This window comes from Apodemus sylvaticus, chromosome 19 (assembly GCF_947179515.1).
Source record: "Apodemus sylvaticus chromosome 19, mApoSyl1.1, whole genome shotgun sequence".
Taxonomy (NCBI): domain Eukaryota; kingdom Metazoa; phylum Chordata; class Mammalia; order Rodentia; family Muridae; genus Apodemus; species Apodemus sylvaticus.
In genome coordinates this window covers 19,660,765-19,732,853 of record NC_067490.1, presented here as the reverse complement: position 1 = coordinate 19,732,853, position 72,089 = coordinate 19,660,765, and the positions used below count along the sequence as shown (strand labels likewise).

Sequence of the window (72,089 nt, the reverse complement as noted above, 5' to 3'; positions counted from 1 at the left end):
ACCCACACTAACACACACAGACACGCAGTCGTATAAAAACAAAAACATACAAATAGACCCACTAATAAATACATTGATACCAATATACTAATATGTACTAACCATACAGCAAGACATACATACTAATAGACGCTAACATACTCTAACATATATGGTAACACATACCATACTAACATCAATCCACGTTAACATATACACACTAACATGCACATAGAGCAAACATAAATACATGCATATTGGCACATATACACTGGCATATAAGTATGCAAATTCAGAAGGAAATGGTTTATGAGTAAGCCTTGGGTAATATGCCAACCTGTTAACGTCTTATAATATACAGTTAGAGCAAATAACTCCCTCAAAGGGTCTTGATACTGTGTCTGTCACTACAACTGTTCCCAGAATCTTTTACTTAAAAGCAAAAGGAAGGTAGGATTGTCACATACCTTCAACCTCAGCACTCAGGAGGCAGAGACAGGTGGATCTCTGTGAGTTCAAGGCCGGAGAGAGTCCAGGGCAGCCAGGACTACATAAAGAAACCCTGCTCTATACTTGAAAAACCAAAGCCCAGAAACCTACCCTCCAGCCCTAAAAGGAAGAAGGTAGCACAAGTCTCCTTCAAAAGAACAAGATTTCCTGTTGACATTTTCACATTTACGTTATGCCAGGAAGAGGATTTGCAGAAGGCAAGGAAAGCAGGATGGTGTAACTCAGCTCTTTAAGATAAAGTCAACAAACTGCTTCCTAAGGCAGTTTAATTGGTCCTGCTTTAAGGCTGAGGCAGGGGGATAGATAGAAATTCGAGGCCATGTGAGTTCCAGTTCAGCTTAGAGTACAGTGTGAGACCCCGTCTCTGAACAATTAAATAAATGAATTTAGGGGCAGGGGATGGGGCTCGGGGAGGAGAGGGTCTATCTGCTTTTTTATCCTCAGCACCTCCTCATATTTGGTACAGAGGTGAACATCTGCAGTCCCAGCACTTGGCAGGGAGCAGCAGAAGGGTGGGATCTGTGCTTACACACATGGGTGCACAGGCTAACTCACAGGCAGCCTTGACTACATAGCAATCCCAGAGCCTCGTCTCTGTGAAATGTCGTCTCAAATCAATAAACAGTTTCTCAAATCAATAAACAGATGAAACAAGTGTATATTTTAAAGTAGTTATATTCATCCGAACCACTGTTCATAATTTATCTGTTGTAAAATGGCCTCACCCACATTTTCCTTGTCTCCATCCATCTTGCCCCCCCAAACACCCACAGAGATGTACACTCATTTTTTTCCATGGGTGCATGTTGTGGATCGCCCTGAGCTTGTATTTTGATGCTAATTCCACTCCTCAGAGGGGCTGCAGATGAGGAGTTGCTTTGTGAACCTTCTCCCCACCTTAACTTTTCAAAAAGGCTTGAGCCAATGATTGGGCAGGAGGAAGGGGGAGGAGCTGCGAGTTTAGGGGAGGAGCCACAGGGGATCAACAGGAAGAGGAGGAGCTATTGGGGGGGGATCCTCAGAGAGGCTGCAGAGAGAGAAGCTCCTGGCCTGGAGAAACTGCAAGTTATATGGGGAGAATATAGATGGGAATAGAGTAGTGTAGTGGGAGATCTGCCCAGTCTAGGCTTATAGCTTGTTTTGTTAACTGATTGAGTTGAGCTTTCTTTTACCCGGGGAATTGGGTTGGAAACAAAGTAGCAACAGGTGCATGTTGTAGAAGGATGTAAACAGGAACAACTTCAGAAATCACCCAGGGTAAAGATGGCGTTTTCTCATCTGTGCCCGTATCACTGGCATTCCGCTCTTCTGCTTCGGACTCTGACAGGGATCGAGTAAGAGGCTTCTAGGAGATGCTTACCTGCTTGACGCCCCCTGCCCCCTGCAGTGCCAAGTTCACCCGTGACATCTTTTAAGTGCTGATTAGACACCTTGCACGGGACTGTGGGTTTGATTCTCTTGACCGTGTTACAGACGAGCCTGCCGACAGAAATGAGATTTCTGACACCAAGTTCCCAACTCTGAAACTGGCTCTTATTAACTCCTAGTCGCTATCACTTTAGCATTTGCCCTCCAGCTAATTGGCTCCGGGTCACAATAGGCATTGTGATCAATAGCCGATGGTGTAGATCATTGAGGGCCTGGAAAGAGATTCAAGGAATGTTTCTCTCCTAGCAAACACAAATTTCTATGTGAAAATCTTTTGGCCCTGAAGTACTGAAGTGTCCCGGTAAATGACTAAGGTCTTATAGGTCGTCAAAATTCTCCTGACCAATTAACATATTTGTGTGTTGTTGCCAATAATCTGGACATGCCGTTTAACTTTCTTGTGGAATTAGAGTTCAGCAATCACCATTTGTGACTGTTGCTTGTCCTCCTAAATATAAAGAATAGGACTTCAGGCTCCATGAGTAAACTGCCTACTGTTCAGTTATGGGGACCTGACTTGTGTCCCCAGAACCCACGTGTCCTAATTAACTTTAACTGTCACTTGTCCCAGCAGGGAAGGAAGTCTCAACTGAGTGATAGGCCATATCATACTGGCCTGTGGGGGATTGTCTTGGTTGTGAATTGATGTAGGAGGGTCCGGTCCACTGTGGGCGGCACCATCCTCTGTGCAGATGCTTCTGAGCTGTATAAGAAATCTAGCTTATGGTATGGATGGGCCAGGAAGTGGCATTCCTCCATGGTTTCTGCTTTTGACATTCTGCCCAGTGATACCCTGTGGCCAGTGACCCCTTTCCTTCTGGGCTGCTTTTGCCGCAGTGTTTTGTCATAGAAACAGAAAGGTAATCAAAGCACCGTCTGCATGTAAGATACAGCGATCTGTGTGTTTAGTGGAAACAGTGAACTTCAGTTTTAGTAGAGAAGGCAGAGAAGCCATGAAGAGAAGGCATCCCAGCCTCAACGTCTGGCTCCCTCATGTGCCTGTATGCATACACACAGGCAGGCAGGCAGGCACACACACACACACACACACACAGGCATACCAGAGATGAAGACTGGGAAGGGGAAGGGGGAGGGAGAAGGAAGAGGAGGAGAAGGGGGAGGATGAGGAGGGGAGGGAAAGGGCAGGGAAGGGAGAGGGAGGTGAAGGGGAGGGCTGTGTGCCTTCTTTTAGCCATTAAAAAAGTCCCAGTGATTTAACTTACAAATTAGTTACTTTGGTTCTAGTTCGTCAAGATTCCAGGCTACTTAACTTGGATGGATATTGGGACTTTCCTATCTGTGGGGAAGAAAATTCCCCCTGCCTGCAGAATTGGCAGCTTGCTAGCTATCTGCCAATTGTAGTACCTGGGATGAGACACCAGGTGGCGGTAGCTCCTCTACAAGTATATGAAAGAAACCTCTTCAGATCCGTGTGTCAGTAAGGTGGGCTAAGGAAGAAGTGTGTGTGTGTGTGTGTGTGTGTGTGTGTGTGTGTCAGGGGGTACAGCTCAATTGTCAGAGTGCTTGCTTTCCGTGAACAAAGCCCTGAAGTTATGACTACCCTGTACCCAATCCCAGCATTTAGGAGGTGGAGGCAGGGCCTTATTGAAAGGGAGGAAAAAAGAGGAGAGGGAGGGACGGAGGGAGGGACTGACAGAAGAACAGACAGACAGGCAGAGGGAGGGTGAGAGACTGAGGAGCCTCTCAGTGGGTTAAGAAACTTGCTACCAAGCTTGACTTTGTGTTTGATCCCCAGAACCCACATCTATAGTTTAAGCAAAGAACCAACTCCTAAATGTTGTCCTCCGACCTCCAGACCTCCACCTAGGAACTGTCACATGCTCACACACATATAAGCAAAGAATCGCTAAATAAACAGACGCAACACCAAAGAAACCCAAACACCAAAGAGAGAACTACGTTAATGTTTTGGGTGTAAAATATGGCGTTCCATGTATTTCGTGGGAAACAGGAGCAAAAGTGGGTAACTTGGCTGGCCGATCATTTTCTGTCGAGATGGTATTTCATTAAGTGCACTGGTGATGACACACTTGAGTACACCTTTGATGGCTTTGCCTGTAAAGCAGAGACGTCACGGACTTAGGCAACAGGTCAAAAAGAATTCACTTTTTCCTTTTTGACTTTTGTGCCTTAAAGACTTGGACACTGCTAGAGGTTTGGATAAAAACGTGGCACAGGTGCATGGTAAAAATAACTTTTGTGTTAGTTGGCAGAATGGATGCGAATGGGTTTCTCCGACGTCCCCCTCTGCCAATGGACTGCCTTCCCTCGGACTTTGCAGGTGTCTTAAATGTCAGCAGCTCCTGCCGCTTCGTTGTCTCATCATTATACTTCCATCTCCTGAAAATGAGTTGCTAAGAGTCCTCAGCCTCCTGACGGGAGAGCCTTACACCATTCCAGACATCACCTGCTTCATCCCCGAACCACCAAGCTACCCGTGAGCAGTGAGCGCATGCGCTCTCAGACCGTCATGCCTAAGGCACCTGTGTGACCAAACAGACCCTCCTCATTGTGAGGGTCATTACAAATGTAAAGTCATCAGAAAATAAGTTGATTCCGAACATCAAGAAACCCCGGCTCTGGGCTAAGAGCCTGGTTAAGTCCTCACCTGTTTGAAAACTCATTTTTGGGGAGGGGTGTGTGGGGGTGGGGTGTTGTTAAAGTCCTTCCCAATCTCACCTGCAAGGACTCAGCAGTCCTTCAACACATCGTGGCCCTCCTCTCTCTCTATTTCTCCCTCTAAATCAGAGAAGAATAAAAAACACGTTAGGTTATGAATGAGAGGTGTTGGGGAGGGTTAGCCTGAGCTCAGATATAGCACACATAGACATTGCCGTGCGTGCACCCAACCTGGGAGACTCAAGGTCTCTGTGTTGCTCCTCTTCTGCATTGACACGTCCTCTCAGAAAGAGCCAGGTCGGTTCACTGGTTCTGGAGTTTAAACAGGTCACGCGGTTGGAGCCAGCGATGGTAGTGTGCTGGTTCAGAGGACTTACCTTCGACTCTCAGCACAGGCCTAGAGATTCGCATTCAGCTCACCTGGGTAAGGCTATGTGCTGTCCTCCAAGTGATGTCTTTGTTCAGGGAAATTTGGGAAATGCCCGTCTAGGTATGTGGTACCCTTTACCACATCTGGAATTAACAGCTGTATAAGGACCTTCAGTTTTAATCTGGAAGCTTTCCTACCTCCACCATTTCTCTTTTGGGGATTGATTTCAGTGTGTGTGTGTGTGTGTGTGTGTGTGTGTGTGTGTGTGTGTGTGTGTGTATGCATGCACGTGTGTTTATAGATAAGTAGGTATGTGCACTTACGAATGTAGGTGCCCAGGAAGTCCAGAAAAGAACCTTAGATCCCCTTGGAGATGGAGATAGAGGCAGTTGTGAGCTGCCCAGCACGAAGGAGCTGAATTCAGATTCCCTGCAGGAGCAGAACATTCTTCAAATTGCTGGCTGTCTTAGTCAGGGTTTCTATTCCTGCACAAACATCATGACCAAGAAGCAAGTTGGGGAGGAAAGGGTTGATTCAGCTTACACTTCCACACTGCTGTTCATCACCAAAGGAAGTCAGGACTCAACTCAAGCAGGTCAGGAAGCAGGAGCTGAAGCAGAGGCCATGGAGGGATGTTCCTTACTGGCTTGTTTCCCCTGGCTTGCTCAGCTTGCTCTCTTATAGAACCCAAGACTACCAGCCCAGGGATGGTACCAACCACCATGGGCCCTCCCACCCTAGATCACTAATTGAGAAAATGCCTTACAGTTGGGTCTCATGGAGGCATTTCCTCAAGGGAGGCTCATTTCTCTGTGATAATTCCAACCTGTGTCAAGTTGACACACAAAAACAGCCAGTACACTGACCATCTCTCCAGACCAGCTTCATCCATTTTCTATTTTACTTAAAAAAAAAAAAAAAACCCACACTGAATACACAGACTGAGAGGGCTGGGAACTCCCTACTGTGGTTCTACTTCCTCAAAATTTCCACAGAAACTCTAGTCTATCTATTCTCAATACCCTCTCTTTCTGAAATATCCAGATTCCCACCCTCAGTGTATTTGAGGCCTACACTGGATTTGGGGTTTTAAGAAAGAGGCCTTGCAGGTGACATCTGGGGACACCCCGTGGTCCTCCGTTAGGGCTCCTGGATTCCTTCCGCTTTGGATCCCCATCAGAATCATTCAGTTCTGGGCGAGTAAAAAGGCTGGCAGCCAGCGAGATGCTCAGAGCAAGTTCTTCACGGCAGCGCCCGAAAGGCATCGCTCGTGGCCTTCCCGAGGGCCATCTGTGCGTGAGTGATGTGGAGTTTTTCCTAAGAAGGACACCAGAGTTAGTGTGTGTACACTAAAGGCTTGACACTTGAAATCGACGAGACAGAAATATCCGGCCAGGTCCCGATTGTTAGCCAACCAAGCCGAGAGCAGGAGAATCAGCAGCCGCGCTCGCCAGAGTCACTGAGTCACCCACAGTCTGAAGGAATCCAATTTCGGAACCTAGTTTCTGGGGCTTCCAAAAAAACCCCCTTCGTTATTTTAGTAACTCACAAGCTCTAATGGAATTATCTTGGCCCTTTTCTTTACCCCCTGTTGTATTTGGGGTTTTGTGCTTATTTTTATTTACTTTTTTTGTCGTCATTGTTATTGGCTTTGTTTGATTAAAGCCAGGTCTCGTGTAGCCCAGGCTAGCCGCAAACTCACTACGTAAGCAAGAATGACCTTTGATTGCTGACCGCCCCACCTCTGCCTCTCAAGGATTACAGTATATGCCACTACACCACGTTCATGTGGTACCGGAACTGAGGGCTTCGCGCATGACAGACAAAGCATTCTATCAAGGAAAGCACCTCCCCAGCTCAACCTGTTTGATTCCTCTTTGGAGAAGTCTCAGATGAACTTAGATCAGGCCTTTCCACGGAGCAGCTCCCCTCCAGCAAACTGCACTTCCTTTTGGCTTGATGCCCCTGCTAATCTGGGCCTTCGGAGGAAAACCAGAGTGTTGAGAGGGTTTCCTGGATCGCTCGCGTCCTGAGACTCGCTAAGCCTTGTAATGACTGGAGACCGAGTGCCAAATCTGGGCTTACTCAGAGAGTGCTTAAAGTAAATCTGAGGTTTTAACACAGAATACGCTAGGGCTAGAGAGATGGCTCAGGGGTTGCGAGCATTTTCTGCTCTTCCAGAGAACCTAAATGTGGGTCCTACCTCTCTTGGGCAGTTCACAACGGTGCACAATTCCAGTTCCAGGAGATCCGACACCCTCTTCTGGCCTCTGCACAAACATGCACTCATATATACAGAATAGAAATAAAAAATAAATTTTTAAGGGGCTGTAGACACAGTTTGATGGAGGAGGGGGGCACTCCTCCAAAGGACCCAGGTTCAGTTCTCAGCACCCACGCCTGCATGTTCACAACCACCTAGAGGCTCGAGAGACTCGGATGCCCTCTTCCGACCTCCTAGGGTACTTCATACATATGCTACACAAACACTTAGGCACACACATGGAATAGATGTGTAAGCTAATAATTTTTTAAAGATTTATTTATTATTATATATAAGTACACTGTAGCTGTCTTCAGACACCCCAGAAGAGGGCATCAGACCTCATTACGGATGGTTGTGAGCCACTATGTGGTTGCTGGGATTTGAACTCAGGACCTTCAGAAAAGCAGTCAGTGCTCTTATCCTGTGAGCCATCTCTCCAGCCCCATAAATATTTTTTTAAAAAATACACACACACACACACACACACACACACACACATATATATAAAATAGAATGTTCTGGAGACTGGTACTTTTTCCTATTATTTGAAGCAAGGTTATTTTCGAGAAGTCCTTTAGATCTTGCTAATTGCTGTATTTGGAAGCCATCCTGACCTTTAACTGCCTCTGAATTGGCTCCTCCAAACTTTTCCACCTTTTGTCATCAGACTAGCACTGGCCTCTCTCTTATGTTGAACATTGACAGCTCTGCCACACTGGCTCAAATTGATTGAAAATATGGGTGTACTAATTACAGAGATCCCATTAGTCCCATGTAATGTTTTAAAATCCCTCCAGTGACCATTGATTAGTCCCATTTTTATATTCTAAAGTTTGTCCTGATTTGCTTTGTTCACATCAATGAACGATCACAGCATTACATATATCGTGTGTGTGTGTGTGTGTGTGTGTGTGTGTGTGAAAGAGAGAGAGACAGAGAGAGAGAGAGAGAGCTCATGTATGTATAGGTGCTTATGTGTGTAGAGGCCAAAGGTCAATTTCAAGTGTCAATCTCAGATATCACCCACCTTGGGTTTATTTGTCTGTTTGTCTGTCTGTCTGAGACAGGGAGTCTCATTGGCATGGATCTTACTGATCTATCTGGGCTTCCAGACCAGTGAGCCATGGAGGTTTTCCGGCCTTTACCTCCCCTGTACTTGCCATCAAGGTAAGATTTTAAAGTGGGTTCTGGGGACCGAACTTGGGTCTTCAGGCTTGTGTGCAGGAAATATTGCACCAACTGAGCCTTCTGCAAGCCCCTCCCATATATATATATATGTGTGTGTGTATACACACACACACACACACACACACACACGCACACACACATACACACATTTTTTTACCTATGAGTTTATCCTAACTATACACTAAACCACCTGTGTGGTTTACACACAGTGTAGATTGATTCCCTGTTATCCACACAGGCTACATTAAACTGCTACCCCTGAAAAAATAATGTGTAAATTTAAAAATTAATGTGTAAGTAACAGGTATAAAGACATATAACAGGTCATATGTTATATAATATGTAAGAGGTATAAAAACGTGGATTACATCACTGCTTTTAAAAAGAAGCAGAAAGATCTCTACTCGCTAATCTAGAAAGGTGTTGAGGAAATATTGTAAAGAGAAACAAGAATTGTATGCATGTATGTATGTATGTACGTATGTATGTATGTATGAGGCTCCGTGTGAGTTTGAAATGTTTTTATGTGGTTATATATCCTTGTTTATGTACAGAAAATTCTGGAAGGATGCCAAAGAGAAGGTTTTAATTTTTTATAATTAACATTATTGCTTGCTGATAATTTCACAAACAATTGGAAAGAGCGGACAAGTCAATGTGTTTTTCTACGTCTAGAGCTGTTGGCCAAAATCAATAGCTCTGACCTATTTGTAATAAAGTAGCCGGTCTCCAGGCAGAGAGAGCCATTGCAGGGGAGACCAGGAAAACGTGACAGAGACAGATGGTGAGGCCCGTGACTTTTTACCAACTGTTCTGGTTTTTCCCTTTGGCCAAACACATTACTAGCTGTTTAAAACGGAAACACTATAATTATATCCTGAACAGCAAATAAAACCGGCAGCAAAAAAGACATGGTTATAATCGTAGTTCCTTTTACCACTTCTGTCAAAACAGGCGTGGCAACCACTCCATCGGCTCTCTTGGGCGCACACCTAAGGGCACACCTCGATTGTCATACTACGTCTTGTTTGTCAGATGTCCTGTGTCTGGTCTTGAAATAGAAAGAAAAATAATCATTGTGATTCACTCACAAGTTCCACAGGTGAGCCCGTGTGCCTGAGGACTTCCCTGGTGACTCTTTCTCTTTCCTGTTTCCATAACTTGTACTTAGGTGACAAAGCATTTTGTGCTTTACCTGGGGTTTTAGTTTTATGCCATATAAAGCTTACGTCATAAAACCCAAAAAGTGACTTGGGGACGTAGCTCAGTTTATAGAATTGGCGATGCTTTTACTCTAGGCTTAGTTCTGTGTTTGATCCCAAGACCACATAAACCAGGGTAGAGGCACATGCCTGCAGTTCCGGCACCCAAGAAGCAGGGCTCGGAGAATTGCAAGTTCAAGGTCATCCTTGTATACATGGCAACCTTGAGGCGACCCAGTCTGAAAAGTAAATAGTAAATAAAATTTAAATAAAGTATTAAAAAACATGAGTATCATTGAAAGTTCAAATGGAAGGATTTTTTTAAAAAAACTGTTTGGAGACTGGGCGGTAGTGGCACATGCCTATAATCCCAGCATTCTGGGAGGCAGAGGCAGGTGGATTTCTGAGTTTGAGGCCAGCCTGGTCTACAGAGTGAGCTCCAGGACAGCCAGGGCTATACAGAGAAACCTTGTTTCAAAAAAAAAAAATCCAAAAAACCAAAAAAAAAAAGAAAAAAACTGTTTGGGGGAGAAATTTAAATTCTAAGAATATTACATTGTTCAACTTCAGTGAGGAGGGCTCTGACCTGCTATTGTTCAGGAAAGGAAATCTTAGGAAGCATGTGATATTATGCCTATATTCAGCATTCAGCAGGCTAAGGCAGGAGGATTGCTGCTACTTCAAGGATACCCTGGAGTGTCTAGTGAGTAAATCCTGATCATAGATAGATGGATGGATGGATAGATAGATAGGTAGATAGGTAGATAGATAGATATGGATAGATAGATATGGAATGATAGATAGATAGATGGATGGATGGATGGATGGGTGGATGGGTGGGTGGGTGGATGGGTGGGTGGGTGGGTGGGAGGGTGGATGGATGGATGGATGATAGATAGATAGATAGATAAATGGATAGATAGATAAATGGATAGATAAATGAATAGATAGATAGATAGATAGATGGATAGATAGATGGATAGATAGATGGATAGATGGATAGATAGAGATAATAGAGATAGGAGATGGAATGATGGATAGATAGATAGATAGATGGATGGATAGATAGATAAATGGATAGATAAATGAATAGATAGATAGATAGATAGATAGATAGACAGACAGAAGAGTAAACAAAAGAGAATTTCAGAGGTTTAGTGTAATGAGATGGATTTCAAAAGCACACAAGACAAGAACCACTTCAAGCACATGAGACAAGAACCTTAAAACTGTGATGCAACCACTGTGCTTGCAACCCTTCTCTAAGTGATAATCAGAGGCAGGCCTGGGATGTCCCTGGCTTACAGCATCCAAATGGAGTGGCGGTTATACTTGATGTGTAACTCAATTACATTGTGCTTATGACACAGAGCACACAGTCCCATTAAGAATATTAGTGGTGAACACATCTCAGCTCTGTTTACTCAACCTCCCCCTGAGCTTACTGTTCGCATACCATGGCTGTCCCTGGGCTGTGGCCTCGTCCTGGCCAAGGACCATTGAGGAAGCAGTACTATTCAAAAACACCAGAGCCCTATTTTCTCCAGTTCTAGCCGTGACTCCTGGCAGTCAACAGAATGTCTGCTTCTGCCTCTTCATTTCTGAAGAGGGAGACAGGAACTGGAGAAAAGTTCATCTTTATTTCTCCCTTTGACACAGAGCCAAAGGCTGAAACTTCCTAAGAAGTTGGGAGACAGCACATTTGCTGGCACCGTGTCCCTAGTAAACTGTGACAAACTAAAACACGACGTATTAGGGGGTTCCTGAGGAAGAGGCACTATGTTAATTATTTTTACTTCTCTGTGATGTCTCTGGCAAAAGGAAAAAATAAACTCTTAAAAAAATAAACAAGAAAATTTTCTTCAGTTTTGGTTTGCAGAAAATTCTAGCATGGTGAGAAGGCATGGAGAAGTATCTCAGCTCACATTACCACTAGGCAGGAAGCAGAGAATGAGCAAAAACTGTGTGTGTGTGTGTGTGTGTGTGTAGCCGTGTCTGTGTATGTGTACCCATGTTTGTATGTGTGTGTGCATGTGTATGTATGTGTGTGTAGCCAAGTCTGTGTGTATGTGTGTTTGTGTATGTGTGTGTAGATGAGTCTGTGTATGTGAGTTTTTGTATGTATGTGTGCATGTATAGGCATATATGTATGTAGCTGTGTCTGTGTGTATGTATGTTTGTGTATGTGTGTGCACATGTGTATGTGCATGTGTACATGTGTAGCCATGTCTGTGTGTATGTGTGTGTGCATGTGTACCCGTGTTTGTGTGTCTCTGTGTGTGCATGTGTGTGCATATGTGTGTGTGTTAGTGGTGGGATTTAAACAATCCCCAAATCCCAAGGACCTGTCCCCAGTGGCCCTCTTTTTCCAGCTGGGCTCCACCTCCACTAAAGGTTCTAGAACCTTCTAAAATATTTCCATCAACGGAGAGACTAACTGCTGGTAGCATGTGTCTGCGGGGCACATTTCGTATTCAAATGAAAACACATTGTCAGTTTTACCATGAATGCAAACTTATTGTATACATGGGGGTGTACTTGCGTGCACATTTTCCCATACAGTACCCACACGGAATTCAGGAATAATTGCCAGGAATAATTACCTCAGTAAAAATAGCTAAATAATGTGGGTTTTTCTTTCTTTCCTTTTTCTTTTGTTTTTTTTGTTTTTGTTTTTTGTTTTTGTTTTGAGACAAGTTCTTACTATGTAGCTTTGACTGACCTGGAACTCACTATTTAGACCAAGCTGGCCTTGACTTAAAGAGAGCCACCTGCCTCTGACTCCCCAGTGCTGAGATGAAAGGTGTGTGCCACCATGCGTGGTTTTTATTCATTTTCAAATTAATTCAAAACTTAAAAACTGTTCCCCAAAGACCTTTACTACATCTTTGCATGTCAAATGTGCTTATAAAGTTCCTTTATCATTGTTGTTGCTGCTGTTGCTGTCATGCATGATGTGTGTGCAGTGCCCAGGTACCAAGGTGTATCTGTGATATCAGAAGACAGTTTATGGGGATCCGTTCTTTCTTTCCATCATGTGGGTCCCAGAATCTAACTCAGGTCTTCAGGCTTTGCTGCAAGCATCCTTGGGACATCTCACTGGCCTCAATAATTCAATTTTTAGCACATTAAAATCACCTTCAGATCTTCAAGTGGAAATGCTAGGCTGTAACCTGTAGCACTTTGGGAAAAGGCTGTCCCTGCAGTGAGCCAAGACTGAGATTCAGATCTTTACTGTCAGAGAGGCACAGGAGGCTGCAGTGGCCAACAACACCAGCTTCGTACTCCCAGGTCCATTTATAAGACTGAGAAGCTTCCTCAGTCTTAAAACCTCAGGAGGGTTAGCTCCAGAGGCATTTGCCGTCAGAGACAGCAGTCTGTGAGGACCAGAGCAGTTCCCAACAGTAGAGGGCAGCATTGTGCACCTGTGGCTCCACTCAGCCACTGCTCCGCCACTGCTCACTGGTGGCTTCAACTGTATTTGTGGACATTAGCACTAGGGAAAACAGGAATGCTATCAATTAGGGCTTTTCCCAACATGTCCCAAGCCAGTTATTAAAAATGTAGCAAGTAGGGGTCTGGAGAGATGGCTCAGCGGCTAAGAGCACTGACTGTTCTTCCGAAGGTCCTGAGTTCAAATCCCAGCAATCACATGGTGACTCACAATCATCCGTAATGAGATCTGATGCCCTCTTCTGGAGTGTCTGAAGACAGCTAGAGTGTGTTTATTTATAACAATAATAAATAAATCGTTGGGCCTGAGCAGGCAAGGGTTAACAGGATCGAACAGAGTTGACGAGAGCGAGCAGAAGTCCTAAATTCAATTCCCAGCAACTGCATGAAGAAGGCTCACAACCATCTATACAGTGTACTCATATACAATAAATAAATCTTTTTTTTAAATGTAGCAAGTAATTAGGAGAACCCCACAGAAAACCCTTGTAGTAGAGATGATGGGCTTCAAATGACAGCTATGTGTGGGGACTGGTGCTTGAGAGAACTTTGCAATATCAACCCAGTGCTGAGGTCCTGTCTGGGCATAAGTCGGGCTGGAATGGACATTTCTCTGACATATTTCTCTGAGCACCTACCTATATCCATAATACCTTTAAAGGGTTCACATTTCGACTCTCTGTAATACCAGTATTGAGCTGTAGCAGAAGTCACATGAAGTAAACATTCATCAGCGTTCATGTCTTAACATAGTTCTTCCTTTATCTATCCTAAAAAATCCCGAGCAAGTTAATAGTCGAGTACGATTCACATGTACCGAAGACAAGGTCAAACACGGGACAGAAACAGGTTCTCTGAGCTCCTTCTTGCAATAGAAGATGACGAATGCAGACTCTGAGCTGGTCACTGTGGAGTGTGTAGCCCTGAGTGCAATTGATCAGTATCACACATTTCTCCCCACAGCTCAGAGATCAACTCTGAGGAGAAGGTGGAGCCAGAGGTGTAAAGTGAATACAAGGAAAAGATGTTTTTTCTGGACACAGAAGGGCAGTAAACTCATATAAACTCACTGCGGTTGGGACAGCAAGATCAAGGCAGGCAAAACTTTCAGCATAGAGGGCAAAAGTAAGCATAAAATTCCTTAGCTGAGGAACTACTGGTAATTTGATGGTGTCTGGGAGAGGGGAGTCGGAGTTTGTTTAAGGGGTGTGGCCCCTGGTAGATGGATCACATTCCTGGGGATGTCTCCATGCCCAAGAACATTTGGGCAGTACAAATTGGATTCTGTGGTTGTTTTATTATTATTATTATTATTATTATTATTATTATTGAAGGGACATAATTTAGGTAACTGTGGAGACAGGGGATAGATCTAAGAGGAGATTGGTAAGGAGGTGAAAATGATCATAACAGGTTGTATGAAAATCTCCAAGAATTAATGAAAGTACTTAAAAAAAGAAAAAAAAACAAACAAACAAAAACAAGTTTCTCTGAATAGGCCTGTGATTCAGCTCCAAAGTTTCCACATTCCTTAGTTTTCCATTATTTGGGAATGTTGTCTCTCATGTTCAGATAAAGTGAAAGATGGAAATATATTCATTTCCTGTCTCTTTGCTGTCACCAAATACCTGAGGGCAGGCCCGGAGGCAGAGACTGGAGTAGTACTGGGCTGTTTTCACACTCCCACCCTCCGGAGACCCTCTTCCTTCAGCCTGTTTCCACTTCCTAACCACTCCACAACCTCCTGGAGTGCACCTCCAGCTGAGGACCAAGCGGGCAGATGTGGGGGTGCTTCCCATTTGAACCATAACAGAGGCTTCACAGCTGAGGTGGGGGGACCAAGAGAGGCTGCCTCAGTCCTCATAATAAATCAACCAACCACCAGAGACGGGGGGGGGGGGGGGAAGGGGAGGGGAGAGGGGGAGGGAAAATAGGGAAGGGGTAAGGAAAGGGGGGGGAAGGGGACAGGAGTGGGAGGGGAGGGGGAGAGGGAGAGGGGACAGGGAGAGGAGAGGGAGGGGAGAGGGAGGAAAAAAGGGAGGGAAAAGGAGGATGGGGAAGGGGAGGGAAAGGGAGAAAGAGAGGAGGGGGAGAGGGGAGGGAGGGAAGGGGACAGGAGGGGGAGGGTAGGGGAGAGAGGGAGACAGGAAGGGAAGAGGAGAGGGAGGGGAGAGGGAGGGAGAGGGAAAGAGAGAGGAGAGAGAGAGAAGGAGGGGGAGGGGAAGGAGGAGGAGGGGAGGGGGAGGGAAGGTCCAGAGACAGAGCTGAAGAATTTGCTTATGGAGCTACAAGAATAAAAAGTCAAATATAGGTTTTAGAGTGGGGAGGGAGGTAGCCATATTGGTTGACTGTGGACAAGTTTCCGTCCCTCAGAGCGGAAGGTTATTATTATAACGCGATGGGAGGTGTGCGCATAGATGTAGGGAGGTAACTGCATGTGCATAGAGGTCAGGGCAAAGCCGAGCCTCGTTTCTCAGACACCGTCCCTCCCTGTGTTTGAGACAAGCCCCACAGGAGGCTGGAACTCACAGTGAGCTCAGCTGGACCCCAGAGCCCCGGGAGTTCACCTCCATCTACCCGGCCCAGTCGCAAGTGCATGCAACCACACCTGGCCTTTCCCCCTTTATTGCGCGTTGTAGGGAATCGAACTTATGTCTAATGACATAATCACCTTGCAAAGCAATCATTATACCAGCCGAACTGTCTCCCCAGCCCATGGCACTGTTTCAACTTGGATTTTTTTTCATTGCAACAGAATATCTTTTTATTCACTCAACAAAACTTCATTCAATCACTACTATATGCCAGGTGTTGAGGTGTTAGTCTCAGCGTAAAGTATCCCGATAGTGAGCTCATGGGATCCTCTACCATGGATATCTTTGGGCTTCTCAGCTGGGAGGACCTGGGGCTAATGAACCCTTGTGTCTTCGTTACAGAGTAATCACCAACCCACCAACCAAATAAACCTCTGTTCGCTTACTTTATTTTTAACCATCTCTTTATGTATGCCTTTATAAACAGATCATTAAGACTTCAGTTTGGAAGCCAGGGTGAGAGGTGGAGTCAGTGTCAAGCAAAGTGCACAGACACACACACTCACACACACACTTACACAGTCACACACACACCCTCTCATACACATTCAAACACTCAAATACACACACATACTCAAATATATACACACACACTCAAATACATATTCACACATATGCACACTCAAATACACATACCCTCACACATTCACATACATACACACTCACACACACTTAGACACACACTTAACTACATACATACTTACACACACCCAAATACACTCATACACACACATACACATACTCAAATACATACACTCATACTCTAATACACACATACCCTCAGACACCCTCACACATATACACACTCATATACATACACACACATACATATACACTCATACACACACTTAAATACATGCATACTCACACTCAAATACACACACCCTCACCTACACACATACATACACACTCACACACATACACACACTCAAACACACACCTACACACACAGGCCTCTCAGAGTCTCGAGGAATCAGTTATAATCAAGCATTTTTGTTTTCCTTCAGGACATAATTTTTTTGTGCTCTATTATAAGAACTCATTAAACACACAAAGTCATTTGTAATCAGATCTGATTTTTTTTCCTTCATCAAGACCCACACCCTCATTCTGTTTCCAGTTCTCTCTTCCCACTTAACCAAATACACTGTAGCACACGGCCCACTCGGTGAATGTGACTGTATCGTGGAAGACCAAAGACATTCAATTCTGAAAATAAGAATGAGTTTAATAATCAGAATAACCTAGTGTGTAATCATAGTGCCAAATATCATGCTAGTAATTATAATTATTTCCCTCTCAAAATCAATTGGTGTATAAGCTCAAAGCATGCATTTCATTACAGCCTAATTGGACTCGTACAGCTGTAATCTCCTGGTAACCCTAATCCCCGTTATAAAACAGGAAAAAAAATCATCATTAAATTTGATTTACATACTTTTTTAGTATCACCTACATTACCCTCTTGGCAAGGATTTTCTGTTCTAATTTCTTTTTGAATAAGGATCTGCAGTGATTTAGAATTATCTGAGACTATTTCATAGTCTCCTCAGAGTGCAAATAAAAATTTAACATTTTCGGTCCTCGTTTTCAAAACTAAATATTATCTCAAAGCCTGGCTTGCTAAAAATTTCCAAAGAAATTCTGAAAGCACTAATACTGTGACAGGTCCCCTTTATTCCACTTAACATGGAATATGTAAAAACTGAAATAGGTTAGTCCAGGAAGTCTTACAACATTTGAAATATGTGTGTGTGTGTGTGTGTGTACGCATGCATGTTGCTTGTGCGTGACCCTGTGTATGTTGGTGCACGGGCTCCCATGTGTGTGTGGAAGCCAGAGGCTGGGTTTCTTCCTTAAATACACTCCACCCTTTCTTTTGAGACAAGGTCTCCCATGGATGCCGGGTGCTGAGTGGGCTGTTTCAGCGAGGCTAGCTGGCTAGTGGCGGCTCCAATCCTCTAAGAGAGAAGCCTCTCGCATCTCTACCTCCCACTTGGAGGTAGGTCCCACCATCTTCATTACGCTTAAACAGCTCTTTACGATGATACTCTTTCCTGCTGCCGTCACTCAAGACGGACACTGTAGAGCCTCCCAAGCACGCTTAACCTGTTCTTCTCAACATCCTGCTTGTGAATGTCTGATGAGCTCTTCCTAAAAGGTCCAGTGAGAATGGACAGCAGACAGATGTGGCAGGTCGTTCCAGTATTCCCATCCGTGTCAGGTTCTCTCCTCTTTGTTCTAGGATTCAGTTTTAAGAGGCTCAACCAGTCTAACACATGCCCACCAGAGAGTCCATCTTGAGTCAGCTAAGTGCATGGTAAAATCCATCCTAAATTCAAGTTAACAGGATCAATCCACAGTTTCTATTCCTTTCTATCAGTTCATGAGTATACACTGCCCTGGTCTTCAGTGATCTAGCTTATACTAAAAGCCGTTCCCATACCTATTCCCCCAAGCTTCTGCCAACACAAATCAGCCACTGTGTTGGCATTTCAACTGTCTCCTGTGGCTTAGAATTTACTTGTTCCCCTGAAGGGTATGGGGTATTTCTCTACCAGGGTATGGATCTAGAGACAGGGTTGGATGGGCTGGATCTTAAATAAATACCATGTCCATTGGCAGCAGATTCTAGGTGCATTGGCGGGGGGCTCTCCAAAATGGGGTGATCAACCTCCTTGTCCAACAGGAAAGGGTACAGCTAAGTGTATTTCAGGGATTGGATTTTCACGCCCACCCAGCTTTCTTCCATTCTGGTGTTCAGCGTGTTTGTCAATGACTTCATTTCTCCAAAAGACATCTCTACTCACATTGCAGACTGGGAGCTGGCATAGCCAAACTCTGACTGTGGCTTCGAGATGTCTTAGTGTCGTTAGTACAAGAGGTAATATGCTATTTTAGGGCACTTGTAATTATGTTTGTTCAACCATGTTTAAACCCGGGCGTTTCAGGCACTGAGCTTGTAAATTCAACTAGGATTTCCCACGGTCTTTTTTATTGTTCCTATCAAAATAATTCATTACGACAGCCATTTGGCTTCTCAAAGATTTCCTCGCAGTAGACATTTTACTCTAAGCAAAAATAAATGAAAATGGGCAAATCTCTCCATGACTGATGTAAGTAAAGCATTTCCAACCACAATCAGCTATCATCGATCTTAAACAAAACTAGACTAGACTCCTCCATTTGACTGGTCATTTTCCAGAGCTCTTCTGATACAAAATGTTTTTATGGGTCAGGGTTCAGAAAAGGAAACAGACACATTCCACAAGGGATTGGGCACTTTTGAAAGATCACCAGAAGAACTAGAAAAGGAAATTATGGAAGAAAGCCCTCATGTGCTTTTGGGGCCACTGTTAATTTGCATAAAATTAACATAATACTCTTGTGAACCCCAGCCAAGAACTCACAAGGCTGCCTTGGAGTAAAGTTTACTCAGTACTCAGTCTGATTTCCTTTGTTAGCCTGATATATGAAATAACTGTAAAGGGAAAAAGAATATGCATACATCTTCTCTGGGTTATGACAGATAAATGTTCCAGTACTCTCTTCCTGGGGTAAGCTTACCTTAGGATGTGGGTTTCAGTTTGTGTCCTTATAAATAGGGATGGAATTCCATTGTCTTGGGTCCCTACCTGCCCTGGCTTGTTTGTGTGTCAACCTGACACAATCTAAAGTCATCTCAGAGGAGGGAGTCTCAATTGAGAAAATGTCTCCATTAGAACCAGTTGTAGTTAAGCCTGTGGGGCATCTTCTTAATTAGTGATTAATGGCGGGAGGGGCAGCCCATTGTGGGTGGGGCCTTTCTGGTGCCCATGGTCCTGGATTCTATAAGAAAGCAGACTGAGCAAGCCATGAGCACAGACTAGTAAGCCACACCCGTCCATAGTCTCTACACAGGCCTGAGCCTCCAGATTCCCGCCCTGGCTTTCCTCGCTGTTGTACTTTTACCTGAAAGTGCAAAACAAAGCAAACCCTTTCCTCTCCAACTTGATTTTGGTCATAGTATTTCAGCACAGTAACAGTAACCCTAAGAAACAAGCTGTGTGCAGTAGATTGCTTCGCTGGACCTGCAGTACATGGAGAAAAATAAAACTTAGATTTCAGAGTTAGTCTATTGAAAAAAAGAAAGCTAGCTATGTTAAGTGATTGGATATATATATATATATATATATATATATATATATATATATATATAAGAAATATGAAAAAAATCAAGTCAAAAAAAAGTAAATTTCTGGTTCATAAAAATCTAGGAGACTTGGGTGTGGCTCTTTCTTTGCTGCTGGCTTTCTAGATACTTATCATAACATTACTCCTTTAGCATGTCTCAGCTTCCCAAGGAATAAAAAGGGAAGCCTAAAACCCTAAGCCCTTCCCAAGGAGAAAGGAATCCATGTAGTCTGCTCTGTGGGTACTGACACACAACTAGCTTGACTACACCTGAGGAATGTGAGAAAGTGTCCCACTGATTTGATTAAGATGAGGCGACTTCCATCTTTCTCATTTCTTAAATCCACCATTCAGAGATAAAGGCTGAAGAAAGCATCGCCAAGATGGCGCATGGCGTCAAGAGAGAAGCTGGCGAGCACGACTGCCTGTGTTCACAGCAGGGTCTATTTCTGAGAAACTGCCACTTGCCTCATCCCCTGGCGTCGTTAATTGCGTTTGAAAAAATAACTAGAGGGCATAAGATATTAAAATAGTCTGCTCCAAATACTTCAGGCCAGGTGCCTGTAATAGCCTGCGTCAGGCACAAGCATCAGGGACCATTACCACAGCACAAAATGAGGAGGAAAAAAAATCCCAGCCACTTCACATTTAGCTCTGATAGACTGTGACCTTTGAGGACCAGTGTGAGAACTAGAACAGTTGTTGGTAAACAAAGTAAATGCATTTATCAAAGTTGATTTTTTAATAGTTTCCAAAAACTTTATTGATAGACAGACAGACAGACAGACAGACAGATGGACTGGTAGGTGGGTGGGTAGATGGATAGATAGATATATGGATGGATAGATTATAAGTGATGTATAGATGGATGGATGGATGCATACATAGATAGATAGATAGATAGATAGATAGATAGATAGAAAGATAGGTAGATGATAGATGGATGAAAGGATAGATGGATGGATGGGTAGATGTACGGTAGACAGATGAACTAGTGGGTAGGTGGGTGGATAGTTGGGTAGATGGATGGATGGACAGATAGATGATGAATGAAGATAGATAGATAGATAGATAGATAGATAGATAGATAGATAGATAGCAAGACAGACAGACAGATGATCTATTTTAATCTCAAACCAGAAGGAACTTCCTTTAAGCGTTCTTATATTTGAACTAGAGAAGTACATTTCATACAGAAACTCATGTTCTGTGATTATATGTCTGCTCGTATGCCTCCAATCCAGAAATCTTCCAATATCAATAGAAAAGGTCCAACGTAACACTCACTGGTGACAGGACTCCAGACTTCTTAAACATATCAATTCTATCAGCTATGTCCCCAACACTCTGCTATGAAGAAGTGAGAATTTACAGGCTCTTCCTTCAAGGGGCAGACATTTGGGATGAAGATGCAGGAAATCATGGAAACATTTCATCGTGGATGGATTCTTCAGAGAACTGATGCTGGGCTCAAGGGTTTCTTCTACATAAATGTTAACTTGGTTGCACACAGCCACTCTCTGCCACACCTCATTTCTTGCCTTTAGTTCTCTTTGGGTTTGGTGTATACCAAACTTCAATTTCAGAGCATTTCTGTTACGTTAATTTTAATTTTAAATCCACTATGCGGGAGATGCAACCATTGAGAGGTTCGCCCAAAACTGAAGGCAATCCAAGGAATAAAATTCAGAGGTGAAATCAAAATGAAAACTGGGCCATGTATGTGGTTGAATGATCAATCAAAAAGCATGTTTTGTTTTTTTAGTGAGAATCTCTCCCATAGGTTCTTATACTTAAATTCCTGGCCTCTGATTGGTGAGACTGTTTGGTAAGGATTAAGAGGAGAAGCCCCGTTGGAGAGGGTGTGTCACTGGGAACAACTTTGAGTTTCAAAAGACTCCTGCCATTCCCAGCCAGTCTCTCTCTGCCTCCTCCTCATGGTTTGTGATGTGAGCTCTCAGCTGTTTCTGCTACCATAGAAGGGCATTTGAAAGCCTCTATGATTTTTGTAGACCATTATCAGCATTTAACTGAAAATGAAAACCTAGATAAGAGGTGACTTTGGATATTGTTTCTAAAAACAGAGAGAGAGAGAAAGAGAGAGGAAAACCACAGCAGAAATAAAACTACCAGGAACATAAATAATCAAGTCAGCAGACAAAGACTTTAAAGTCACTGTGAGGGGGGTGTCACTCAGGAGCTGAGAACTTACCTAGCATGACTCTTTTTGGGTCAGCCCCCAGCCTCAGCAGCAGCAGCAGCAGCAACATTTGATTGCTGTGCTTCAGAACAGAGAGAATGTTTTTAAATGCAGGACCTCTCAGAGGGCTTTATTTTCCGTTTTGTAGATGACATGTTGAGTCTCTCAGAGTTGTATGATTTAAATGCATGGCCTCCAAATGGTGGTACTATTTTGAGCTCTGGGAACTTAAACAGTGGGGCTGAGCATGAGGAAGTAGGTTACCAAGGGCAGTTTCGTGGGAGTGTGTCATCTGTGGCTCCTTCCTGTCCGATTCTCCGCATCTTGTCCACCGAGGTGTGACTTGCTCTACTCTGCCATACCCTCCCCCACCATGATAACCTAGAACTTCTGAAGCCTTGAGCCAGATTGAATCCCTCCTACCTTAAATTCTGTCACCATCTTGGTCACAGTGATGAAAGAATAAGTCAATACACAAAACTGGTACCAGGAGTATGCTTATCACGGTGACTAATCCTGACAGCATTGTTCCTATGCTCTTGGAATTGGTTGGTGGGGAGAATTTGGAAATGATTCTAGTGGAATCTCAGAAGACTGGATTAAGGCTAGAATATCGATTAAAAGGTAGGCAGTCAGAGCCTATCCATGAGGTTTCAGATGAGAACAAGAATTCTGTTGGAAACTGGACAAAAAGACATTCATGTTACACTCTGACAAGGAATGGTATGCACTTTGTCCATGTCCTAAATTCTATAGAGAGACCAAGTTTTTAAAAACTTGACTAGTTAATTTCACAGCAGAAAATTTAAGACAGACTAGTATTCAGTATATGGTGTCGTCATCATTGGTTAATTGCAATGAAGTTTATTCTGAAAATTAAAAACAAAAGCAAAACATAGCAGAAGGATTTGAAAATCTTGCTGCCTCTCCAGAAAAAGGATGGCGGAAAATATAACTAAACAATAAAAATATAAGTGCTATTAAAAAGAATACAGACACTCTGCGCTGGGACAAAAGGAAGTTGGCCAGATTATACCCACCACTGGGTCAAAGGTCATGTGAAAGACTTTTCCTTAGTGGAGAGAGCCACTCAGATGCTCTATTTGCAAAGGGCCTCATAGGGAAGTATTTTCCCAGGTTCTACCACCCAAGTATTCACAGAGCACTGCAACCAAAGTCCAAGGTGTACAGACATTGGTCTCATGAGGGGTTGGTTTGGTGGGAATATGGAATGTGGGTGTTATGAGGTCATTGGGGCTTCTCAAGTTCTTAAGGATGTGTATGGGAGGAAAGTTCTCTGCAGAGAGGCCCTCAGAGTGTGGATACTAGAGCTCTGAGTGAGGTGCCTAAGCTATAATGTAGCCTTGGGATGATAGAGATACCAGAGGTGTAGAATATCCACCAATAACAGCTACAGGCTATAGAGCAAGTCAGATCTTAAAGTGACCAAGTGGACTGCAAACGGCAAGACCATAGGAATGGATCTACCCACACCTGTGTGAGCTTACATCAGAACACTGCTTCCTTTGGATGCTGGGCATGGAGTTGTAAGATTTAATGATAGTCTTGGTAGACTTCGGCCTTTGGTTCTGTGGTGGTTTGAATAAGAACGGCTCCCGTAGGCTCATACGCTTAAATGCTTACTCACCACGGAATGGAACTGTTTAAAAGGATTAGAAGGATTAGGAGGCGTGGCCTTGTTGGAGGAAGTGTGTCACTGGGAGTGGCCTTTGAGGTTTCAAAAGCCCTCGCCAGGCCCAATCTCTCCAAGTGTTGCCTGCCTACCTCAGAGTCAGGATATAGCTCTCAAGTGCTTTTCCAGCCCCACACCCACCATGTGTGCCACCCTGCCATGATAACAGACCAAGTCTCTGAAACTATAAGCAACCTCCCAATTAACTGTTCCCTCGTCTTGCTCATGACATCTCTCTTCGCAGCAATAGCAAATTGGGCAAGACAGTTCCCATCTCTCCTTCCTATGGCCCAGTTCAGACATCCTGTACATGTCATACTGAAAATAAGTAATTGTCTTTTTATCCTGTAAAAGTTAAAGGGTAAGTATCAGAAGAAATTTGGTAGCTTTTAAAATTTGGACTAAAGGTATTTTCTATTACAGAGAGGGCATCAGCCTTCAGTGGCTAGGGACAGAATTTTATGGCTTCAATATAAGAGGACCCCCAGGCTCATGGATTGAGTGCTTAGTCCCAAGATGGTAATGTTATTTATGGAAGACCTGGAAATGTAAGCAGTGGGATGACCTGGAAGAAGTATATTACAAGGTGAGGGGAGTGTGAACATCTCACCTTGGAGACCAAAGGCCAACCTTGAGTTTCTTCCAGTATCAGTCTCATCATCATCATCATCATCATCATCATCATCATCATCATCGACAGGGTCTCTCAATGACTCTGGAGCTCAATGATTGGTAAGACTGGCTGGCTAGCTGAGCCCGCCCCAACTTACGCAGTGCTGGGATCTTAGAAATTTGCAACGATTCACAGCCTTCTACATGTGTAAGGGATTTCCAAAGTCAAGATCTATTGCTGTGTGTGCAGTAAGCACATGACGTCCTCCACCCACCTCCTCAGCCCCAGAGGCATTAACTGATTTTCAGTGCAAGGCTGAATGAATTCTAGGACCCGGAATCTTTGTGGGGTCAACAAATACATGAGTGTATGATTAGAGGCTTAACGCTGTAAACAGTAACTGGGTAAAATTCAGACTGACGTTGTCTGGCTCTCACTCCTGAGCCCTAGAAACTTCTACAAACCCTATGAGGTCCCAATTTTACTTTAAAACATGATAAAGTCACCTTTATAGCTATCTTCATGGAAGAGACAAATGCTGACGTATGCCAACACAACATGGAAGAGAAGAGGCGGGGGCAACCGAAATGCCACACACCCATTGTGTCTCACCAACTCCAACATGGCCAAGTTCTCCCCAGCGCTGGAAAAGGATTGCTGTTGGCTCAACAGAGCACCAGATGAAGCTGTTGGCTCGCCTTCAGGAGCCATGTTGTAACAAAAAGGATCCTTCTCCGAAAACATCAGATCCACACTCAGCCAAGAGAGACACCCAGCGTGCTGAAGCATCCGTGCCAAACTCACACCGCCTCTCTATCTGCCAATGGGAAAGCACACTGATTCCTAACACTTCTCTCCCAAGGACTCCGGAAGGGTAAACAGATGCGTGTGTCACAGAAAACTAAACTTTCTCTCAAATCAACTTGCCACATCACCTCTACGCTCGCTTTATGGGGTCAACATTTACATTGATGCAGTATGTATACGGAGTATCCTAGGAACCCAGGACCACCTTAGAAATAACCCAGTCTAATGCTGGCACACAATTGTACCTGCCACAAAGAGCTGTTGAAACGGGGAGTGCACTTGTTCCCAACGTAACCTTGTCCTTGCTGCACATTAAACATTTTTATTATGTAATGATTTGACTTCTGATTCTTTATAATCTTCTTCCACTGATTCCAGTCACGTCTTTTACAGCTGCAAGACTGGTCATTCTCCATGTGACTCTTGAGATACTTAAGGCAGCCATCACAGCCCCTCTTGTCACATGACCAGTCCTCATGTTCCATTCTGGGTTCCTGCCACCATGTATGCAAAATTCATCAGTGCTCCCATTACGGGGTGGCAGAATCCAGCCCTGCCATAGATTAAATTCCTCTTCTAAGTGGTCCTTTCTGTCCTGGGCAACAGTGTCTATGCTTCATAGTGAATCAGGGTAAGTCATTCTTTAGTAAGTAGTTGACACAAGAACAGATTGTAAAAGCTGGCCTCTACTTTAGTGCCACAGAAAGGAAACTGATAGAAAACTATGTCAGACAGCCTGGGTCTGTTTCATTTTTCCCAGCAATTCATCCATTGAGTTTTATGTTTTGAAAAGAGTAAGTTTCACCAGTGTTTTCTCTTGTGGCACATGGTCCTGGCTAAAATAAATAAATAAATAAAAATAAAAAAACAAACAAACAAAAAAAGCAATGCTACCTCAAAGTCACCAAGGTTTGTGCCACCTCTAAAGTTTATCATTTAAAGGCCTAAGTGTGAAGTCAGGGTTTGTGGAGAGTTGTGCACAGTGGCAAGTTCATTGTGTGCTCTGGGGCTATTCAGTGCTAGAAGCATCTGTCTTTATCTTTCACTCTTTATTGGTATATATTAATTATACAAAGGGTTTTTCTTTCCTTCTCTCCTTCCTCCCTTCCTTTCCACCTTCATTTTTTCTTTCCCTCTGTTCACATAGAGGCTCATGTATCCCTGGGGTTGGCCTTGAACTTGCTATGTTTCTGAGGATGACCTTGAATTCTCTTGGTCCTGCTGCCTCCACCTTGTAAGTACTGGGATTACTGATTTTATGTGCAGCTAAATGTTGGGTGTTGCTATGTTTCTTTATGTGCGTATAGAGTACTTGACTCATTTCAGATCCTCTGTGACATTTTATTACCCACCCTCCCTCATTGCTTTGCACAACTCTTAGCATCTCTTTCTTACTCCCGTACCATCCCATTTTCCCTTAGCTTCTGCAAATGAGCCAAAACACATGAATACCTGACAGAATGAAAGGGATGCAACCAATGATCCCCGTGCTGAGGTAGTGAATTGTTGGGCCTTATTTGGACAGATGCTGAGGCCTAGTGAGGGAGCCTGAACCTTTGCTCGAGTTTTGAGACCTGCCTTGGTCACTTCCATACTGGAGTGACTCAGCATGACCTTCTTAAGCCAGCCTTTGCCTAGCTACTGCTGAGGTAGAATAACTTTGTTGGCTCTGTCAGTCACCCCATACCCTCTGTAACCCTTCCCCACATCTCCCTGCAGCAGAAATCCTGACCTCCTCTCTTAGCCCCATATAAAACAAAAGACTGATACAATTAAACAAGTTCCTGTTTTGACAGACTCCCTGCTCAGGATGGAAATCCCAGCCACAACACTCACCATCCTGCTCAGCTCTGAGGAGACCCGACTGGACCGGGTTCTCTCTCCTCTTTCCTGGACCTGCCTGCAGAGAGCCGACAGCAAGTTCTCTAGAGAAATCCAATTTTTAACATCTCCCATTGTCAGAATTTGAAAACTGCCCAAGCCTTGAGTTCAGGATTGTACACGAAAGTAATCCTTGGAATTTCAAGGCACTGAGACTAACATTTTCAAATGCCAGGGAATAATCATGACTATCATGCTAGTTCTTGAACCTGTACCATGGAAAATCCATTAGCCTAATGCTAGTTAAGTATTGGGAGCAGAGCAAGGCCATCTCACCAACAGCTTGGGAACAATTGGAGTTCACTGAGTTCCCATAGTTCCATGCTTCATAGAAGACCAGCAGTTGAGTGTTTGCTCTCTCTGAAACCTGTTCTAAGTACAGCAGCAAGGATGTGAGCAGACGCAGGCTGGGTGGGTATGCTATGACATCTGTTTACGACTTTTGCTAAGAGTTGACAAGATAAAACTAAAGTGTTGGGGAAATTATGCATAGTCACCGAGGAAGTCGGGGAAGATGCCGAGAGGGCTTTTAATGAGCCTCCCTTGGTGTGAGCATATGCTAAAAAGAATATTTAGATATAGATATTAGAACATATGAAAATAAACAAGCCAGTTTTCCTGAAGGCTGATTGGTGTACAAGGTCATGCTTGTTATATACAAAATGAACGGTTTATTTGTGAAGTGTAGCTTTGCTCATTGTTAGTGGAGCAATAAATGTCATTTTCCAAGAACATTTGACCTAGAAGGAACAGACCAACATGTTAGTCAGAAATATAGCTTTATTATCATAGTATTTCATAATCTAAAAACTTCTCTTTTATTCATTCTGTAACATCTATACATTTGACTGGCCCTGCAGCATACTGGAATACAGCCTCCAGGCAAGCCACACTTATACATTAGACTCTGTTATTAGTTTGGGGAGGTTATGGGGAGAATGACCCAACAGTTCAAATGAAGATCTTTCCCCTTACAAAATAAATGATGAAATTCAACGTATACTTCTGTGAATCCTTGATCATAGTTTCCCAGAAACTTTGGTGATTTAAAAAGTCACTGCTTCAAATCTAAGGTTGATTGCCCGAGGGTGTGTGTGTGTGTGTGTGTGTGTAGATAACATATAAATGGAACTTGTCTATGGTGTAGGTGAATGATCCCTACTTTGAGCCATCGCCCATACTTCCACAGATTTACTTCTCTAGAAGTCTGTTGTACTTCATACGTTGCCTTGGGGGGGGGGGTCAGAATTGAGTTGAAACTCAAAAAATGTTTCTAAACTTAGTAAGTGAATATTAAAACTCTTTGTCTTGAGTAGTGTATAGAGAGTAGATTCATCATTATAGTGCTTTCCAAAGATGAGCACGGACCACTGTCAAAGAGGGCTGTCCTTCCTTCTAGGCTTATTAAAGAAACACCCAAAATGACTTACTTCAAATAAAAAAGGAAACCAATCTGTCCATACGTTCCTCAAAACCGAGGTGTTGTTAGGGCTCTCACACACACACTACAGGACGGGCAGCATGCGGTACAGTCAGCAAGTCACGTTTTCAGTGTGGACAAAGCTAAGGCGCAACCATGATAGAAACACCAGCAATAAATAACTATGGCGGAAATTTCTTATCCAAATAAATAATAACGTTACAGCTTTTACAACATCAGCCTCAGCAGTGATAGGATACAAAGCTATTTCTTCTCCCCCGCTTGGAATCTGCCTGCACACCACACAGGAGATCTGCCCCTCTAGGTCGGAAGTCAGTGAAGAGTCAAACAGCGACTTCCCCACAAGAACAGGTTCAAACAGGTACCTGAAAACGATGAGTTGTCCTTTCCAATTATTGTCATCCCAAGGAACTGCTTGACTATCTACTTTTAATGTAATATGCTAATCAGATGCTTGTCGCAATAACAATAATTCTACTAGTGTTAGGTTACAGTCTTAATTTATAAAGTAAAAGAATTTGATTTACAGAAACAAGGCTATATAGTTTTAAAGCCACCCACCACACACACTTTCTCCATGAGTATTTAAAAATAAACTATTCATATGCTTGACATATATATATATATAGTGTATATAATATATATATAATGTATATACTTATGGACAACATTATTCCTGTTTTAGGAAAGATGTCAGCACAAATACACTCTAGAGACCTGGTGCTCAATTTAAGGAAAAATATAAAAATTCCTTCTGGGAGAAATATTTAAACCAGGTGATTCTTAAAAGTTTTTTTTTCTTTCTTTCCTTTTTTTTTTTTTTTTTTTTTTTTAATGGGAACAGTGCCATTTGGGGAGGGCTGTGTCAGGTCATATTTCACATGCATTCTTCTTCATCTGAAATTACAACAGAATGCACTGCACAATGAACACCCCAGGTGTGTGACTGACAGGGAGGAAAAGTGTACACCGGCCATAGAAGCAACAGGAGGCAAAGAGAGCTTCCGGGTAGAAACGGAAGTTAGCAGGGAGCATGCTCACGGGTGACCTGTAACAACCTGGTGGTACTTCCAGAGAAGCAAGCGGTAGTAGGACGTTGGGCATCCCCACAGCATGGCCAGGACGGCCAGGGTACACTGAATGTGCCCTCCTCTAGCACATCAAGCACTTGGGCACCGCATCAAAGACGCTGCTGACGCCAGGGGTCTAGCAGCTATCTCTACAGAGGCAGGCAGACAGCTCTTGAGGGTGCAGCGTGCTTAGCCAAAGAAAGCAGGAGGGGTGCACCCAGACCTGAATAAATATGCTCTCCGAAGGACCCAGATGTGAATCAAACAACCCCAAAAGCCACCTGGCAAAGAGAACCGAGGTCTAACGGAACACATCCTGTTACCCACATGGAGATGAAAGTCTTGATTAACCAGAATACTCGACGGTAACGGAAACAAACTTTTACCATAGAGTCTTTCAAATGTACCAAAGGGGCTCTACACACAAACAAGCAACAAAAGCCTTTTATTTCACTGCTCTCGATGAGAACTTTACACTCCCAGCTGGGTGTGGCGGCACACACCTGTACTTCCAGCACTCAGGAGGCAGAGGCAGGAGGATTGCTACAAGTTCAAAGCTAGCCTGGTATATATATATATGAAGCTCCAGGCCAGCCAGGGCTACTACACAGCATAGCGAGGCCCTGTCTCAGAACAGCAAAAATAATATTTTTCTTTAAAGTCGAAGAACGTCACAGTCACATTCCTTGCCTCAGAGGAATTCAGAGAGCAGTGGACACCAGAGTCTGGCATCTTATGCGGCCCATGAACTAATGGGCACTGGGGACAGGAACCCCTGGTGCCAGGTCTGTGGGAGACTGGCCAGGTACTTAAGTTACAGGTTTGTGTTTACCAGAACTATACAATGCAAGCGCTTCAAGTTTTACTTCATTATTTTTTAATTTTTGTCATTTCTCTTGCTCGCACCTAAAGGAGGTCTTGGCTTACTAAAACCCGCTGCGTTAAATTCTGGTTAATCAGAGTGACCCTGTGTGTTGTGTCCTCTGCATTTCTGCTACGTCTTCCTATGGCCACACGTCCAAAAGGGCAACACGGTTGGCCCCTGGAACACCACTGCGCATAAGCCCTGTGGCGATGCTTCTGAGCCACCCAAGCTTTAGATGATATTCACGATTGCTGGCGGCTTCTTTTTAGCCGTTTTGGGCCTGAAGTTCCCTTTCCGGCTCAGGCCCAGGTGCTCCCCTTTCTTGGCTGGTCTGAAGAATTCTCTGGGAGACTCAGCCTGTTCGTGAATGGTCTTGGTGGGCTGCATGCCAGTTCGCTCATCCTTGGCTCTCTTCAGGTGGCTTCTCCCCTTCAGATGGAAATGGGCCCTCAGCTCAGGATGGTGGCAAACAGAGTGCTGGTGCCCTCGGCTTCTACAGGGGTCGGAAAGAGGAACAGAGAGAGACAGACAGAGAGAGAGAGAGAGAAACAGAGAGACAGAGAGACAGAGAGACTTGTTAAAAGAAAAACAACTAACTAATCCTGTCTACCATGGCGACAATGCTCTCACACAGATAAGTCCTGGACACTAGAATTTAAATTCACGGCAGTTTCTGTGACTGTGTAATGCTAAATCTAAGAGAGATATTACTAGCGCTACGACCAGTGATGAAACAGGCACAGAAAAAAGTCAATGCTAACAGGATGATGTGCATGGATACAGGATGAACCCAGCTCTTAACTCTTCAGGTGACCCAGCGAAAGATGGTGTGTATATACTTAAAAAAAAATATGTGACATATAAATAGTGCATATAGAGAAATAACAATACTATACATTGTACCTATAATATATGTGTAATATATAAACATATGCAATATTTCATATGTGTGAGATATAAACATTGATATATAAAACACATATACATATATTAGCATGCTATATATCATATGTATAATATATGTGTAATATACAAACATATACAATATATCATATATGTGTGAGATATAAACATATATATATACATATATAACACACACATATATCATATGTGTAAGATAAAGTTCCAGTAGATAATACCCTAGGACCATCACTCCAGGATTGCTATAGTACAGCTCACTGATCATGTGCTATTTATAAGTGATGCCAGCACAAAAGCAAATGTTCACATAAGCCTTTAAAAAAAAACCCATGCATTGACGTCTTATCAAACCCAATAGGCTTAAAAATCCACCTATAGGTATCTCATCAAATGCAGTAAGAAGACATACAATGTGAACATTATCTGATGAGTCGTGTATAAGAAGGACATACATACAGGCATCTGGGCTTCCTGTTCGATGAGATGTCTGTGAGCTGATGGGAAATAAACAGGAGAAAGCATTAGTTTACGAGAGATTGGCTAGATGTGACTCGTGTGTGCATATGTGTGGGATGGAGGGTGAGGGAGGGGAAGGGCTGAATGGATTCAGTATTCAGTAAGGCAGTGCACTCACCCTAGCGAGCACACGAAGCAGCTAGAGAAAGACACTGAGCATATTCCTCTATTAATCTCCAAGCTGTTGTCTCAAGACACAGTCTCGCCCTGAATGTGGAGCTAACTGTTAGGCTAGTGGCCAGTAAGTCCCGGACGTCATCTGCCTGTTTCCTGCAGTGCTGGTGTGGAGAGGTACCCACAGCCTTGCCTCACTTTCTGTGTTGGTCCTGTTGATCTGAACTTAAGTCGTTGTCTTAGTCAGGGTTTCTATTCCTGCACAAACATCATGACCAAGAAGCAAGTTGGGGAGGAAGGGGTTTATTCAGCTTACACTTCTGCATTGCTGTTCATCACAAAAGAAAGTCAGGACTGGAACTCAAGCAGGGTTGGAAGCAGGAGCTGATGCAGAGGCCATGGAGGGATGTTCCTTACTGGCTTGCTTCCCCTGGCTTGCTCAGCCTGCTCTCTTATAGAACCCAAGACAACCAGTCCAGGGATGGCACCACCCACAAGGGGCCCTCCCCCTTGATCACTAATTGAGAAAATGCCCCACAGCTGGATCTCATGGAGGCACTTCCCCAACTGAAGCTCCTTTCTCTGTGATAACACCAGCCTGTGTCGAGTTGACACACAGAACCAGCCAGTACAGTCGTCAAGCCTGCACGGCGAGCACTTTACCCTCTGATTAATCTCTCCAGCTCCTGGACATGGTTTTCAAACTCCATCTTGTTTAAAGACACTCCATTCTCATTAAGGAGGTCTGTAAGTCATCAGGGAGCCATCTCTGCACCAGAGAACAAGAGTGTCCCAGATTGCTTTGCTCGGTAAGCATCTCCGGACACCTGTTCTCAGTTTTCCAAGAAGCTTGTATCGGAATATCTCAAAACTTGAAAAAAAAATCAAAAAGCTTCCCAATAAGTCAGGGTTGTTGGTGGGGGGGGGACATGTTTTTAAAACCCGGCACAATGTATCATTATTTCTCAGGATCTGGCTGTATTTGCAGTTGATTTAGTACAGCTGTAGCTAGTCACAGGGTACCAACTAAGAGGAAATGAACATCAAATGTTATTTCCTAAATATATCATTTCTAAAATGAGACCATATGAAGACCAAGCCCACAAGCCTCCCCAAGGCTCCCTACCATCGAGATGATGTCCGTTCCAAGTACTGTGCAATAAAATATCTGCCGCTACTTTGTGGCGGGGGCTCAGAGTGCCTTCATTGGGAACATAAATCGATGATTATCGTATTATGATCCAGATGCCATCACTCCACTTATAGGGGAAGCCCGGGGTACTCTGCCAGTCGTAGCCTCTCACCCCACCCCCCTCGTGCTGCACTGAGTGGGATGACATCACGTCACATCTTTAAGCAGGTTCAGAAAGTGTGAAGAAAGTGTCGGGGAGTGGACTCCTTGGAGTTTAGACCAGGGGGATTAAGACATGCTTAGTATCAGTGGAGGATTGGGTCCCGCGTCACCTCAAGACATCAACAGCCATGCACACAACTCCCTTATATACGGTGCTGTAGTATTTGAGCATCACCTGCACATCCTGCCCACCTCCGCCCACGCCCCCCCCACCCGTATACCACAAGATGCATTGAAACTTTTGACCCCACCACAGGACAATGTCATCTGCAAAGTTCACATTAGCAAACTCAAGGTTATACAAATCACCCACACACAAAACCCCAAAATGTTTTTAAGTAAGTTTGTAATTCACAGAGAGCCTACATTCAGTGATACTCGGCTACAATCTAACCATAGGCTGGGCACACCTGCAAGTCTAAATCATCATTAAATTGCTTATAATACCTAATAAGGTGCAAAAGATGCTTAAGTAGCTATTAAAACATTGTTTAATGCTTAATTACAATGTTTAATGAGTTGGTCAAGCAGTGGTGGTGCAGGCCTTTAATCCCAGCACTCAGGAGGCAGAGGCAGGCTGTGAGTTTGAGGTCAACCTGGTTGAGAGAGTTCCAGAACAGGCAGAGCTACACTAAGAAACATTGTCTTAAAAATCAGCAGCAGCAGCTGGGCATTGGTGGTGCATGCCAGCACTTGGAAGGCAAAGGCAGATGGATTTCTGAGTTCAAGGCCAGCCTGGTCTGCAGAGTGAGTTCCAGGCTATACAGAGAAACCCTGTGTTGAAAAACCAAAAAATCATCATCATCATCATCATCATCATCATCATCATCATCATGAGGCTGGAGAGAAGAGACCCCAGGAATCATTGCAGAAGAAGGGTAGAAAGATTGTAAGAACTTGAGGAAAAGGCAGTTGGTTGTGAGACTGTGTCTCTTAGAAATGTCAAAAAGGCTACACCCATGAGGTCTCATCAACATGGCTGCCTAAACATGATCTGAACCACTATGACACAGAAGGGGGAAAACCACATAGCCTCAATCCTAGACAAAGAACTATGGGCAACTGGGTAATGCTGAGGGAAGGAAGAGTATGTCAACTATCTGTCTGTCCTAATCAGGCTTTTATTACTGTGAACAGACACCATGACAAGGCAACTCTTATAAGGACAACATTTAACTGGGGTTGGCTTACAGGCTCAGAGTTTCAGTCCAGTATCACCAAGGTGGGAACATGGTTCAGGAGGAACTGAGAGTTCTACATCTTCATCTGAAGGCTGTTAGCAGAAGACTGGCTTCCAGGCAGCTAGGATGAGGGTCTTAAAGACCATGCCCACAGTGACACACCTACTCCATCAAGGCCACACCTACTCCATCAAGGCCACACCAACTCCAACAAGGCCACACCTATTCCAACAAGGCCACACCTACTAATAGTGCCACTCCATGGGTCAAGCATATTCCAACCACCACACTCTCCAATACCAAGTAATCAGTCCTGAATTCATCACATACAGGAGCCATTACATAGACTGAGCAAGTGGTACCTCTGTATTTAAGAATATAAACTTACATATATATGTTATATATATCACATATGTTGTATATCATATATCACATATATGTGATGTATATCACATATCATATGTTGTATATCATATATCACACACATATATATACATATGTTATATCTACACATATATATACATATGTTATATCTACACATTATATATATATAATATATATAATTAAATATATTTATATAATATAATATAATATAATATATATAAATATATAAATATAATAAATATAAATATATAAATAAAATATATTTATATATTTTATATAAAATATATAAAATATATTTATATATATTTATAAAATATATAAATATAAATATAATATATATATATAAATTATATATATATATATATATATATATAATTAAAGGAAAATGGCCATGGTTTGGAGAGAGCAAGCCATGGAAGGAGCTGGAGAGAGAAAATGAAAATGGGAGATTATGTAATCACATTATACTTCTTTAAAAGGGGCACTTGCTGCTCTTCCAGAAGACCCTGGTGGTTTCTGGTACCACATGGTGGCTAACAGCCATCTCTACATCCAGTTCCAGGTGGTCCATTGCACACATATGGTGCACATAATATCCATGTACACTCATAGTCATATACACAAAAAATAATACAAAGGTTGGAGTAGGAGTGCACTCCTTTGATCACACCAAGTGGTTGGAGATAGACTGGCTTCTATGGGCTCCTAGCTGGACTGGCTTACATAGTACATTCCAGGCCATCCAGAGATGGTGATGATGGTGACGGTGACAGTGACGGTGATGATGATGACAACTATAATAATATTTATTATTTATTACCTATTCAGTTATTTTCTCCAAATACTTTTGATGTGCATGTGGCTGGACCCATGGTGACTGGGCTAAACCCATAAAGGCTTCTACATTACAGGCTTGCTGCTTTGGACTGCCACAGGTTTGGCACAACTGGCCACCCACCTCGTCTTAAGTTTTGTATAAGTAATGGCCCTGTGCACCCTCCTGTTCAGACCAAGACCTCCAGGTCGTTCCTGACCCCCTTGCCCTCTCTTCTCACCTCAGTGGCCCTCCAGCAGCACCCAGTGGCCTCTTCAGCTCTACTCCAAGGTGCATCCTCTGCAATTCCCTCTCCTCCTCTGCTGCCCCCTCCCAGACTCTTCCTCTCAGCTCCTATCATAATAGCCTCCGACCATCTCTCCTGCTGATGCCCTTCTGCCCTCGTATCTTCCCCTGGCTTCCCTGCACACTGGGAATAGACCTAACCTCTTCTTGCAATCTGCAACTCTCTGACATCACTTCCTACCACGCAACCACGCCAAGCTTGTTCCTTCATCCGTGCCACACTGTCCTTGCCTAGAATGTCCTGCTTCCAACCTTCCGCAGAGCTGTTATCCAGGGCAAAGCACAAGTCTAAGGATCTTTAGGTCCATTGCTCTAAAGCAGCTCCCCTCCCTGAATACCTCCAACATGTTTCGTCTTCCTCCATCTTTGCAGTAGTTACCACGCAAGAACGCCATTACTGATTTGCTTGCTGTTCTTCCACACACGAGGACATTTTTTTTTTGTCTTGCTCATGGCATTGGAACCTCATAAGCACTGTGCCCTCAATAAATTATTATTGTTAAGTGAATTACTGCTAGTCCTCAATTAGCAGCCAGGAGGCAACGAATGCATTACTTAAAACAAGATTATCCAGGCTGTTTCTCAAGCCTCTGAGTGGTCCTGAGCATGCCTTTTTTTTTCCTTTTGGCAGATGGGATATTAGGTCACTTTGTGTTTAGTTTGACAGCATTTTTTTCCGGAGCACAAAGATAAAATATCTGAGTAAGCATCCTGTATTTTTAGAAGTCAGCCAGGTGGATAAAAAGAACACGAATGCTCAAGAGGATTCAGGGAAAGATGCAGAATGCCAAGCGCTGCCCCAGAGACCGCACAAAAGGTGAAGGGGGGCAAAGCGTGCCCAGAAGGACGCCATGCCAACAGTCACCTTCCGGAAAAGGCAGCGCGCTCAGCGATATAAGAACTGCCCTTCCCTCTGAAGTGTCCGTTCCACAGGAAAGGGCAGAGGAGTGTGTGTCAGTGAGAGAGCAGTGGACCGTCAGTGTGCAGCCTGCAGTGTGGACTAGAGGGAGAGAGGGGCGGATCACTCTAGAGGCAGGACATGGAGGTGCAGGCAGGAAATGATGAGGCACATGGGAGAGCCCCCGGCAGCACAGCATGTCTGCTTGTCCTGTGTGGTACTAGGTAACCGTTCTGAGTTACCAGGTAACCCAGGACGCTCTGCAGCACACTCTGCTGGGCCAAATAGCTGATCCAATGTTCTTCTTGCTGAAAAACAGCCAAGCTATTCTGTCCCCACATGGGCAGAGAATGCGAGAGAGCGGACATAGCTCTCCGATTATATCAAAGACACGGCTCCTTATTTTATAGACGGGTTCATATGACTATGATGAGGGTGAGAGGAAGGGTGGGAGAGAGGGAAAGGGGGAGCAAGAGAGAGGGGAGAGGGAGGGAAAGGAAGGAGGAAGGGAGAGAGGGCACCCACACTTCCACTGTAGAGTCTTCAGACTGCCCAACTTGACCCAAGGAAGAGTTGGGGGAGATACAAAGCAAGAGGGTAAACTACCAATACACATGCCTCATCCCTTCTGAAATGACTCTGCACTCTGGGTCCGTCCAAGGCCAGAGCTCCAATCTACATCAGTTAGGTCTGATCATGCCAAATACTCAGCTCTCATATCTGAATTACTCGTTACAATCTCAATGCATTGAGCACCATCGTTCAGATTAGCCAGGATTTCCTTTGGTTGAGCCAGCTGGCTGAAGGCAGATCATGTGACTGGGCCAGAAAAGAGACAAACATAAATATTTAATTTCCTACCGTGAGTGAGGGAATTCGTTTGTGTACCTAGTACACAAACATATACATATATACATACATATACACACATATATATATATTGTGCAGTATATATGTGTGATTGCGTATGTATCATGTGAATATGAACATGTTTACATGTGTATTTATTTGTGTGAGTATACATACATTGATATGTTTTATAAAGCTCGATATAATGTGGTGGGAGGGGGGTGCCTCAGTGAGCCCGTGCTGAGGTGCCCTCCCTGAGGTATAAGTCATGTGACAGGTCTAGTATAAAATGAAATTTATTTGGGGGCATGAGAAGAAGGATTGAAAAGATACTAAAGGCAGAGAAAGAGAAGGACAGAGAAGGAGAGAGAGAGCAGGAGAGCTATAAAAAGAGTCCTTTTATAGCAAACCAGGCTTGTTCCTGGCTGTTGCTAGGTAACTGTTGGGCAGAGCTAAGAAGAAGCACTAACATACAGTGTGTGTGCACACACGGTTCCACATATGTCTATCTGACCAGAAGCGGTGGGATGCTACTCAACGTTTGATTACGAGATTAAATACATGTGAGATAGTCATTGCGACTCTTCAAAGATCAACGTTCAAGCCGGGAGAAGCAAGGTGAGCGGAGGACGTGAGAACAGAAATATAAAGAGAGAACACTTCAGGTTTCCTTGTTACCTCGCCACCTTCTACTGTTTCCTATTTCAAGACGCCGTCGGCAGAGTGCAGGGTTTCATGCGTGGCTGTGTTTGGGGTGACTTACCCACCTCCACACTGACAAGGTGAATACTGCCTTGCAGCCTCGGGACTCTGAGAGCCCAGTCACAGGCAAGCTGGCAACTCGGGAGGCTAAAAGGATGTTCGAGAGCACTGGGCACACTCACTTCACTTACCGGAAGACTAGCAGATCCGGAAAGGCTCAGTTCAGCAAGAAGTGGCTTAAGAGGGTTCTAGAGGCAATCCTTTTCACCTCACATCTGTGCTCTGTGACCTCAGGCTACAACCCTTCCCTGTGGGATGGGATGGGGCAAGAAAGGGGCCAGAGAGGGCTCAGAGTGTTCCCACAGCCACTGCTAGCCAAGAGAGGACATTATTGGGATCTTCTGAGAAGGAAACAGAGGTGTCAGTTTGGTGTGATGGTTTGAATAGGTTTGGGCCAGGGAGTAACACTATTAGGAGGTGTGGCCCTGTTGGAGTAGGTGTGTCCCTGGGTGTGGGCTATAACCCACACCCAGCTGCCAGGAAACCAGTAAGCGTGTCACTGTGGGCGTGTGCTTAAGACCCTCACCCTAGCTGCCTGGAAGCCAGCAGCCTTCAGGTGAAGATACAAAACTCTCAGCTCCTCCTGCACCATGCCTGCCTGGATGCTGCCATGTTCCCACCTTGATGATAATGGACTGAACCTCAGAACCTGTAAGCCAGTCTCAATTAAATGTTCTTTTGTAAAAGTTGCTGGGGCAGTGGTGGTGCACGCCTTTAATCCTAGCACTTGGGAGGCAGAGGCAGGCAGATTTCTGAGTTCAAGGTCATCCTGGTCTACAGAGTAAGTTCCAGGACAGCCAGGGCTACACAGAGAAACCCTGTCTCAAAAAACCAAAACCAAAAATAAAAAGAGTTGCTTTGGTCATGGTATCTGTTCATAGCAGTAAAACCCTAACTAAGACAGTTGAGGGTGATGGTTCTGCCTCAGGAGGATGACACAGAGGATACAGGCACCTCCCAGAAAAGAAGAGACAGGGCAAACCAGCAGGTCTGGAGTATAGTGCTGAAACCTCACAAACAGACTCATCTCCTTAGTTAATCTACTATTAAGCCAGAGAGCAGAGGTGAAATCTGGTTTTATTTATTTATTTGTTTTGTTTTATATTTATCACTCCATTCCTCTAAGATTGAACTGTGTTGCAGGAAGATCTGACCATCCACTCACCCTGCCTAAAGACTGATTAGACATCTTACTACCCTTCAGAAGTCAGGGAGTCCTGATGAAGCAAGACACTTAACAGGACCCTGGATCATAAAACACAGCTGGATATCAAATGATTCCCATGAAGAAGGAAGAAGAGGGCCCTAATCCTGGAAAGGCTTGATCCAGCATTGTAGGGGAGTACCAGGACAGAGAAAAGGGAGGGGGAAAGATAGGAGAATGGATGGAGAGAAGAGGACTTATGGGACATATGGGGAGCTGGGAACTGGGGAAGGGGAAAGCTTTTGGAATGTAAACAAAGAATATAGGGAGAAAAACACAGCTGGGGGGCTTCATCTAGGCTGGCAGCAGGCTTGCGTCCCCGAAGCCCCTGTGTGAAATAGTTCACCAAAACCTGCCATGGGTTCTTCTTGAATAGCGCTGTAGAAGAGCGCTTCCCTCCACTGTAAGGTAGGCTGTAGTGTATGTACATGGTTGGATCTTGCTTTCTGGAAATGATAATCATCTTGAAGACCTTCAAACCTGGGTGCCTTCTGGCCTACATGAAAACTAAGGCAGCGACTCAGGTATTTCTGACTTTTGTTATTTTACAAGTATAAAAAGAATTATGTCTACCAATTCTGCTTGGAATGGAGGTCAAAAAAGAGCAGGTTAAGTGTGTACCTCAGACTCAGCCTCCTCCCTGTAACCCTGGGAACCATGGTAAGAGAGAGGCGTGGTCTGGCTAGGGACATCAAATGACACCTAAGAGGCCTCTAGACACGGCTCCCTTGTCTTCTGTCCCAGCTCCCAGCTCCCAGCTCCGTCTGAGTCCATTCTGACTGTATTCAGGGAGCCTCGGGGCTAGAGGCTGGCAGGCTGGGGACTCACCATGTGCTCGCTAGTGTCACGGCTGAACCCGGAGGCCTGCTGACTTTGATAGTACTCCAACTGCTTCTCCGCCAACTCGACCCGTTCCAGCAGGTCCTCGATAAAGTCCTGGAGCCTCGCTTTCCCCTGGACCTCCTTTTCGGCTGCCGCTTCCAGGAAATGGTTGAATGTGACGACCTCTCTGCAAGGACAAGACACACAGTGACTGAAACAGGGAGTCACTTACTGAGTGCATGGTGAGTCCCCAACCAGCCAGCCAGCCCCTCAGCATCCTGACGGCCATGGCCATAGCGAGAGGGATGAGACTGCATGCGGACGGAGGGAGACTGTCACGGCAGAATGTTCTGTCAGGAGTTGACAACACTGAAACTAGGTACTAGGTGACAAAGTGACGGCCGGCGGTGGGGTGGGGAGATTTCAGACAGCAAAGTCAGGATCAGCCTTTTAGATGGAGACGCCTGGAGGAAGTCCTGAGGAAGAAGCCGCGGAGACGCCTGGGAATCGTAAACCAGGCGCACCAGAGACATGCAGATGCATCTGAGGCTCTGCGAGCATGTGTGCAGAGACAAGGAGCTGGGAGGCTCCTAGGTCACCATCCCGGACATATGGAAAATGACACAAGAGACCACTGAGAGCCACATCCTTATCTCCCTAAGGAATGGTAGGGTGTTTCTGGGTAGGGAAGTCTGAAGGTTAGAGCTGAGGCCGCAGCTCACTTGGTAGATTGCTATCCGAGCATGCGAGAAGATTCCCCAGAACCATATAAAGCTGAGCACAGTGGCGCGTGCCTGTTAAGCTCAACACTTGGGAGGTGGAGGATTCAAAGTTCAAGGTCATCCTTGACTACCTAGAGAGTTCGGGGCCAGCCTGGACTACATGAGACTCTGCCTCAAAACTGAAACAATGAGATGCAGGAAGCTAACCACATCGTATTTATAACCTCTCTAGTTATTGTGCTCTAAGCCATAAGACGTTTGTTCAAGGTACCCAACAGAACAATGGATCTCCATATAAGAGAACAACATGTTCCTGATCTGGCTTCAAATCTCACACATCTACTCTTTTAGAAACTACGTGTTGTTGTTAAGGTTTGGCCTGGTATCATCTGCTGTTGTCTGCAAAGGAGATTCAAACACCCCGCCCCTCCCCAGCCGTCTCATTGGGTCTCTGTGTGACCCCATATTTCTTTCATCTAATTTCCCCCGAAACAATAAATTTGTACCACCCTGAATGTAGAGCCACTAAAGCTTAGCCTGGCTCTGGGAAGCTGGCGGTCAGGAGTATTCCTAGGGGTGAACAGACTCAGTGGGTAAGAGAGCTTACAGAATGAGCCTCCACCTTGAGTTTGGTCTCCACAAGCAACAAAAAATAGGAGGCTACCAGCTCCCAAAAGTTGTCCTTTGACCTCCACTCCTCTGTCCACGCCCACCCACACAGGCAACAATAATGAATAAAAAATTTCCAAGTAAACTGCACGTGTGAGACCTTTAAAAGCAATGTTCCTCTTCTCACTAAATTGTTTCAAGGGAGATTGGTTTTCATAAAATCTGTGCTTTGTGCTAACAGAGCGGTTTTTTTGTGTGGTGGCTAAGGCAGACATAAGCAGTAGATCCTGAAATATCCAACGTCAAGGCTTATGACTAAAGAGAAGGACGTGACGCAATCTCACAGGACAGTGAAACTGGTTCGTGGCTATAATTTAGATTTTTGTCCTGCTGAGTCAGAACACTGCTTGAAGCTCTCAGAGGCCAGATGCAAAGATAAGGGCCAGTCTTAGTAGAAATTCAGTTAGGGTGCAGGGGGATTAAATCTCTGTAACTACTCCTAAGTTACTTCCTGTTCCATCTTTATCACTTACTCTTTGTTTTTTTTGTTTTCTAAAGATTTATTTATTTATTATATGTAAGTACACTGTAGCTATCTTCAGACACACCAGAAGAGAGCATCGCATCTCTTTACAGATGGCTGTGAGCCATTACATGGGTGCTGGGATTTGAACTCATGACCTGCGGAAGAGCAGTGGGTGCTCTTACCCACTGAGCCATCTCTCCAGCCCTGTATCACTTACTCTTTAAGAAGAAGCGTAAAATAGTATTAAATCCAAGATGTGATGGAAAATATGCCTATGAATGGGAACATTTGACTCTGAAAGGGGAGAAATGCCAGTTATGGGGAGAGAAGTTGACATTGACGCTTCAGCATTATGCAGAGCGAACCGCAGCTGAGACACTGACTCATCCCCAGGACTCAAAGGCATTTTGAAAGCAACACAGCCAAGGGAGGCACAGAGGCGAAAGCCCTTTCTATGCAGCCAAAGCTCCAGTGGGAAGAAAATATTTCCTTACTCATCTGTTTACTCATTTATAGGACGGCCATACACTCTGAAAGCTGAATAACATTACTTTTATTTATCATTGTATTTATTTGTTTACTGTGTGCCTGGTGCTGTGTATGTATGTGTGTGTGTGTGTGTGTGTGTGTGTACATGTGAATTCTCATTGTATTGGCTGGTTTTGTGTGTCAACTTGACCCAGGCTGGAGTTATCACAAAGAAAGGAGTCTCAGCTGGGGAAATACCTTCATGAGATCCAGCTGTGAGGCATTTTCTCAATTAGTGATCAAGCTGGGAGGGCCCCTTGTGGGTGGTGCCTTATAGACCTGGGTTCTATAAGAGAGAAGGCTGAGCAAGCCAGGGGAAGCAAGCCAGTAAGTAACATCCCTCCATGGCCTCTGCATCAGCTCCTGCTTCCTGACCTGCTTGAGTTCCGGTCCTGACTTCCTTTAGTGATGAACAGCAATGTGGAAGTGTAAGCTCAATAAACCCTTTCCTCCCCAACTTGCTTCTTGGTCATGATGTTTGTGCAGGAATAGAAACCCTGGCTAAGACACCCACAAGCATCCATGTACATGCCACACTGCGCATGTGGAGGTCAAAAGACAACTCACAGGACTGAATTCTCTCTTCCTACCATGTAGATTTTGGGGTTCAAACTCAGGTCTTTGGGAATGGTAACAAACACCCTTAACTTGCTGAGCCCTCTCACCGACCCCTGGATCATCTCTTCCTAGATGAGTTAAAGGCAGCTAACCTTGGAAAAGATCAAAATGCATGGTCATGTGATCAGCATGCCAAGAAGCATGTTTAGACAGGGATAGGTGCGGGGAGGAGATGCCTCAGGGGATAAACACATCTTGGTGTGGTGGCCTACAGGTGATAGTCCCAGCACTGCGTGGGTGGAGAGAGACAGACAGACAAACGGATCTGTAGGGACCATTGGCATGCCATCCTAGCCTATTTGTGAGCCCAAGACCAGTGAAAGACTTTCTCCAACACCAAGCTGGATGGTACCTAAGGAGCTACATCCAAGGCTGACTTCTGAATTACAACACAGACATCTCATACACACATGCACACACACATGTGCATACACACAGACATCACACAGACACCACACATACTCATGCCCACACACATGCACATAAATGCACACACAGACACACTACACACACATGCACGTGCACATACACCACATACACACTTGCTCGCGCGCGCACACACACACACACACACACACACAGCGTGGGTGAACAAACCGACAGAAGTGAACATTAATATGTCATGTGTGATATTCACAGTTTGCATGCATCCATTGATCATTATTAAAGAGAGACACTATATGGTTCCTATCACCTATTCCAGCTTGCTATCAAAGACCATTTCTTATCTTTCTGACTTCCTGCATTCAAGCACCCAGCCAGATTCATACCAGTGACAAGCTATTCTCTCAGCCAGAACCTCCTCCTAGTCCTGTCTTAATGCTATCTGTAACCTCAGGGTCTCCCTGCAGAAACCATTCCCACACCCGCAAGTGCAGAAACACGGGGTTGTATACTCCCACAGAACCCCTTAAAACCCTGTCAGGGCACACACCGTGGGAGACCAGTTGTGTAACTTACCCATTTCATCATTAAACTCACTGAGTCCGGGGAGCATATTAGTTACTGGGCTTTGCTGTGGCAAAAGATGCTACGAAAGCATCTTTAACAAAGGGAACAATTATTTCGGTTCACAGTCCCAGAAGATGCCGCCCCTCGGTAGGGAACTCACCGAGTCTGGAGCTTGAAGCGATTGGGCCAGGGCATCCACAGTTCGGAAGCACAGAGGGCTGCAGGCTGGTACCCAGTCCAGTTTTTTCCCTTTTCTTTAGCCCAGGACCTCAGGCCATAGAAAGCTGCTGCCCACAATGCAGAAGGATCTTTCCACTCAACTACCCTAATGGAGATAATCCCTCACAGATGTGCTGGGAGATTTGTTTCCATGGTGACTCTAAATCCCATCGAGTTGACCATCAAGATTAACCACCAGTGGCACTGTGTGTAGGCCACAGGAGTCCAGCAGATAATGGGGACCTAACAGATTCTTAATGAAGTACCAATGTACAACCAGAGCTCTAGCTGGGCATCCCAAGCAACAGGGGAAAAAAAAAAAAACAACTTTGCTTTTCTTTGATCCTTTCTAGGTCAGTCTCGGAGCATAAGCCAAAGACTAAACCACAGCCGCCTCCTTCAGGAGTAGGATGAGATCTAAAATGGACTCCTGCCTTCGACTCTTAAAAAATCGGACCGGCTTCCCTTGCCAAGGGGAGACTCAATCGAGTTATTCAAATTTCATTTTGCATTACTGATGTATGAACCTATTCAGGAGTATATGAAATGACAAAAATACCTCCAGCTAAAAATAGTCTTAACTATTTGATCACAGCACCTCAGATGCTCTATAATGTCAGCCACGAGGCAAACCAACGAGCAAGAATCACTCCAGGAGCACCAGGAACCTAGCTGCAGCCCTGGAGGCCCCTTCCCTGCCTCCCACGGAGCTGCCCAAAAGGCCGCTTCTCTCTGCTTTTGCAGCCTTTTTGCCTCTCCTTTCTTTTGGGGGGGGTGACAGATTGGGGAAGATATCTCTGTGGGTAACGTGCCTGCTACAAGCATGAGAAGCCGAACTCAGATCCCCTAAGCCCATATAAAAGCTGCCACCCCAAGGCTGAGCTAGGGAACAGAGACAGATGAGTCCTTTGAGCTCCCTGGCCAGCTAGTCTCGCTGAACTGATGAACCCCAGGCTCAATGAGAAACCCTGTCTTTAAAGATATGGCGAAGATGCTAAAGGAAGACACCCAACGTCAACCTCTGTGGTCACCCACACTCCCCCAACACACAACCGCACACGCTCACTGAAGTATGTATACGCCACAGATGGAAATATTTTCTTTTCATTTTATTAGTCAGAAAAATCAAATCAATTTGTTGCTGCTAAGCAGATTAATTCTCCATTCTAAATGACTCAGGTGGGATGAGAAAAGAGGAGAAACCTGGGGAGAAAATATTCCCGGGACTTCTAAGTGTTTCCAGGCTATCCCTAAGAAAACGTGTTCAATAGCCGGTTGACTTTGCATTAGTCTGTATGTCTGTACGCAACAGAGATCATTTATAGAAACGGACTGTGGGCTGGAGAGATGACTCAGAGGTAAACAGCACTGGCTGATCTTACGGGAGACCTGAGTTCAGTTCCCAACATCCACAGAGTGGCTCACAACCTTCTGTAACCCCAGTTCCAGGGCGGTCTCCATCCTCTGGCCTCCACGGGCACTGTGCCTCCACAGTGCAGAAACACACATACACACGAACACTCACACACCTAAATTAAAAAGCAAACCAATCTTAGAGATGAGTTAAAAGTGTGAGACCTGCAGATCCCTCTCCGCCGCCACAGTCTCTGCCTCTCACGGGATGCCTTTTGGCCACCTTCCTGGGTGAGGATCAGCAGAGACATGAGTGTGTGTGTGTGTGTGTGTGTGAGAGAGAGAGAGAGAGAGAGAGAGAGAGAGAGAGAGAGAGAGAGACGTACACAGTGTGTGTGATATACACATGTGCGCATGTGTGACGTACACATGCGCGCATGTGTGATGTACACATGACTGTGTGTGCATGAGGGCTTAAGGCTGATCTTGGGTGTCCTGCTCCCTAACCCTCCACCTTATTCCCTTGAGACAGGGTCTCTCACTGATCTGACCTGCCACCAGACTGGCAGCCAGCAAACCACAGTAGCACTAAGGTTACAGACATATGTACAGCTCATATAAGGACTGCATCCCACAGCTAAATGGATGTGACTGGCCCTCCCAGAGCCTTTCATCACACCACAGGGATCTGTTTCCTGTTGTTTGTTTTCTTGCTGACAGGTTCCCAGAAAGCAGGAACTTTGCCTTGCTCACCACTGTGGGATGGGACCACACACTCACCAGGTTCTCTGGAAGTATATATACATCTCCTGCAGGGGCTGGGAGCAGCTAATGACTGAGAGAAGAGCGATAGCACATCTACCTACTTTAACTTACAAACCACCAACTAAGAATCAGAGATGGAATCAGAAGCCCCTCCCCTCTATCCAAGGCTGACAGTGGCATATGCCCCCTTCTGACTGGGGGAGGACATCTGGAGAACTAAGTTGAAAGCTCTGAGCTGGATATTTTAGAAGCTTAGCGTCACGACCCTGGGACGATGCTACCAGGTCCCTGTTTCCACCACCTCCAATGCCAGCTCACATTCTCTTTAATCACATCAGAAAAAATAAATGATGTCACCATAGCAGCCGTCTCAAAATAGCCGAGAAGCAAACTATTCCAAAATGGGCCATGCTTTGGATTATGTAAGTCCCGATGCTTTGGGTAAATCTCACATCATAAGTCTTGCAAGGACACGGCGAACCTCGGCAAGGAAACTACATAGCTTTGTTAGGGGATCTGTTTCTGGACAAGGCACTTCTTGGCTCTCAGACATTTTTTTTCCCACTGTAAAAACTGTATCCCCCTGAGGGAGGCACAGGGCACCTTCCAGTTCCCAAATCACCAACCCCAGGAACCACGTAAGGCCTCTCTGCATTTCAGTGAATGTGCCTGCTGCTTACTATAGCAAAACACCCTGCCTCTTCCTCCCCTTCTCATGACCTCTCTAGGTGGAAGGGTCTGCTCTTTAATGTCTTATTAACCTGAAACTGTGGACTCCACTTGGGCACTGGCCAAAGCCACCGTGTCGTCAAGCACACCTGAAATCTGAGTGTGAATCTACCCAACAAAGTCCTGAATTAAAAATATACAGGAGAGCCGGGTGGGTATTAGGGTCTGTGGAGACACCTCGTTAAAGTGTTCACCTTACAAACATAAAAACCTGAATTTGATCCCCCAAACTCACTTTTTACAAAATATGGGTATGGTGGTGCTTGCTTGTAATTAGGGGGGAGAAATCCTTGAGGCTCACTGACCAGCAGGCCTAGCCTATTTGACAAGTTCCAAACTAGTCAGGGATATCTTAAAAGTTATGTCTGAAGAACAACGGTATTGTTTCACACATAAAACATACCATGCACACAGCGCACACACACACACACACACACACCACACCACATCTCACACACACACAATGCACACACACAGTACACACACTATACACATATATACACACACACCACACCACACAGACCACATACAAACATATACACACATACACACACACCACACACATACACACACACACACACATATATATATATACACATACCTCATACACACAGACATCACAGACACACAGACATACACATACACACCACAGTATATGTAACAAATCCCTGACCCTGTGGTTTGCACAGGGTATGCTTACAGATACACCTTATGCTTTCTGTATCTATACCTTGGGGAAAATAAGGATTTTATGCTCTCCAGATATGCCTACCCCTACCCTGAGTACATCAAAGATAGCCCAGTAGTATGCTCCAATCTTAATTGACTGAAAGTGTGTAAGAAACATAGTGTTCCTTTCTTACCAAGAAACTGAGTGACTATCAAACACCATCGCTCTGGTTAGGGATCCGTTACTGCAAGGTGGCCTGGGTTGATTTACCAGATTACAGACAGTTCTATCCAGCAGCCCTCCCAGCTTGTCAATAAGTAAAGGTATCTTTCCTCAAAGCATTTAAAGTCACACTGACTTTGTGAAGACGATGAGCAAATTCTTCTTCCAGGTTTGCACAGTGGAGCTCATAGATAACCTGCCAAAGGGACCCAAGACGACAGCCTGAACTATAACCACCTCCGATCACCTTCTCCACTAAGGACTGCGGAACTGCTGCAACCCGAGTCAGCACAGCCGGGAGATGATGCCAGGGCTTTGTTTGATTTGTTTAGTTTTGTGTGTGCTGTGCTGTTGAGACTGGGTCTGGTGCTGGAACCCAGGCTGGCCTGGAACTCAATATGAAGCTTAATATTCTAATTTCCTTTCCGTTACTCTGATAAAATACTCTGATGGGAAGCAATGTGGGTGAAGGAACAGGTTTATTCCATTTATGATTTTAGATCAAAGTCTATCACTGAGGGAAATCGAGGGAGAACTTGAGAAGGAATGTTGAAGACAGGCCCGACTACTATCTCACACAGTGTCACCTCTAAACGTGGACCCCAATTCACTGCCAAAGAAGGATGGAACCAAAAAAAGAAGGAGGAGGAGGAGGAGGAAGAAGAGGAAGAAAAAGAGAAGGAGGAGGAGGAAGAGGAGGAGGAGGAGGAGGAGGAGGAGGAGGAGGAGGAGGAGGAGGAGGAGGAGGAGGAGAAGAAGAAGAAGAAGAAGAAGAAGAAGAAGAAGAAGAAGAAGAAGAAGAAGAAGAAGAAGAAGAAGAAGAAGAAGAAGAAGAAGAAGAAAGAGAGAAAAGGGAAAAAAGAAAAAAGAAGAAAAAGAAAAAAGAAAGAAAAGAAAAAAAAGAAAAAGAAAAAGAAAAAAAGAAAAAAGAAGAAGGATGTAAGCATGGAGAAGGATGCTAGGTGGCCCGCAGGTTTATGCTCAGTGATCCTTACATAGTTCAGCCCCATTTACCTAAGGAATGGTGGCGCCCACAGTGGGCTAGGCCTTCATACATCAATGGACAATCAAGAAAATCACCCAGACATGCCCGCAGGCTATCACTCATGTGAGACTCCCTTCCTGGATAATTCTAGGCTGTGTCAAGTCGATAGTTAAAGCTAACCAGTGCGCCCAGACTGACCATGACTTTTCTGAGGCAATCTCTGGCCTTTGCCATCTAAGCACCATGATATTAGGGCTATACCACCAGGTCCAACCATCCCTGGAGCCATTAATTTCATTTCCATGAAAGGCACTTTCCCCTTTACATTTGCTTTGTTTATGTGTTTGATTTGACCAGATCTGCTTCTCTGGGTTTTTAATTTACCCAAAGTTAAATGAATCTCAAAAGGGCCAGGAACAACCTGCATATGCTCAGAAATAAACTTTTAGCCTTGACCCTAGAGCTTGGAGAGCCCACCATGGGATATTTATTAGGATTTGGACATTTCTTAGGCTGAGGGGTGGGGTCTTTCTTATCAGAAATGCCACGTCTCTGGGAGGTGCAGCCTCTGAGGGAATGGTGACACAGGAAGGAACCCAGCCAGGCAAACTCAATCAAACTGACATAGTTGGGGCACACAGATGTGGCTGATGGACAGATGTCTCTGTAACCATGCAGGTGGCATGGGACAGGGACAGAGTGGGAGGCAGGGTAGGGGACAGGCTCCGCAGATACTGAGGGACAGAGGGTACTGTCTTTGTCTTTGTTACACTCAGACCAAGAGACCCAGTGTCCTTCCCGGGAACAAGGCCCTTTCAGTTCCAACTCATGCACAGAGAATGTGTTTCTTTAAGGCACAGAAATTGCCAAGGTGGCCTCAAATGGAGGCTGAGGAAAATGATGTCTTTGTATTTGGAAGTTTAAGGCAGTCTCTATATTTTTATTCCAAGTGAGTTTTTTTTTTTTAATTTTAAACTGAATACTCCCTTTTTCCCCCCTGTCATCCCCAACATGACATATTGAAAACACTCATGACAGCAAGGCTGTATCTCAGCAGTCACGTGCATGCTTAGCAAAATGAGTCTCTGACATAAGTTGCAGACAACAAATACACAGATGTCAGAATATAATCCACACAAAGGTGAACAAAGATATAATAAGATGTTAGCTGGATCTAGAACAAGAGATTTAATTCTAGGAAACCGGTACATTCAATGGTGCATTGGTTAAAACAACCACAATCTAGCCACACCAAGGAATACTGTATATCAGTCCACAGGAATGGCAGACTTTTGTTTATTGTACAAAAGACACCAGAGAGGCATGAACAGCTGTAAGGTCAAAGGGTGTGGCAGTATGTGTCAGGATTCCATTAAAAGGACGTTAAGAGTGTATGCTTCCATTACAATGGTTGTGGGAGCACAAGCTAGGTCTAGAGGGAGGTTTATAAAACCCCACAGTGCTTTCTCCTGAGGGTGAGGTCGGGGCTTGGAAGGGGAGAGAACACATATCCCTCTATGTGATGGGATGTTTCATCCCATAGGCCTCTCTTGAGGTAGCACCTCTAGATGAACAAAAGCTATCACTATGGATCCACAGACAAACCACGGTTACTTATTAATTAATATTGAGAATGAGTCTCCTGAAGCCTGAGCTGGCCTTCCGTTAACAATGGGGCTGAGGATGATTTTGATCCCTGATTTCCCCACCTTCCCATCCATACTGCTGGATTATAGGACTACGGCTGTGCACCGTAATGGAGTTAGTTGTTTGGGTGCTAGCAATCGAATTTAAGGTTTTGCGTGTGCTATGCCAGCACTCTACCAAAGGAATATATTCCCAGCCATTAATCCACTCTTTTAAAGGACAAATCACTGACTGAGCCCACCATGTTAAATGGAATCCTTGACAATACCAGCCATCTGACCACACAGACTCCCTAACATCATTCCACGGTTTATGCAGCCACTCCCCCTAAACACATCCATTTTTGTTTTACTATGAGCAAATTATGAAATACTAAAAAAGAAGAAATAAATGCATTAACTCGTATCCCATTTAATATTACTGCTATTAAATCAAACAAAAGTATCAGGAAGTTAATCTAGGCCTTTCTCTACTCCCACGACATCCCCACTGGCCTTCTCACAGTATTGCACGGTAGGTCATCTGGGTCTCTGTACCAGGAAGCACCAGAGAATAAGGCACCACAACAAAAATAGTATATTCGCTATGGAGCCCTTAAGAACAAAGAAAGTCAGTAGGGCTGGCCTTAATCTTGATTGTCTACCGAATGGGGTTTAGACTACCCATGAAACACATGTCATGCTGTACCTATGAGGCTATTTCCAGAAAGTTTTAACTGAGCTGCTGTCCTGGTTTCATTCCTTCTGCTGTGATTTTTTTTTTTTTAAAGCAGCTCAAGGGAGAGAGGACTTATTTAGACCACAATTCAAACTCATAGTTCATCATATCAAGAAAGTCACAGAGGTGCAAACTTGAAGCATCTTGTTGTACCCATAGTCAAGAGCAGAGAGAAAATGGCTACATCCACATGTCCCTTGTGTTCAGCGAGCACATGCGCTCACACACACACACACACACACACACACACACACACACACCTGTACCACCATTCCCAACATCCACTCAATACCGTCTCTGATGACCTGCCTAGGGAATAGAGCCACCCATGGTGAGCACCGTTCTCCCACATCAATTAATGTAACTAAGACAATCCCCCACAGACGAGCCCATCAGCCAACGTCATTGAGACTCTCTTTTCCAGATGATCTGAAACTGTTGCCAGTTGTCAATTAAAATTAATCACAGTCAGTAAAATGAATTAACTATGAGGGACACAATTTCATAGGGCTTGGGTCCAGGACTGAATAAAAAGGAAAAATCAGAGTACCAGCATTCATTGTCTCTGCTTCCTGGTTATAGATACAATGTAACCAGCTGCTTCCTGGTTATAGATACAATGTAACCAGCTGCCTCTTCATATTTTTGCCACCATGACTTTCCTTCCACGATGAACTGTGCCCTCTAACTTTGAGCCAAAAACCGAACCCTTCCTTCCTTAAATTGCTTTCATGGGACATTTTGTCAGCAGCAGTATACAAAGTAACTAATACAGTAGGGAATTCAAAGTCATCCTAACTACATAATTTTTTTTTTTAAAATGTCTAGTGTGACTAAAATGTATCTAGGCATCTCCTTAACGGGAGCATAAATATTTAGCAATAGCAAATGAACCTCTCTTTAGTATGCCATTTTCCTGGTTGATTTAGTTACTATAATTTAAGAACAGAATCACAGGCAAACAAGCAAAGAGCATATTCTTGAAGCATATTCTATACTAGAATGGGCTATCATCCCCTGCTCTCGATTATATAATCACACACACTGATGGAATTCTGCCTTCCTATTCACATACATTTACACACTGTGGACAGGCTTATGAACAGGCTGTGTTATCATGCTCTCCGACACCACCCTTCAAATAGTTTCCAAGGGAACCAGGAGTTAGATATGAAATAAATTAATGCTGCCACCTTGGCCACCATATCCAAAGAAGGTGGATAATACCAAGGCTTCCTGCTTCCTGGTACTAGTGAACCAGTGAGGAAGGCAGCCAAGATGTGTGCAGTGGATGGTCAACAAACCTCTCTGAACATCTGCTTTGTAACGCGGGGAGGGGAGGGGTCGCCCAAGGAGGGGTTAGCATCCGGTTTCAGCAGCACTTACTCCTCTTTCCTCAAGAGCTCCTCCTCGGATTCCGTCAAGCGCTGCTTCAGCACTGCGATCATTTCCACGGCCACATCCACCTGTTTGGTCAAGGCGCGTTCTCGCCTCTGAACTTCTTGTTTCTTCTGGGTCAGCTGCACAAAGGCTGCCCGGACTTCCAATAGTTCGGCGGTTTTCTGGGCCAACTCTTTGGTGAGTTTGTCGATTCTCTTCTCGATGGTCCTGTCCACGGCCTCTACCATGCGATTGAACTTTTCTCGGACGTGAGCCTCGAAAGCGGCTTTGGTGTCTTGGGTGGGGAGTCCAGGGCTGGACCGAGCAGCATCCAGAGAGTCAGCCCGGATGTCCACGGCTGTGTAGGTCTGCACATAGGATACGGGCCTCTCTGCCACCATCTCAAAGGGTTTCGGGTCCTTGGAGTGCCCGTGGGAGATGCTGTACAAGTTAACATAGCTTGGCTTCTGCTTGGTCACCTTGGCGTGACCCCGGAGCAGTCTTCCCTGCTTCGGGAGTTCCGAGGACCTCAGTAGCTCTGTGTCCTTGAGAGACGGCAGGAGGCTGCATTTTGTCAGGAGGGTCCGCTCCTCGTAGCTGTGACTGAACTCCAGATGGGCCCTCAAGGATGACAAGCTTCTGAATCTGGTATGGTCTCCACACCTTGGGCAGCGGAATGGCAGGCACACAGCCACATTCTCCAGCGAGTCCTGCCAACGGTACCGGCTTTCCTCAAAAGTCGTCTGTTGCATCACTCTGAAAGTCCTGGGAGGGAGAGAAGACCCCAGTTTACATGTCTGTCAAAAGCTATTGGACTGACACTGACTGGCCATGATGGCTGCCTTCGGGTGGCATTTTTTTTTTTTTTTTTTTTTGTCAGCAAAGTAACGGGTTTCACTGAGGTAGTTTCAAGCTTACTTTGTTCTACTGGTTCTCTTCCCCAGAACTCCCTTACATCTCTCTGTCTGCCTTTCCAGTTGGTCCCTAGTCCTCTCTTCCCAATATACACCTCTACTTTCAAGTTGTGTATTACCCCCCCTTCCTTTCCTTAAGAGACCCATTTATCCTGCTTTCTTCTTTCATGCTCCGTATTACCCAAACAAATGCTCGCACATGCACACACACACACACACACACACACACGCGCATGCACACAACATATCTATACAGAAATTAAATTCTAAGATCACTGTTTGACAGGAAAGACGATACTCAGCTTGTGAGTCTCGCTTATTTCCTTTAACACAGTGTCCAGTTCCGTTCCTTTCCCTGCAAATACCACGCTTTCATTTTTCATAACAGCTGAATAAAATTCCATTTTATATTTCCTTACCCATGCTTATTCTGATGGGAGGGCATCTAGGCTGGCTCGAATGCTTAGCTATGGTGAACAGTGCAACAATAAATATGGATGAGGAAGTATCTCTATAAGTAGAATACAGAGTCCTTTGGGGATATGCCCAGGAGTGGTATAGCTGGGTCATATGATATTTCTATTTTCAGTCTCCTGAAAAACCTCCGGGCTAATTTCCATAGTGACGACATCAGCTCGGTCTTCTTGGTTTGAAGCAGCTATTGCATATATAGTATTTAATGTTGATCTTTATGTTGAAATTAAAACCCAAACCCCTTTGCCAAATGTAGGTACACCTACTCTCTTCTGATCATCTGATGTTTCGGGTGTATGGTGTTGCTGTGGGGTGGGATACTGATGCTAGGGCCTGCATTTCTAATCCAGCTCCAGCCTAGCTTAGCAAAGGTGGCTAACGCTCTGATGCGGATGAAAAGCTAGAGCAAAGATGTTAAAATAATAAGACCCAGAGAGAAAGGAGAGTGGTCCAGAGACAGAACTCAAGTGTTTTGCCCTCCTGATTTTGGAATGCTACATGGTCATAAGTCACATGTGGATGCAACCTGTGGGGAGACTTGCATGACTTGTGAGTCAATTGGCAATCTCTTCTCAGGTCTCAGAAAGATGGATCAAACTAAACATGGTGGCTTTAAACATACCATGTGCTGAACATTTTATCAACCAAATATTTTTTCTTAGTATTTTTTTATCTTTTAATAAATAGCATTCCTTATTTATTCTGTATGTGACAATGTGTGTGTGTGTGTGTGTGTGTGTGCGTGCGTGCGTGCAGGCCTATGGATAACTTGTATAAATAAATGGGTTCTCTCCTTCGATTGTGTGTATCCTGGGAATTGAACTCGGGTTATCAAGGCTTGGGGACACACGTCTGCTTGTGTCATCTTGGTCTGTTCATGACGTTAATAGTTTTAGTTACTGGTGTGATGACATAAAACGTTAACATAACAATAATGCTCTTTTGAAATCTGGAAACCTGAAGTGTCAGGTATCGTTTGATATAAACAGGGCTGTGGCCAAGATCCTACGCTAAGAGAATGCTCTGGGTGGATGCGCCTTGCCTCTGATGCTGTTTTTAGTTTGACAACTGCTAGAGTGTTGAAACCAGGTGGGCGGCAGCATAACTCCTCCATGAACAGGAAGTTCTTGCCTCTGCATCTTTATCCCCTTTGCCCTAGCAACAGATGACTCTTACAAGCCCAATTTTGTAAAGGTCCTGGGACTTATTTCCTCCAAGAATGGTAACAATGAGCACTGGGTCCCACAGCGAAGGAGCCCGGATCTTAGGTGCATCTTAGGGTGAAGTGTCTGTGTTACACCTTTATCTGCCTCCAGAAGCTGAGAAGGAAATGGTGCCTGCTCCACTAAACAGGCACATTTTCCAGGTTACTAAAGTCTCTGGACCCCAGCAAAGGGGAACCTTCCTGTGCTATGCTGGGTTTTTCAGTAGGATGCAAACCCTGGCCCAGCCTAGGGCTGAAGATGCTTGCAAGGAAGTGTAGGGATAAGAAGGGAAGATTCAGGAGCAGCAGGGTGACAGGGAGGTGATGTTTGGATAGGAGAAATGAGATATACCATCCACCCCCAGCAAAAAGCTTTCACCCGCCCAGCGGAAACCTGGGGCACAGGTTAGCAAAAAGGGATTCCGATTTCCTGTGCAGAGCTGGGCAGCACCTGCCTGGGGATCCCCGCTTTCCTACCCCCCCTCCCGCTCCCGCTGCTGACTGCATGGATTCGTGCTCACGCGAGTTCGTGCAAGTGGCTGTAGGGAAGCCAACGGTCCAGACTGCCCGCGACGCTGCGCATCCGGGACCACCTCCCCGCGTGTCCAGGGAGCAGGGGGCGCGGGCGCAAGGCTCCAGCCGAGCCCACTTACCCGACTTGTTGCTGCCTCAGCAGCTGCCGGTGCTGATGCTGCGGGAGCCGCGCGAACGGTTTTCAGCAGAGCCGTAAATCAGGCTGAGCCGGGTCGGCTCCCACGCGGGACGAGCGGCGACCGGGGCGGAGCGTGGCGCGGGCGGGACACGGGGGCGGCGCCCGGGGACGCGAGGCTGGTGCTCCGGCCCCCGGGCAGCCACCCCTGGGTCCACCCCATCTGGGCCCCCCTCTAGCGGGAGATCGTGGGCCTTTCCCTTCAATCCGGCTCAGGATTCCGCTGACATCACGGGGAGGGATGCAGGATGGTCCCTGGGGAGGGAGGCGGGGACACGTGCCAGTCTTGCCCAGCCTTGTCTTGCTACAGGTCCAGGCAAGTGCTCCCAGTTGCAGGGGCGGCGAAAGTGGGCGTGAAGATGGAACTTAGCTGGCTAGCCCCTGGGAAGAGCTGCCAGCAGGAAGGCCTTGGTATTTATATTAGAACTTCATCCAGGCAACCTGGCAAGGAGGGACCACAGGACTAGATTACTCCAGTCACAGAAGGTAGTGTGCTGGGGCTAAGTTAAACAAAACTAAAGCTAATAAAAGTGCAGAAGTTACGAAACACACAAATGCAGAGCTCTAAGGCCTTCTCACTGAGGGGATGCCCACAACACTAGTCTCTCAGTGGAAGAAAGATTTAGCCTCTAGAGAAGTCTCATTTCCTAATTGAAGTTTCGGCGTGCGTGTGTGCATGTGTGTGTGTGTGTGTGTGTGTGTGTGTGTTATTTTGTTAACCTTACTTTTATGGGGCTGGAGAAATGGCTCAGCAGTTTAGAGCACATACTGTTCTTGCAGAGGACCAACACCGCTTTCTTTGATATTTATACTAATAATTTGATGAGAGGTGCACGCCTGTAAAATTCAGGAAAGCAGAACCAGAGAGTCACTCCTACAAAACAGGTGTCGGCAGCTCTGCCGGGGCCGGGGCCTGCCCTCTTGGAAAATTTTATACTTTCTAAATTAAGTATGTTAATTCCAACTGTTTATTAAGCCAAAAAAAGGAAAAAAGAAAAAGGAGTTTGGTCTGAGTGTGCATGTGCACAACCAAGAGTCAGGGTGCACCGGACATCTTGAGCTGGCAGGAAGCTCATGCTGGCTACCTTTGGGACAGGATGTGAACTGTGAGCCACCTGGGAGTGTCAGGGGGAGCAAGGTCTGGCGCTGGACCCTCTGCCAACATTGAGGTAACCTGTTCGCCTTTCTCGGTCCTGAAATGTCTCCACTTCCGGTGAAAGCTTGAAGACTTTCTAGGGCCTTTTTTTCTAACAACGGCATAAATATTATCAAATTCTTCATTAAACCACATGTTCTATTTATCAATACAATTTCCATATTAAATTGCATGGTGATAGAATGATTTGATATAGAATGATTTTAAATGAAAGGAAAGAAGAAAAGCCTTTTTCAGGTGAAAAGGAAAAACAAGAAACACCCCAACTCTTCCCCAAGAATAACATTTTAAAACTCACCTCTAAGTAGGCCAGTGTGACGGATGTCGGTGACAGACCATGGCTACTTCACAATGTGCTGAGGGTCAGTGACTTTAAAATAAAGCCAGCTTCCACAACCAGAGCCTCAAGGGAGTAGGGCACGATGAAGATGAATATATAGTTCTGGCTAGTTTGATACACAAAAAGTTGAATTAACAGAGCCACAATCAAAGAAAATAACTATAACAGAGTTGAAACAAACAAACAAAAACAACAAAAGCAACTTTATATCCTCTCTCATCACTTGTGTCCTTCTGCCTGGTTTCTGTCCTTCTAATTGCCCGGTATTGCTCTCTCTCTTGGGTCCCCTTTTTGGAACCCTGTGAATCCACTGTAAACAAAACCTTGGGGGACTGTGGGAGAGGCTCTAGCAGAAAAAGCAGATAGTCATTTACCTCAAGTGCATCTTGTTCCCTGGATTGGTTTTGGACCTGATTCCATGCCCCCTGTGACAAACATTTACATTCAATTTATAAGACATGTTTATTCTTGTTGGATGTCAGAGCATAGCTGTAGAACTCAGTCTGGTCAGTGTACTCTGATCCTAGACGTGGCCTTCCTCGTTCCTGTCATGCGTTCCCAGATATAGTCTATTCTACGTTCCAGGTAATTGTGTTTAAACTGGTCCATCCTGAGAAAACTCTGTTAATATTCAGTATGTGCTTACTAGTATTTATTTACATGTTTTTCTGATCAGGTTTTCTGAACTCTTAACAACCTTCCTTGGATCATTGCTTTCTTTGTTACATTGTGTATAAAAGAACTCAGAAACTGAAGAAAGGTTGTCTATAAAATCAGACTATAGTCTGTCCCATCCTTTCAGATCCTCAGATTCCAAGACTGGTAGAGATCTGCACAGGTGAGCTGTAAAGTCGACATACTTCCTAAACTTTAGACGATCCTCACACTTACGCTTGCCCCCATATATTATAGACTAGGCCCTGCTTATGAGGAAGGACAGCTGGTTTATTTCTGAGTTTGGGTCGCTTTGCTTAATATACTTCCCAGATCTATGCATCTGCCTACAAGTGCTGTGATTTCGTTTCTTTAGAGCTGAACGGTATCCTGCTATGTGCATGCACTATCTCCTCTGTATGCTTTACCAGTGAACAGACATCCAGACAGGTCCCATTGTCTCTGCCCTGACCAGAGCAGCAATTAACATGGATGTACAAATGTCTTTCCGATGAGATGCAGAGTTCTGGGAGTCCTAGAGTGTAGCTACTGGTTGTTCTATTTGACTGTGCTAGTCTGCACTTGGACCAGCAGTGAATAACGTTTTCTCTTTCTCTACACTCTCGCCAACACCCGTCCGATCTCTTGATGGTAGCCATTCTGACTGGGGTTCAGGTGGTAGCCACAAGTAGTTTTACTTTGTGTTTTCCTGAAGGCTTTAAGATGTTAAACACTTCTTGAAATGCTTAAAAATTACTATAGAGAGGTTATGTGCAGGGTTGAATGTGTGGAAGAATTGGCACTGGTTTATAGGACCTTACAGTTTAACCCAAGTGGTTTCTGAAGTGCACTTTGCCCCCTACCAGTTGGAGCATCTGACCCTTGTTAGAAATGTATGTTATTGGTAATGTATACACATAATACACATAGAAATGTATGTTAGTGATGTATCATGTGCAGTGATTTGAAATCCTGAGTGTAGATCCCCAGAAATATGGATTTTGACAAATCCTCCTGGTGATTCTGATGAATCAGCATTTCTGGAAGTCTTAGGAGCTTCCCAATCCTTGGAAGTTCTGCTTCCTTCCTGGGCCTTGTACAATCCCTTTACTTCCTGTGTCTTACAAGTCTCCTTTACTTCCTGTGTCATACAAGTTTCCTTTACTTCCTGTGTCTTACAAGTTTCACTCCTTCTCAGAGGAAGGAGTGCTTAGATAAATAGCTACATGACCAATGTCCTTTTATTGAAGAGTCTAACTTCTCTCCATCCCTCAGGACTTAGCTTGAGTATCCCTTCTTGATGGAGGTCTTCTCAAGTGGAAATTTCTGATTTCTTTGGAGACTCAGTTGTGTCATGTGATGTTTTTCTGGAAACTGTCTTATGGGAGGATGCTTCTGCTGCAGCAGATACATGGGAGGATCTTTTGCAGAGAGAAGAAATGTGGTGTGTTTCTGGAAGCTATCTGGAGAAGATGATATGTGATGTCTTGCTAGAGAGGATGCTTGAGAGAACACATGATGTTTGAAAAGGATATAATTATGACCCAACAGACAGTGGATAACTCTGTGTGGTATTGGTTCGCCTTACCACTCTTCACTGATCACCATTTGTCATGACTTTGTAGAGAGAAAAGTGCCAAAGAACTCCTGGTGGTGTTCCAACAGCTTCTTGCTGCTTCCATGAACTCAGTTGGCAGAGCCTTGCAGTTTCTTCTGGTTCAAACTGCCATTGCTGATTTGTAAATGATGTTTGTGAATGGGTCAAGCTACCTTTATTGACTGATCTAAACTGAACTGCTAATATCCTGACAATGCAGATTAGAGGTCACACACACACACACACACACACCTATTTCTAAAGAGGTCATTACCCTATTAATCTTTCCTTTCCAGTACCTTTGGTTGGTGGTGAGCTACAAGAGAGGTTACAGCATTTAAGTACACTTATCAAAGTAGGTTTTAAAAATAATATAAGCCTACAGTCTTCTCTGACACCTCTAAACCAAATTAGTTCTCACTAGTAAAATTAATTACAACAAAATGATCCTAGTTATTTGTGTGTGATTATTCACATAATGTCTTTGTCCACTGTTACAACCTAAGCCACATGAGTCCTGTCTCACCAGTGCATTCCTTGTACCCAGCATAGTTCTGTTCCATATAAAAGGCTCAATAAATATTTCCAGAAGCAGTCAGGGTCGAATCCATGAGCTCCCTTTCTGCACATTGCCGATAATGAGCTTGTGATTCGTGGGGGCTGGTACAGGGACAGCAAGGCATACATAAGCTATATTCGTTTTAAAAGAAAGTCAGTAAGAAGTACCTACAGAGCCCTGTATCATACTTGGTACATGGAACATATATCTGTATTGAATAAATAATGATCACAGATCACAGCTGTACTGTGTGCTATGCTGTGACGTAGTCAGTTAAGTATTGCTGTATATATGGGACCAGTGGAGCTGGAACAGAAGGAACTTGGCAAAGTCACCATGTAGGAATCAGCTCAGTCTATGAGCATATTGATCTTTACCTTTAGGAGCTCTGAATACTGAGGTTTGAGAAATTCCAGTCCTACAGGAATGATCAGAGACAAAAGTTGGCGGGCCTGTACGGCTAGGCATGGAGCATGGCTTGCTGGAGGTCACAGCTGTTATGAAGATGAGAGAGGAGAGGGAAGGGTGTGGCACTGTTGGATTCTGATTCTTGAAGCCTGCTGCTTTTCACTGCTAGTGAGTCGGGGAAGGAGGGAGATCAGAAATGAGGATAAGCAGAATGGAAATCAGGCAGGGAAAAATAAGACAGCAAGAGAGAGACAATAGGCAGAAGGAAGGCAGGAAGGCCAGACTCCTGATCCAGTAGATATATTTCACTGGGAGGAGAGCGGGCCTTTTGGGTTGAGTTTGTCATGACTTTTCTAGAAGACTTGAGAATTGAGTGGAGACTTAAGGACCTCCTTTCTTTATCAAATCTCCATTACTCACTGAGGCCAAAAGGGCTGTCTTGGAAATACAAGTGTCTTAAAACAGTAAGACTATCCAAACTTTTTACAAATCCATCGTCTAAATACCTTCATCAAAAAGCCACCACACAGCCATTGTGAGTATGGCTAATATGCCAGATTTAGGGCCTGGAAGGAAGTCCACGTCGGACTCCGGACACTCGCAGTATGACCCCCCTGGGTGACAAGTCTCATAAGCCGCCCAAGAGTCAGAAACAGCCCTTCCAACCGACGAAAGGCCTATGTTCTTTCTTTCCAGTGCCAAGGTGAGTATACCTACTGTGTGCCAGCACAAAATTCACTGACATCCTTTAAGCCTCAAAGTCATAACTGTAGTCTGGCTTTAAAGGCTCCACCAAGCATAATCCTCTAGAAAAATTCTATTTCTGTGACATCTGTGTTGTCATGGCAACCACCAAGCAACACTGTGGAAAGTGTCTCAAGTGCAGTGGCAGTCAGTGAGCCAGAGTGAATCTGCAGGGAGTAGGCCATCCATAAAGGCTGGGAATAGACGTCTTTTAGCAAGCTGCACCCTGACCCCCGCCACAGCTCGGACGAACACCGTGAGGTACTGTGTTTCTTGGTGGGGTCCAACACGAGCCAGAGAAGAAGATGGGCTAATGTTCCACGCTGTGGGCTTCTCCCAGAACAGTGCTTGGGCTAAAGGTAAAGGCCACATGTACGCCCGTGGTTAGCTGTGGGATTTTTGTTTGCAAGAGTGTGGGCGGAGACTATGGTGTGGGCGGAGACTATGGTGTGGGCGGAGACTATAGTGTGGGCGGAGACTATAGTGTGGGCGGAGGGCTCTGTTGATAGACAAGTTGGCAGGATTCCTTAGACCTCGTTTCTTAAGGTGACAGCAACATGTGCCGAGTCCTTGCCACATACCAAGGATGATCCTAAACGGTTTTCACATCATGTACCACTTGGCTTTCCTAACGAGGGTAGAGATAGCCTTAGTTCAAGATGAACAGATTTACGCATAGACAAGTAAATAAGTCACGTTTACCAAGCTAGCCCTTAATATAGCTGTGATTTGAACCCAGGCTCCTTAAACGAAGAGTCTGATGGGGCTGGAAGGATGGTTCATCAGCTAGGGACGCTCTTGCAGAGGACCAGAGTTCAGTTCCCAGATCCATACTCACAATGGGCAGTTCACATCATAACTCCGGCTCTAGGGTCCTACATACACCCTCATTCTGGCATTTGCAGGCACCTGTGCATACAGACTGGTCCATCTCCATGCCTCTCACCCCCACCCCCACATGCGAGAGACAGAAATACACAGAGACAGAGAGCCCACAGCCTAATAATTGTTCTATGATATTTCTGATGCCTGGGTCCTCACCTAGCTCACTGAGGACGTTTGAAATGTAACCATTGGGCATATGCAAGATGCGGTCAACGCCCTAGACAAGTCCCCATCTTCGCAGACCTTCAAGCCCTTTCCTTCCTTGGTAGCTTGTAATATGAAGAAAAACCCTTGAGACAGCTTCCCTAAACAAAATGTTTGCGGGGAAACCTAGAAAGCATGTTGTTATGGAATAAAATATAGCAGAAAGAATACTGTTAAAATATGGGGACTGTTGAATATCGAGTCTGAATTATGCAACAACGTGAGGTATGGATTATGGAACTGAGGACGCCCTGTCAAAATAAGGCGTGCTTCCCAGGACCTAAAACACATAGGCAATTTTATTCCTATTTTAAGTGAAAATTACCTGAGTTCTTAGATGTGGAAAGGTAAAGAACATTTTTGCTATAGGTAAGAGAGAATTGAATTTGAAAATAAATATACATAGGCTTTTCTCTAGGACAGAAACAAAACCCAGGGAGCACATTAAAATGTGCTTAAGCAATACCCCAGGAGTATGCAATGAGATGATTCACGCTGACCCTTATACGCCAAAGCAGGCACCGAATGTTTAACTGGCCTTTTTGTATTTGTTAAACCTCTATTGGTATATTTATTCCAACTAAAATCACATGAGACTCTCCTCTGACACCCCCTCCCCCCAAGCTTAATATGATAAAAATTAACAATAGAGATGATTTTCTGACTCCTGGCCTCCTCCCCCTCCCACCGGTGCAGTGCACTCCCCGCTGGCCCGCAGTCTGACAGGCCACACGAAGTCCCTTAGTCTCCAGTGGTCCCCTCCCCAGGTATAGCAGCAGCAAGAGACAGCACGCTCCACTTCACGCTCGGCGCCAGAGCTGATGGTGAGGCCACGTTGAAAGGCCTTCAGTCCGTTTTTCGGGAGAAAGGGATGACAGAGTCAGTGCACACCTGGCACGACTGTGGATATTTAGCAACTTACACGAACGAGAATAGCAGCTTTGCCAGTTTGAGAATCTACCCACCTGGACTTGTGTTGCTGGACTTTCAGAGTTACGACAGTGATGTGCAAGGCAAACAAGAAACTGACTGCCTTTTGAACAAAAGAAATGAAAAACTGAGTCAAGACAATCCTGGGCTGTGATTCGATTACCACCCCATAGTTCGAGGAGGGTTCATTGACAGATACGGGCCTACTGCTGATGGGCGCCTGGTTGAGTGTGACATAGATGAAGCGGTGTATGATGAAGATTCACCCTATAAGAACATCAAATTTCTACACTCAAAGCAGTATGGGAATATTCTCATCCTCAGCGGGGATGATAATTTGGCAGAGTGACTTGCCACGTGCCCAGGCCATCATGGGCAATAGTAAAGAAGAATATACTGGCAAAGATGTACTGATTCTGGGTGACAGCGGTGGAGGCATATTATGTGAAATTGTCAACCCGAAACCAAAGATGGTCTCTATGATAGAGATTGACCAAAGATGGTCTCTATGGTAGAGATTGACCAAATATGGTCTCTATGGTAGAGATTGACCAAATATGATATCTATGGTAGAGATTGATCAAAGATGGTCTCTATGGTAGAGATTGACCAAAGACAGTCTCTATGGTAGAGATTGACCAAAGACGGTCTCTATGGTAGAGATTGACCAAAGATGGTCTCTATGGTAGAGATTGACCAAAGATGGTCTCTATGGTAGAGATTGACCAAAGATGGACTCTATGGTAGAGATTGACCAAATATGGTCTCTATGGTAGAGATTGACCAAAGATGGACTCTATGGTAGAGATTGACCAAAGACGGTCTCTATGGTAGAGATTGACCAAATATGGTCTCTATAGTAGAGATTGACCAAATGGTAATTGATGGATGTAAGAAATACATTCAGAGGACATATGGAGATGTCTTAGACAATCTTAAAGGAGACTGCTATCAGGTACTTATAGAAAACTGTATCCCAGGACTGAAGAGGTACACCAAAGAAGGGAAAGAGTTTGATGATATGATTAATGATTTGACAGCTGTCCCTATTTCTACGTCTCCAGAAGAAGATTCCACGTGGGAGTTGTTCCGACCGATTCTTGACCTGTTAGTGAAGATTCTGAAACAGTATGGAAAATACTTCACACAGGGGAACTGTGTCTACTTGACTGAAGCCCCATGTCTCTATGAAAAACAGCTGAGGCGCCTGCACTGTCCTGTGGGATTCTCAAAAGAGATTTGTCTGTGTCCCTTCATACTTGGAATTGTGGGTATTTTACACTGTTTGGAAGAAAGCTAAGCCTTAAAGATGAGCTTCCCCTGAATGGGTGTGCTGCAAGACACCTTCCTGACCTCTACATGCCATATATGTCATCAAATGAGTTGGGCAACTGTTCCTGAATTTCTTCAAGTGGTTTTCATTTTTAATTATTATTTTTAATTTAAAAAAGCCAATGGGAAAAATGTATATTTTGATGAGTTAGGGTGTTAATTTTTAAAAGTCAGCCAAAGGACAATTAGACAGCCCAGCAAAGACTACAGAATGCCCTGATCACCTAGAATATGATTTTAGTATCTTTTTTTCCCCTCTGTGTGGTGTTTGGGTTTTGGTTTTGGTTTCGGTAGACCCTTAATTTGGACCTGTGGAGGAATGAACGTCATTGCTTTGTTCTGGAGAGAAGTCCCTGATAGTGTTTCTCCCCTCTCACCCCCAAATTGACTTAGATAATTAAAATTTGGTGCTTTTAAAGGTTTAAAAAGAGTAATCAGCAGTGCTTCAAATAAAATGACAAAGGAGAAAAAAAGAGATAATTTCTTTAGAATGTTTAGAGAACATTCTAAATTCTCTCCTTTCTAATCTAATTCTACTCTAAAACTATTTTTCTATTTTAAAAAAATGATTGAAAACTTTTTGTGTCGTAATTGTAATTTCACAACTAGACAGACCCGTGCAACCAGCAACCAGATTGTAAAATACAGCGGTGATCTTGTGGTGAGCTCCAGCACCATTGAGGTAACTATTTTTTCACAACGTGTGATGAAGATATGTCTCTGTATTTTTAACTGTTAATTCCGTACGGGCAGAGAGCTAATGCTGGCAGGAGATTGGTATTGCCGTTTCTATGGCCCATCAGCAGCCTTATATTTTGTAAATATCCAGCATTCCTCGTTTGCCTAAAGGCAATCTATAATTGTAGTATCAGAGGTTCTGATTGGTTGTAATAAAGGTCTGACAGCCAATACCTGGGCAGGAACTGGAGGATGGAATTTCCAAGAGACAGAGGGATGCTGGGAGAAAAAAGAAGGAGCTGGAGATTCAGAAGTCTGACATGGAGGGAACTGGATGGACCACAGCAGAGCCGAGAGGTCCAGAGCTAGCCACATGGTGGGTCTTAGGCTGGAATGGTTGGTAAAGTTTAGAGTAGCCGGGAGACTGCCCAAGCCGAAGGCACACACATTGGACTGTATAGAAGCCTCCGTGTCGTGATTTATACTGATCGTGGCTCCACTGAAAGTCCTGCTATACAGTGCTCAGGAGATTAAGATGATCGCGGATTTGGGACCTGTTTGGGCTACACATCAAGTGTCTACAAAGCAAAACACAAGAATAAGCCACCACGTGGTTTTTGTGGTGGGGAATGGGTCAAACTCAGGATTTTGGGTACGCTAGGCAAGCAATGTACCTACTGAGTCACATTCCCAGGCCTTCATGGTCGTGTTTAAAACGGCGCGCGCACTTGTGCTTGGGTTGTGTGTGTGTGTGTGTGTGTGTGTGCACGCACACACGGGCCCCCATGTGTGCACTTATGCATGGCCTCACATCAGCATATGTTCAGTCATATCACACCGTGCCTGTAGAGTACAAAAGATAACTCACAGAAGTCAACGGGCTCTTTCTACCACAAGGGTTCAAACCCTTGCTCACCGAGCCAGCTTGCAGGCTCCTGAGGAGACATCTTTATTTAGTCTGGGATTGCCAAAACAACTTTTTGTGCTGTTTAAGAGCGAGTTTCATTTGTTTCCCATTTAGCTCTGCAATCCCCTCTGGAATTAAGTTTTGAGCAGCGGATATTTGGAAATGATAAATGTACATTTAAAAATGTGGTCAATTAATCAAGCAACTTTTTGTTGGCAATATAATCCTTTCCTCAGCGTGCCAGTGACTTTTTCCGCAAACCGGGTGAGCTGACGTGCGGGCTTTCTGATTCACTGCTTAGTTTATCTAACTCTGTGCTGACCCTGATGTTCCCTTTAAAATGCGTTTCGTTCTCATCACACTGCCGGCTTTGATTTCCCCTTTAATTACCTTGGATATTCTCAGCCCTTTGCGTTTCCCTGTGAATTTTAGAATCAAATGTTACTTTTTTTTTAAAAAAAAATCCTAATGGATTTTTATTGAATTAATGTTGGATTTATAGATGGGTTGTTTAATTAATTAATTTCTAATTAATTAAGAGCAATGGGTAATTAATTTATAATTAGTTAAAAGTATTAACATCTTCACCCACCAGAAGTAGATGGTGAGTCTCCACTGCTAAATATATCACCCACGTTGGATGCAGGATCCAGACAAAGCAAACTGAAATCTGTTAGCTAGCTGCCCTGCTAGCTGACAAGCATAAAGCCAGAAGGTGCTTTGCAGGATATTTTGGGAAGAAAGGTATCAACATCCTTAATATAGTAGCTTGAATGAGAAATGTCCCCTATGGGTTCAAACTTTTGAACACAATCCCTGGTTGATGGTGCTGTTCGAGGAGGTTTAGGGGGCAGGGCCTTGCTAAAGGAAGTTTGTCACTGGGGATGGGCTTTGGGAATGAAAAGCACAGCTTCCTTCTGATGTGCTCTCTCTGCTTCATGTTTATGCTTCAAGATGTGAGCTCTCTGTGCCTAATCCTGCAGAGGCTTGATGTGCCAGGATAGGGGGATACCCAGGGAGGGGCCCAGCCTCTTAGAGAAGGGGGGATGAGGGGCTATGTGAGGGGGTCGGTGGGAAGGGGGCAGCAATCAAGATAGAAAATGAATAAATAAATTAATGAAAAATTGAAAATAAAATAGCTATACATGTATATACATATACATTATGTATACATTATACATACATTACATACATATACATCATATACATATACATCATATACATACACACCATATACATACACATCACATACATCTTATACATATACATCTTATACATATACATATACGTACACATATAAATATATGTATACACATATGCATAGACATATACAATGATGTGAGCTCTGCTCCTGCTGCCGGGCCTGTCACAATGCCTGTCGCTGTGCCTGACGCCACACCTGCCACATGGCTGCTCCTTGTCATACTTACCGTCACGGACTCTAACACTCTGGAACCACGAGCCCAAATAAACTCTCCATTCTGCAAGTTGCTTTCCTCTCTTATTTTATCGTAAGAGAAAAGTAAGGAATACCCTGACTCAGCTACGGATTTTACACCAATCTATCAAGCACGATGTGCCCACTGCTGTTCTGATTGTAGCAGGTTAGCCAACCCCTTTCTAATTGGATTGGATCTGAGGCCTGCACCACTGTGAGGTATATGTTCTTGGTATTGTCAGCTTGCTCCAACGCCTCTGGATGCAGGGATCAGCTGTAGATACAGCTCAATGTCTTCCTGATGGTACACAAAACATACATGTAGCCAAACTGCCTTCTGCCTTCTAAATATTTATGTTTGTATCCTTGATTTGGGCTGCTCTGAGCCTTGGCCAGAGAACCTTTCTCTTTTTTTAGTGGAAGGTGGTTAATACAGAGATTCGTAACTTCACTGAGAATAAGTGACCGTTGAATGCCCAGCCCAAGATGGGGCATCTCTATCACCTCCTCCTTGGCTCCAGAACCATCACAGGAGTTGGGGTGAAAGATTATAAAAGCCAGATGATGGGGGGATGCTATAAAAATGCTGCCTTCTGGGTATAAATGCACAGCAGATGTGGCTAACGCCTAAGACTTGTACACTGAGAAAACCAGGAAAGCTGGGGAGAAACATATTGGGAAGAAGGGATCAGCAAGAGTAGAAGAGGAGACGTTGGGGTGATTACTCTCACAGTGTATCCTACGTGTCCATGAGATTGTCAAAAACAACAACAAAAATTAAAAAGTATTGACATCTTTACAATTTTTAACTTTCCAAGAATTAAAATTCTAGTAATTTTAATCCCTAGATCAGTGTGGGTGTGGCAATGCATACCTTTCATCCCAGCACTTGGGAGTCAGAGGCAGGCAGGTCTCTGAGTTTGGGACCAGCGTGGTCTACATAGTGAGTTCAGAGCCAGCCAAAGATACACAGTGAGACCCTGTTTCAAACAAGCAAATATTTGCATTTGTTATTGTCAACATTGCAACGACGTGATTATTTGTAGAAATAGCCAGATATATATTTTACATTGATACTCTACGTTGTATGTAAAATCTAACATTCAGGACTGAGGCTTACCTCAATGGTAGAGTGCCCAGTATGGGCAAAGACCTAGTTTGGGTAAAACTCTCCAGTATAGATAGAAAAATAAGTGAATAAAATAATGTGCTTGTATCTGGATGATATGGGAAATTTTCAATTAAGAGATGGAGAGATGGTTTCCTGATTAGTTTCAGCTGTCAGCTTGTCTCAGACGGCATCATCTGAGGCACTGTCAGTTGAGTGATTGCAAATCAGATTGTGCCAGTAGAGTTACAACTGCCTCCGACTCCAGCTCCATTGAATCTGACGCCCCCTACTGGATACTGTGGGCAATGCACTCACATGCACATACACACACACAGAGACAGGCACACACACACACACATGATTTTTAAAAATAATAAAAATACATATTTAAAAAATAATGACCTTGCATCCAGCTATGTTATAGTTTCAATTACCAGTTCAAATAGTTTGTAGATTGTTTTGTGTTTTCTACCATGGTGATGATGTTCATGAAAAATGACAGCATTGATTTCTTCCAGATGCAATATCCTTTATAAATATGTTGGGATGGCTAGAACCCCCTTGTTAAATGCTGAATGTTCACACAATAGCTGGTATCTATGTCAATTTCAGTTCGTGAAGAAAGGTTTTCAAGGTTTCACCATTGGATGTGATGTACCATGGGCCTTTTAGAATGTTTATTTCTTTTAATGTTGGGGGATGGGAATGTAGCTCAGTTGGCAAAGTGTTCATCTGACATGTACACATCTTTGGGTTCCATCTGCATCACATCACAGACTGAACCTAGTGTGGTGGCACATACATATAGTAAGCACAAAGAGATAGCAGTAGTTGGGTCAGAAGTCCAAGGCCACCCTCAGCTACGCAGCCAAGGCTAGCCTGAGATATGTAAGAGAAAAATAGTGTTCTCTTTTGTCCTAGTTTGCCAAGAATTAAGGAAAACAGGAATACAGAGAGGGATAAATTTTGTCTAACTATATTTCTTACTAAACTAAGGTTTTTGTATATATGTCCTTTTGTCCTGGTAGTGGGGTTGTGTTGTTTTTTTAAATGTTAACTCAAGGTAGAATTCCTAGGATGACTTCAAACTACTTATCATAAGATTCACTTGTCTAATACGTCATTAAATATTTTTATTTACATTTATGAGAGATTGATGTACAACTCTCTCTTTTATTGAAGTTGCATTTGTCTCATAAAACAGGAAAACAGTTTTCTCTGTATTTTATCCTAAAAAAAATCTTATGTAAGTCTTGGATTACTTCTTATGAGGTTTTTTATTTTTTAAAGTGGAATTTACCAGTAATCCACTGTGATCCTAGACTTTCCGACAGAGATTTCCAGGTAGCAGGTAAGTGCCTTTAATGCATACTAAACTGTTTTCTTTCTGTTCTTATAGTTTGTTAACTTTCATTTTTCTACAGATTTTTCCATCTCGCCCCAACAGACAAATTAATTCATGCTAAAATGTTCATGTCTTCATATCATCATTAGGTTTCCTGGATTATTTTTTATTGCTGTTTATTTGTGTGTGTATGAGAGAGAGGGGGGAGAGAGAGAGAGAGAGAGAGAGAGAGAGAGGTAGGTGTGTGTGTGTGTGTGTGTGTGTGTGTGTGTGTGTGTAGGAGCTCACAGCACTGAAAGAGTCATACACTGAGCATTTGGGAACAAATTGGTGGGGAAAACTGAGTAAAGTCAAGGAGGTTATTGGTGAAAGTGAGCACAGCTTGAGACCTTTTACTGGAACCTGAGTGGTGGCTGCTATTCATTCACACACAGAGAAAGAGAGAGAGAGAGAGAGAAAGAGAGAGAGAGGATAGAGAGACAGAGGGAGACAGAGGGAGACAGAAAGAGACAGCAAAAGAGGAGTGGGAAGCTTAACATATTGTTGCTTCGGTAGCATGAGAAATGTAAAATACATTTAAGCCAGGGAGTTAAATATGTTCCTTGGCTTCTGCTCGCTGCTCCTGCTGCAACAGAGAAGCTACAAGCAGAGAGAAGCTGCAAGAACTGAAAAGAATTCAAACCCAGTAGGTGCTAGTTCTGAAATCAAAAGCAGTCCTCACGCCAAGATTTTACAGATGGCAAACAACGCTGAGGTTAAGAAATAACTCTCAGGCACATATCAATCAATCAAGAGCCCTTGCCTCCCCCTCCCCCACCAAAGTGATCTGTAGACGAAGCAGATGGTAGAACCTGTCAATTTCTTTGTGAAGAGTTTAGAAAAAAAATCTAAAGTGATGCCCCGGGGAATTGTTCTGCAAAAGAGAGAGAGAGAGAGAGAGAGAGAGAGAGAGAGAGAGAAGTTCTGCAGGAATTTGAAAGCTATACCTTGCCAGCCTCAAGGTTGAGATCTTCCAAGAAGACATTGATGGCTATAGCTTTTCGTTCATACATCCCAGTGAGATGCAGACCCCACAAAATTAAAAGGAATTACACTAAATGAAATCGTCCTTGGGCAGAAAGAGATCAAGACACCAGCAAAATGACAGGAGGCCTTTGAATTCAGACAGTGGATCAAGACAGCACGGAACTAAGGATCCAGAGAGTGGACCAAAGACAGAACAATACCAATATGACTCTGAGTAGACCAGAAAGGATGGAACGAGAAATCCAGAGAATGACTCGAAGATGACCCAGAACCTTAAATCTAGAGAGGGGATCAAAGATGGTGTGGAACAAAGAGTCCAGAGTGTGGACCAAAGC

At 44.4% G+C, this 72,089-nt stretch overlaps 1 protein-coding gene and 1 pseudogene across 1 annotated transcript; one reads left to right on the top strand and one right to left on the bottom strand.

Moving 5' to 3' along the window:
• Positions 1 to 29,304: 29,304 nt before the first annotated feature.
• On the bottom strand, positions 29,305 to 56,476 carry Znf365 (zinc finger protein 365). The gene is made up of 5 exons (XM_052164312.1): positions 56,385 to 56,476; positions 53,146 to 53,904; positions 40,505 to 40,685; positions 31,751 to 31,788; positions 29,305 to 30,866 (listed from the first exon to the last, which is right to left on the bottom strand). Exons 2-5 carry the CDS (start codon positions 53,889 to 53,891, stop codon positions 30,605 to 30,607), a joined length of 1,227 nt encoding a protein of 408 aa, XP_052020272.1. The 5' UTR covers positions 53,892 to 53,904; positions 56,385 to 56,476; the 3' UTR covers positions 29,305 to 30,604.
• Positions 56,477 to 63,843: 7,367 nt separating this feature from the next.
• LOC127670017 (spermine synthase-like) lies at positions 63,844 to 65,226 on the top strand (annotated as a pseudogene).
• Positions 65,227 to 72,089: the final 6,863 nt, after the last annotated feature.

What these genes read in the sequence shown, in the direction of transcription:
- Znf365 (XM_052164312.1), bottom strand. Translation starts at nt 53,891, where the DNA reads ATGCAACAGACGACTTTTGAGGAAAGCCGGTACCGTTGGCAGGACTCG. An exon ending in GAGCTCTTGAGGAAAGAGGA is followed by an intron (nt 40,686 to 53,145) that starts GTAAGTGCTGCT and finishes TTGTCCTTGCAG; the next exon opens with AGAGGTCGTCACATTCAACC. An exon ending in GTGACACTAGCGAGCACATG is followed by an intron (nt 31,789 to 40,504) that starts GTGAGTCCCCAG and finishes ATTTCCCATCAG; the next exon opens with CTCACAGACATCTCATCGAA.